Raw genomic sequence first — 60,948 nt, forward strand, 5'->3', positions numbered from 1 at the left:
TCTCTTTACTCGTTTCGTAGCACATCATCGTGTGACTAACTCCTTAGTCACATTGAGCTCATGATGATGTTCTACCGAGTGGGCCCAGAGATACCTCTCCGTCACACGGAGTGACAAATCCCGATCTCGATTCGTGCCAACCCAACAGACACTTTCGGAGGTACCCGTAGTGCACCTTTATAGTCACCCAGTTACGTTGTGACATTTGATACACCCAAAGCACTCCTACGGTATCCGGGAGTTGCACAATCTCACGGTCGAAGGAAAAGCTACTTGACATTAGAAAAGCATTAGCATACGAACAATACGATCTAGTGCTAGGCTTAGGATTGGGTCTTGTCCACCACATCATTCTCCCAATGATGTGATCCCGTTATCAATGACATCCAATGTCCATGATCAGGAAACCATGATCATCTATTGACTAACGAGCTAGCTAACTAGAGGCTTGCTAGGGACACATTGTGATCTATTCATTCACATATGTATTAGTGTTTCCTTTTAATACAATTATAGCATGAACGATAGACGATTATCATGAACAAGGAAATATGATAATAACCATTTTATTATTGTCTCTAGGGCATATTTCCAACAGTCTCCCACTTGCACTAGAGACAATAATCTAGTTACATTGTGATGTATCGAACACCCATAGCATTATGGTGCTGATCATGTTTTGCTCGTGGAAGAGGTTTAGTCAACGGGTCTGCAATATTCAGATCCGTGTGTACTTTACAAATATCTATCACTCCAGTTTGGACATGGTCCTGGATGGAGTTGTAGCGGCGCTTGATGTGCTTCGTCTTCCGGTGAAACCTGGGCTCTTTGGCTATGGCAATGGCTCCAGTGTTATCACAGAAGAGTGTCATAGGACCCGACGCGCTTGGAACCACTCCAAGGTCGGTGATGAGCTCCTTCATCCAAATTCCTTCATGAGCCGCTTCTGAAGCAGCTATGTACTCCGCTTCACATGTAGATGCTGCCACGATGTGACATCCTCGACTTTTGCTACAGTAGTGATTGTAATTAAGCTACACTGATCAACCGCTAATGATGCCACGTCATCGAATTCCCATCTCAGACCCGCGTGGATTCGCGTCTGTCCGGATCGATGATTTGAAAGCAAAGGGAAGCACTTTATCGGTTCATTACAAGTATTAAAAGGATATATATGTAAAAGGAAAGTACTAAAGAAATAATAATGATAAGAGAAAGAAAGAAAACTGAAAGAAAGAAATAATAATAAAAGGAAACAGGGAAAACAAACTAAAACAAAACAAAACAAACAAACAAAAAAGGAAGAAAGCCCCCCCAGCCGGCCCAACTGGGCCAAGTGGCCCAGCCGGCCTCCCCAAACCCTAGCGCGCCCCCCCTGGCGAGCACCCTCCCCTCGCTACTCCCTCCCTTTCCCACGCCGCCGCCAGTCACCCCCCTCGTGGGGGGGCCCCACCCCACCCACCGACGCTCCCCCCCACGCTCGGTCCTCTCCCCCCACGCCCACGAGAGGACCCCCATCCCCCGTGACCCTCGCCCCATCTCCCTCCCACGACCGAGCCCCTCCACACCCCGTCGCCCCCCTCCTCTCCACCTCGCCCACCTCGGCCGGCGCCCCCTCCCTGGCCGGCGACCGCCTCCCCATCCCGCCGGCGAGCTCCCCCGTCGCCCCCCCACGGCCACTCCTCCCGCCGGCAGCCCCCCCGGCGGCCACCTCCTCCACCGGGCCACCCAACCTCGCGGCCCCCCTTCCCACGGCCTATCCCTCCCCCGGCGGCCCCCCCACCTCACGGCGAGCCCCCCCTCCCTCGCCGGCGCGTCACCACCATCGTCACCGTCACCGTCACCGCCTCCACGCCGTCTCCACCGTCACCTTCGTGCGAACTCCGGCTTCACCGGGCCGTCACGTCACCGTCGGTGAGCCCCTCCTCGGGCTCCTCCCACCTTGTCGTTCTCCTCGACGTCCCGGTTCCGTTCCGGCAAACGGGGCCTCGATCCGTCGACGGTGGACTCCGGTAGGAGGATTTGAACTTTCGGTTCTTCTATGGAGTTAGAGAGAGTTCTCTGTCTCTGTTAACAAAGAGAGAGAGATGAGTGTTGAGAGAAAAGAAAAAGAAATAAAAACAAAGGTTGTATTCCGTATGTATGTATGAGATGTGATGTATGTATTTGTGTATTTGGATATTTAGAGGAATACGGTATTTGCACGGATAGGTATCTAATAAAAATAAATGAGAAAATAACCTTGGGTCACTTACCGGTGGGGCCAATGCACCCGCCGTCTATGACAGGGAGGCCCCACGCGATAATATAAAAATAATGTTTTTCTTAAAATAAATAAATAAATAGATATTTAGTTAAAATAATTAATTAACATAATTAGAGTATGACACGTGGGTCCCTCGTTGAATTAATCTGATTAATAAATATTTAACCTTAAATAAAACTTGTGCCTATGACGTTCGGGACCCGCTGGTCAGTTGACCGGTCAAACGTTGATGTCAGCCTGACATCGCGATGATGTCATAATAGGATTTTATTAAATCTTTTAAATATGTTTTTAATTCCTAAATAATTAATAAAACTTTGAAAATTAATATAAAATAATCCGTAAGTCAGATCGAAATAATTTCAACATGAAAGTTGATCAGCAGAGCGAGACGAACCCGGATACACGGCCCGTTCGTCTGTCACGCGTCCCTAGCCTACTAAACATGGAACTTTTCCATCGTTTCCAGTGTAACCGGTAGTAGCCCGAGACCCGGAAAATATCGTCAGATATTCTTCCGACCCGTCTATGACGGATGTTTCCTGCGTTAGCTCATGTCTAGCTTGCATCTTTCCATGTCATGTTTTGTGTTGCATCGGTGCTATTATTTATTGTTTCTTCCCCCTCTTCTTACCGGTAGACCCCGAGACTGACGCTGCTGCCGGGTACATCTACGACCCTGCCGATCAGTCCTTTGCCGCAGAGCAGCAAGGCAAGCAAACCCCCCTTGATCATTCCTATATCGCCTATGTCTTTCTTCCTACTGCTTGCATTAGTATTTTGCTACTGTTGTAGTTAGCTCCTATATCTGATGCATAGCCTGTTTTTGATGAACTGCTACTTTCAGTCCTGTACCTTTAATATGCTTAGTATAGGTGGAGCAGTCATCCCCTCTGACCCCGTAGATCAGTTGCCCCGCTTGTTTTCAAATCTCGATCTCTGATCGACGAGCCAGACCCGACACAGCACATTCACCCCCCTTCGTTGTACGACGCTACAGAGATACTATCGGGTACCGAGGGTGACACCTCGCTAAGTACTCCTGATGATATCTCTGTAGTATAGCTAGTCGGTTGTGGTTATCGAGGGTGATTCCTCTTTCACCATTCCCGATGACGTCTCTGTCGTGCCACCCCGCGAGTGTGGGACCCCCGAGGGTGATTCCTCTAAGCCCACCTTGACGGGTACATCGTTCGGGATCCAACGAGGGTGATTCCTCGGATTCCCCCCGATGTTACAACCACACAGTTACTCGACCATGTTACTGGGATCATTGGTGATTAGTTGTAAGCCGGGTGGATTCCCGTGAGACTGTGTTGTTGGCCTAATTAAAATGCTAATGGATTTGGGTATTTGATCTGGGTTGGTCGGAGACCTTTTCGCACTAACCGGCTATGCGGGAAGAATTATGGGTACTCGGCGTCGCGGTATCAGCCGAAGCTTTTCAGATGCCAGCAGTGTAGCGGCGCGCGCCCGAGTGGTCCTGAGATGCATCGCGCTTGTGATTAAGGGATGCTAGGACTGACGTCGGCCGCCCACGCCACGTGCAGGAGCGTGAAGGGGAACTGGGCCCATGAACCCTTTGTGCTTAGGATTTAGACCGGCGGGCTGGCCTCTCTGATTAGTCTTAGGTGGGGCTGCGACGTGTCGATATTCCGAGGCCGGGCAGGACCCAGAAAAGTATGTCCGGCCAGAGTGTTATCGAGCGTGACGGGACATGTGGTGCACCCCTGCAGGGATGAAAATTAACTATTCGGATAGCCGTGTCCACGGTTACAGGACGACTTGGAGTTGTGCCCCGATCTTATACAACTACAATTGTTACTTAACTGGAATTAGTTTGCCTCGGGATTGCTTCCTCGCAGGGAGTCGAGGGAGGATCTTTAGGCGTGACCTCACTTTAATATTGCTGCAACAATATGACTATTAATGTGTTACCCCTGTTCTACTCTCGTCTATTGCTGCAAGACCCTGAAGATGCTAGTCTTCGATAGGACTAGGCCTTCTCTCTCTATTCTCGCATTGCTGCAGTCAGTCCACATATACACCACCCCCCTTCTTTGATACTGAGGCATAATTAGAATAGTTCTGATGTAAGACTTGCGAGTACTTTGGATGAGTACTCACCGCTGCTTTGCTCCCCCTTGTTCCCTTGATCCGTTTGCTGCGACCAGATGATGAAGCCCAGGAGATGGAGGTCCCCGCCACCGACGACTGCTACCCCGACAGTGCCTACTACTACGTGGAGGCCGCTGATGATCAGGAGTCGTTAGGAGGTTCCCAGGCAGGAGGCCTCGCCTCGTTCGATCGTTGTATGTTTTGTGCTAGCCTTCTCTAAGGCACCCCATGTTTTATGTCTGTACTCAGATATTTGTTGCTTCCGCTGACTCGTGTGCTTATCGAGCTTTCGTATTCTAGCCCTCGAGGCCCCTGGCTTGTAATATGAAGCTGATGTTATTTTATTTGTGTCTACAGTTGTGTTGTGATATCTCCCCGTGAGTCCTTGGGTTTGATCATACGCATTTGCGTGTATGATTAGCGTACGATTAAGCTGAGGGCGTCACAAGTTGGTATCAGAGCCAACTGCCTGTAGGTAGCCCCCTTTCCAACTCCTTGGCCGAAGTTGAGTCTAGTGTTTGAAAAACTTTACTAACACTGATGTTGTGGCTTACGGGCCCACATCTCAATTGGGTGGTATTAGTATCTTTTACTCCTTTCCTATACTCTGGGCTCTACTTTCTCTTCTCTTTCGGGTCAAAGATTTTACTAACTCTAACATTAGGTTCTCGAATCACATCAATCCGGAGCGCTGGACTATCTACTCTTTTTCTCCTGAATATGTATTACACACACTGTCATTGACATCCGTCAATCTTATTTTCAGATGCGTCCCGCAAGACAGCACGTGCGCCTGACACAGGCCACTGAGACGACTGGGTTCCCGGCCATTTTGGTCGATCTCCTGACCAGGCTGGGATATCGCTGGTACCCCGAGTACACTGTGTTCGAGGATTTCCGCGAGTACAACCAGTACCAGTACCAGGCTGAGGTTCGCATCTTCGACCAGAGGGGCGGCGAGACCCTCGAGCGCCACGTGTTCTGTGGTATTGGAGTGTCGGTCGAGATGGCCGTCCATGATGCGGCCTACATCGCCATCACCCGTCTCCGTGGAGCGTACCCTCACCTGGAGGAGAGCCCTTTCAGATACATCCCGCATGCTCCTGCTGGGGATGAGACTGGGTCTGACCTCACTGCCTACGCTTCTGACGTTCGGGAGCGCAGCGACCGTTCCTACGTCGCTGTCTGCGCCCCCTACGTGACGCGTCGCTACGACGCGCGGACTTTGGTGCAGTACACTGAGGAAATGGATCGTGCTTTCCGAGCTCTGACTGTGGAGTTGTATGCTACGCGCGCTCGTCTTTACGACGCGTTGACAGAGCTGCAGCCATCACACTGTCCGAGGGTTCCACCTATGCGCATCCGCGAGCCGAGCAGGACAGAGCTACCATCAGCTCTCGAGTGGACTGATGTTGGGGGTAGAACCCCTGCACTTGGACCTCAGCTGCTCGACTGGATGCGGTACCCTCATCAGAGTCACAACGGGACACAGGGTCCTGTCCCTACCTTCTATCACCGCCAGCTACCAGGATTCGATCGTCCTCTCCGACGTTGATGTATCCTTATCGCTACATCTCGTTGTGGTACTCTTCCACCGCGTGCCTGCGTGCCGCCTAGTGAGTCCAGGGTATCGTCAAATGCGTCCGGGCTATCGCCAAATTTCGAGTTTTTAATCGTTAGTCTGTAATCGAACTTATGTATGGGTCTGTATGTCGAACTCAACTACTATGGAGTATCTATCGCATTTCCCTTTCATTATGCTTGATTACGTCATGAATGCGTGCGATGCCTTTCAATTACTTTAAGCTAAACTACCCCTGCTAAATATTTAACAGGATGGTTAGACCAGTTGGCCGCCCGCGTGGCCCTGCCAACGATGCACCACCCCCGCCTCCTGAGTATATGGCGGGGATGATCCAACAGTTTGAGCTGAACCGCCAGTTTATGCAAGGGCTCATGGATCAGTTCCAAAGGCCGAACATGAACCAACCACAAGGCGTGACACTGCAAGACTTCTGCCGTCTCAACCCTGCGATCTACCGCAGCTCAACTCAGCCTCTTGATGCTGATGACTGGCTCCGTGACATTTCTTATGAGCTAGAGTCTGCCAATGTGCCCCTGGCGAGCTATGTCAACTTTGCCGCCTACTTTCTGAAGGGTCCCGCTGCTCAATGGTGGGACAGCCACAGACGCTCTCAGCCCGATGGAACTATCATCACTTGGGCAGAGTTCAAGGCTGCTTTCCGTGCTCGATACATTCCCCAGGGAATCATGGACCGGAAGAAGCGTGAGTTCCGCAACTTGGTCCAGGGCAACAAGACTGTGGATGCTTATCAGCGGGAATTTCTGGAATTATCTCGCTATGCTGAAGAAGACATTGCGACTGATGCACGCAGGCAGGAGAAGTTCCGTGAAGGCCTCCACCCTGATATCAAGCTGACACTCCTCGTTCAGGACTATGCTGACTTCGCCACCCTCGTGAACAAGGCTATTCAGGTTGAGACCGGTCTGCAGGAATACAAAGATAGCAGCAAGCGCAACCATGACATGGGCTCATCTTCGGGCTCATCTGCACAGAAGCGGAAGATCTGGATTCCCAACAACATGTACCATGCACCTGCTCCTACTCCGAGGCCGTCCTATGCTGCACCTCGCCTGCCTCCTCCACCACCTAGGCAGCCGAGGCTCCCAGCTCCACCGCCTCGAGTTCCTCCTTCCCGTCCTGAGGACGGGCTGTGCTTCAAGTGTGGCCGTCCAGGTCACCGTGCTAGAGACTGCAGGCAGAATCAGAATCAGCTGGCACTTCCCACAACTGGCCGTGGCAACAACCAGAACCGCAACTTCAACACTAAGCCTGCTTATGTTCGTGGTCAGGCCAACAACATTGATATGGGTCAAGCTCAAGACCAGCCTGCTACCGTGATGGGTACACTTCTCGTCAACTCAGTACCTGCTTCTATATTGTTTGATACAGGAGCATCGCATTCCTTTATGTCGGAAAATTTTGCATACATGCATGACATTAGGAGCGAAGAGATGAACATCCCGATAGTGGTAAACACCCCTGGGGGCGAATGCCGAACCTCTGTGGTTTGCCCCCATGTTCCAGTTGAAATTGAAGGATTAGAATTCCTTGCCAACCCCATCCTACTAAAGTCATCCAACATTGATCTCATATTGGGGATGGACTGGTTGAAAGCTCATACGGCATCGATCGTTTGTGCCACCAAGACCGTCCACCTCCTACACCCTTCAGATGAACTAGTAAGCTACCATGCTCACCTCGTCCGTAATGCTGAGGCACGGCTGTATGCTTTGAATGCATTAAATGCGTCGCCTCTTGAAGGGATTGAAAACATACTAGTGGTCCGAGAATTTCAAGATGTCTTTCCAGAAGAACTTCCGGGGATTCCCCCTGCTCGAGCTGTCGAGTTTGTCATTGACTTGGTACCCGGTACCACTCCTATTGCCAAGCGTCCTTATAAAATGCCACCACATGAACTCCTTGAACTTAAGCAAGAAATTGACAACTCGCTCCGTCTGGGTTTTATCCGTCCGAGTTCCTCTGCTTGGGGAGCACCTTCTCTCTTTGTTAAGAAGAAGGATGGGACAAATCGATTGGTTCAAGACTATCGTCCTATCAACCAGGCCACTATTCAAAACAAATATCCTCTCCCGCGGATAAATGATTTGTATGATCAACTTGCTGGTTCCACCGTTTTCTCTAAGCTCGACTTGAGATTGGGATACCACCAGATCCGTGTTCGCAAGGAGGATATTCCAAAGACCGCCTTTGTTACTCGATATGGATCATACGAGTACACCGTCATGTCCTTCGGCTTAACCAATGCACCGGCAACCTTCTCTCGATTGATGAATTATATATTCATGGACTACCTCGACAAATTTGTCGTGGTATATCTGGATGATATTCTGGTGTTTTCGAAGAACAAAGAAGAGCATGCTGAACATCTTCGTCTTGTACTGGATAAGCTTCGGGAGCATAAACTCTATGCGAAGTATTCCAAATGTGAGTTCTGGCTAGACGAAGTGACTTACCTTGGTCATGTGATTTCCAAGGATGGTATTGCGGTCAACCCCGAACGAATTCAAGCTATTCTTGATTGGACTCCCCCGAAGAATGTCAAGCAAGTCAGAAGTTTTCTCGGACTCGCCAGCTATTGCCGTCGATTCGTGGAGAACTTCTCCAAGATTGCGAAGCCCTTAACCAACCTGCTTCACAAAGGTGTTGAGTATGAATGGACTGATAAATGTCAGGAAAGTTTCCAGGCACTCAAGGACAAACTAACGTCCGCTCCAATACTTGCTCCTCCAGATACGAAAAGGGATTTCGTCATATACTGTGATGCTTCTCGTCAAGGAATAGGTTGTGTCCTAATGCAGGATCGCAAGGTGATCGCTTATGCTTCACGTCAACTGCGTGCTCATGAAGAGAACTACCCAGTTCATGATCTCGAGCTTGCCGCAGTCATTCATGCATTGAAGGAATGGCGACAATACCTTGTCGGTAATCGCTGTGAAATCTACACCGACCATCAAAGTCTGAAGTACTTGTTCACTCAACCGGAGCTGAACCTGCGTCAACAAAGATGGATGGAGCGTATAGCAGATTTTGACTGTAGTATATCATATACCCCTGGCAAGGCTAACGTAATGGCTGATGCCTTAAGTCGCAAGTCATACTGCAACCACCTCCAGGTTCATCAGGTTCACGATCGTTTGCAAGAGGAATTCCGTAAGCTGAACCTCCACATTGTTCCTCAGGGTTACCTTGTTCCGCCTCCTGAAGAGTATCAAAAGATGAACCTTCGTGTTGTTAATCAGGGTTCCCTCAGTAACCTAGTGGTTGAACCAGATCTTGTGAGCTCCATAAAGAATATACAAAACTTTGACGATGATGTCGACAGGATTAAGAGCTATATTGCAAAGGGTAAACCCTCCTTTTTCACTGTTGATGAAGGTGGCGCCTTGTATTTCAAGGGTCGCCTATTCGTCCCGAATAAGAAGGAAAATCTCAGGATGACTGGGAAGGTGATGGAAGAAGCTCATGACACACCATTGTCTATTCACCCGGGTAGTACCAAGATGTACCAAGACATCCGACAAAGATTCTGGTGGCCCAATATGAAACAAGACATTGCACGCTATGTGGCAGAATGTGATATATGCCGGCAAATCAAAGCAGAACACCAAAAGCCTGCTGGAACTCTGCAGCCTATCTCTATTCCTGAGTGGAAATGGGACCATGTTGAAATGGACTTTGTCACTGGTTTTCCCAGGTCTCAGAAAGGTAATGATGCTATTCTTGTCGTCATTGATCGACTGTCCAAAGTTGCACATTTCCTGGCCGTCAAAGAAACGATTAATGCTAGTCAGCTGGCAGATCTTTATATGTCAAGAGTTGTTTCACTTCACGGTATTCCGTTGGTAATCAGTTCGGACCGTGGCAGCTTGTTCACTTCAAAATTCTGGGAAAGTTTTCAGAAGGCTATGGGGACTCATCTGTCCTTCAGCACTGCATTTCATCCTCAATCCCAGGGACAAGTTGAACGAGTCAATCAAATTCTCGAGGACATGCTTCGAGCTTGTGTCATTTCTTTCGGTAAGAAATGGGAGGAATCTCTTCCGTATGCCGAGTTCTCTTACAACAATAGCTATCAAGCTAGTCTGAAGATGGCCCCTTTCGAAGTATTGTATGGGCGAAGGTGTCGAACTCTTCTGAATTGGTCAGAAACTGGGGAACGATCACTCTTCGGTCCGGATATTATTCAACATGCCGAAGATCAAGTCCGCATTATTCATGAGAATCTGAAGGCTGCTCAGTATCGTCAGAAAAGTCAGTATGACCGTCATCATCAAGATATGGTCTATCAACCTGGCGAAAAGGCTTATCTTCGTGTTACACCAATGAGAGGTGCACACCGTTTCGGAATCAAGGGCAAGTTAGCTCCTCGTTATATTGGTCCTTTCACTGTTCTCGAAAGGCGTGGAAGAGTGGCTTATCAATTGGAACTGTCGGCGAACCTTTCTCAGGTTCACGATGTCTTCCATGTTTCTCAGCTCCGTCGCTGCTTCAAGGACCCTATTCGAGCAGTGGATCACGATATGCTTGAGCTACAGCAAGACCTCTCTTATAAAGAGCATCCGGTCCGCATTCTCGACCAAGCTGAACGTAAAACTCGTCGCAAGGTCACTAAGTTCCTTAAGGTGCAGTGGTCAAATCACTCCGAAGATGAAGCCACTTGGGAACGCGAGGATCACCTTCGTGATGAATACCCCGGGCTCTTTCCTTCTACCTCTTAATTCTCGGGACGAGAATTATTGTTAGTAGGGGAGAATTGTGACATCCTCGACTTTTGCTACAGTAGTGATTGTAATTAAGCTACAGTGATCAACCGCTAATGATGCCACGTCATCGAATTCCCATCTCAGACCCGCGTGGATTCGCGTCTGTCCGGATCGATGATTTGAAAGCAAAGGGAAGCACTTTATCGGTTCATTACAAGTATTAAAAGGATATATATGTAAAAGGAAAGTACTAAAGAAATAATAATGATAAGAGAAAGAAAGAAAACTGAAAGAAAGAAATAATAATAAAAGGAAACAGGGAAAACAAACTAAAACAAAACAAAACAAACAAACAAAAAAGGAAGAAAGCCCCCCCAGCCGGCCCAACTGGGCCAAGTGGCCCAGCCGGCCTCCCCAAACCCTAGCGCGCCCCCCCTGGCGAGCACCCTCCCCTCGCTACTCCCTCCCTTTCCCACGCCGCCGCCAGTCACCCCCCTCGTGGGGGGGCCCCACCCCACCCACCGACGCTCCCCCCCACGCTCGGTCCTCTCCCCCCCACGCCCACGAGAGGACCCCCATCCCCCGTGACCCTCGCCCCATCTCCCTCCCACGACCGAGCCCCTCCACACCCCGTCGCCCCCCTCCTCTCCACCTCGCCCACCTCGGCCGGCGCCCCCTCCCTGGCCGGCGACCGCCTCCCCATCCCGCCGGCGAGCTCCCCCGTCGCCCCCCCACGGCCACTCCTCCCGCCGGCAGCCCCCCCGGCGGCCACCTCCTCCACCGGGCCACCCAACCTCGCGGCCCCCCTTCCCACGGCCTATCCCTCCCCCGGCGGCCCCCCACCTCACGGCGAGCCCCCCCTCCCTCGCCGGCGCGTCACCACCATCGTCACCGTCACCGTCACCGCCTCCACGCCGTCTCCACCGTCACCTTCGTGCGAACTCCGGCTTCACCGGGCCGTCACGTCACCGTCGGTGAGCCCCTCCTCGGGCTCCTCCCACCTTGTCGTTCTCCTCGACGTCCCGGTTCCGTTCCGGCAAACGGGGCCTCGATCCGTCGACGGTGGACTCCGGTAGGAGGATTTGAACTTTCGGTTCTTCTATGGAGTTAGAGAGAGTTCTCTGTCTCTGTTAACAAAGAGAGAGAGATGAGTGTTGAGAGAAAAGAAAAAGAAATAAAAACAAAGGTTGTATTCCGTATGTATGTATGAGATGTGATGTATGTATTTGTGTATTTGGATATTTAGAGGAATACGGTATTTGCACGGATAGGTATCTAATAAAAATAAATGAGAAAATAACCTTGGGTCACTTACCGGTGGGGCCAATGCACCCGCCGTCTATGACAGGGAGGCCCCACGCGATAATATAAAAATAATGTTTTTCTTAAAATAAATAAATAAATAGATATTTAGTTAAAATAATTAATTAACATAATTAGAGTATGACACGTGGGTCCCTCGTTGAATTAATCTGATTAATAAATATTTAACCTTAAATAAAACTTGTGCCTATGACGTTCGGGACCCGCTGGTCAGTTGACCGGTCAAACGTTGATGTCAGCCTGACATCACGATGATGTCATAATAGGATTTTATTAAATCTTTTAAATATGTTTTTAATTCCTAAATAATTAATAAAACTTTGAAAATTAATATAAAATAATCCGTAAGTCAGATCGAAATAATTTCAACATGAAAGTTGATCAGCAGAGCGAGACGAACCCGGATACACGGCCCGTTCGTCTGTCACGCGTCCCTAGCCTAGTAAACATGGAACTTTTCCATCGTTTCCAGTGTAACCGGTAGTAGCCCGAGACCCGGAAAATATCGTCAGATATTCTTCCGACCCGTCTATGACGGATGTTTCCTGCGTTAGCTCATGTCTAGCCTGCATCTTTCCATGTCATGTTTTGTGTTGCATCGGTGCTATTATTTATTGTTTCTTCCCCCTCTTCTTACCGGTAGACCCCGAGACTGACGCTGCTGCCGGGTACATCTACGACCCTGCCGATCAGTCCTTTGCCGCAGAGCAGCAAGGCAAGCAAACCCCCCTTGATCATTCCTATATCGCCTATGTCTTTCTTCCTACTGCTTGCATTAGTATTTTGCTACTGTTGTAGTTAGCTCCTATATCTGATGCATAGCCTGTTTTTGATGAACTGCTACTTTCAGTCCTGTACCTTTAATATGCTTAGTATAGGTGGAGCAGTCATCCCCTCTGACCCCGTAGATCAGTTGCCCCGCTTGTTTTCAAATCTCGATCTCTGATCGACGAGCCAGACCCGACACAGCACATTCACCCCCCTTCGTTGTACGACGCTACAGAGATACTATCGGGTACCGAGGGTGACACCTCGCTAAGTACTCCTGATGATATCTCTGTAGTATAGCTAGTCGGTTGTGGTTATCGAGGGTGATTCCTCTTTCACCATTCCCGATGACGTCTCTGTCGTGCCACCCCGCGAGTGTGGGACCCCCGAGGGTGATTCCTCTAAGCCCACCTTGACGGGTACATCGTTCGGGATCCAACGAGGGTGATTCCTCGGATTCCCCCCGATGTTACAACCACACAGTTACTCGACCATGTTACTGGGATCATTGGTGATTAGTTGTAAGCCGGGTGGATTCCCGTGAGACTGTGTTGTTGGCCTAATTAAAATGCTAATGGATTTGGGTATTTGATCTGGGTTGGTCGGAGACCTTTTCGCACTAACCGGCTATGCGGGAAGAATTATGGGTACTCGGCGTCGCGGTATCAGCCGAAGCTTTTCAGATGCCAGCAGTGTAGCGGCGCGCGCCCGAGTGGTCCTGAGATGCATCGCGCTTGTGATTAAGGGATGCTAGGACTAACGTCGGCCGCCCACGCCACGTGCAGGAGCGTGAAGGGGAACTGGGCCCATGAACCCTTTGTGCTTAGGATTTAGACCGGCGGGCTGGCCTCTCTGATTAGTCTTAGGTGGGGCTGCGACGTGTCGATATTCCGAGGCCGGGCAGGACCCAGAAAAGTATGTCCGGCCAGAGTGTTATCGAGCGTGACGGGACATGTGGTGCACCCCTGCAGGGATGAAAATTAACTATTCGGATAGCCGTGTCCACGGTTACAGGACGACTTGGAGTTGTGCCCCGATCTTATACAACTACAATTGTTACTTAACTGGAATTAGTTTGCCTCGGGATTGCTTCCTCGCAGGGAGTCGAGGGAGGATCTTTAGGCGTGACCTCACTTTAATATTGCTGCAACAATATGACTATTAATGTGTTACCCCTGTTCTACTCTCGTCTATTGCTGCAAGACCCTGAAGATGCTAGTCTTCGATAGGACTAGGCCTTCTCTCTCTATTCTCGCATTGCTGCAGTCAGTCCACATATACACCACCCCCCTTCTTTGATACTGAGGCATAATTAGAATAGTTCTGATGTAAGACTTGCGAGTACTTTGGATGAGTACTCACCGCTGCTTTGCTCCCCCTTGTTCCCTTGATCCGTTTGCTGCGACCAGATGATGAAGCCCAGGAGATGGAGGTCCCCGCCACCGACGACTGCTACCCCGACAGTGCCTACTACTACGTGGAGGCCGCTGATGATCAGGAGTCGTTAGGAGGTTCCCAGGCAGGAGGCCTCGCCTCGTTCGATCGTTGTATGTTTTGTGCTAGCCTTCTCTAAGGCACCCCATGTTTTATGTCTGTACTCAGATATTTGTTGCTTCCGCTGACTCGTGTGCTTATCGAGCTTTCGTATTCTAGCCCTCGAGGCCCCTGGCTTGTAATATGAAGCTGATGTTATTTTATTTGTGTCTACAGTTGTGTTGTGATATCTCCCCGTGAGTCCTTGGGTTTGATCATACGCATTTGCGTGTATGATTAGCGTACGATTAAGCCGAGGGCGTCACAAGTTGGTATCAGAGCCAACTGCCTGTAGGTAGCCCCCTTTCCAACTCCTTGGCCGAAGTTGAGTCTAGTGTTTGAAAAACTTTACTAACACTGATGTTGTGGCTTACGGGCCCACATCTCAATTGGGTGGTATTAGTATCTTTTACTCCTTTCCTATACTCTGGGCTCTACTTTCTCTTCTCTTTCGGGTCAAAGATTTTACTAACTCTAACATTAGGTTCTCGAATCACATCAATCCGGAGCGCTGGACTATCTACTCTTTTTCTCCTGAATATGTATTACACACACTGTCATTGACATCCGTCAATCTTATTTTCAGATGCGTCCCGCAAGACAGCACGTGCGCCTGACACAGGCCACTGAGACGACTGGGTTCCCGGCCATTTTGGTCGATCTCCTGACCAGGCTGGGATATCGCTGGTACCCCGAGTACACTGTGTTCGAGGATTTCCGCGAGTACAACCAGTACCAGTACCAGGCTGAGGTTCGCATCTTCGACCAGAGGGGCGGCGAGACCCTCGAGCGCCACGTGTTCTGTGGTATTGGAGTGTCGGTCGAGATGGCCGTCCATGATGCGGCCTACATCGCCATCACCCGTCTCCGTGGAGCGTACCCTCACCTGGAGGAGAGCCCTTTCAGATACATCCCGCATGCTCCTGCTGGGGATGAGACTGGGTCTGACCTCACTGCCTACGCTTCTGACGTTCGGGAGCGCAGCGACCGTTCCTACGTCGCTGTCTGCGCCCCCTACGTGACGCGTCGCTACGACGCGCGGACTTTGGTGCAGTACACTGAGGAAATGGATCGTGCTTTCCGAGCTCTGACTGTGGAGTTGTATGCTACGCGCGCTCGTCTTTACGACGCGTTGACAGAGCTGCAGCCATCACACTGTCCGAGGGTTCCACCTATGCGCATCCGCGAGCCGAGCAGGACAGAGCTACCATCAGCTCTCGAGTGGACTGATGTTGGGGGTAGAACCCCTGCACTTGGACCTCAGCTGCTCGACTGGATGCGGTACCCTCATCAGAGTCACAACGGGACACAGGGTCCTGTCCCTACCTTCTATCACCGCCAGCTACCAGGATTCGATCGTCCTCTCCGACGTTGATGTATCCTTATCGCTACATCTCGTTGTGGTACTCTTCCACCGCGTGCCTGCGTGCCGCCTAGTGAGTCCAGGGTATCGTCAAATGCGTCCGGGCTATCGCCAAATTTCGAGTTTTTAATCGTTAGTCTGTAATCGAACTTATGTATGGGTCTGTATGTCGAACTCAACTACTATGGAGTATCTATCGCATTTCCCTTTCATTATGCTTGATTACGTCATGAATGCGTGCGATGCCTTTCAGTTACTTTAAGCTAAACTACCCCTGCTAAATATTTAACAGGATGGTTAGACCAGTTGGCCGCCCGCGTGGCCCTGCCAACGATGCACCACCCCCGCCTCCTGAGTATATGGCGAGGATGATCCAACAGTTTGAGCTGAACCGCCAGTTTATGCAAGGGCTCATGGATCAGTTCCAAAGGCCGAACATGAACCAACCACAAGGCGTGACACTGCAAGACTTCTGCCGTCTCAACCCTGCGATCTACCGCAGCTCAACTCAGCCTCTTGATGCTGATGAGTGGCTCCGTGACATTTCTTATGAGCTAGAGTCTGCCAATGTGCCCCTGGCGAGCTATGTCAACTTTGCCGCCTACTTTCTGAAGGGTCCCGCTGCTCAATGGTGGGACAGCCACAGACGCTCTCAGCCCGATGGAACTATCATCACTTGGGCAGAGTTCAAGGCTGCTTTCCGTGCTCGATACATTCCCCAGGGAATCATGGACCGGAAGAAGCGTGAGTTCCGCAACTTGGTCCAGGGCAACAAGACTGTGGATGCTTATCAGCGGGAATTTCTGGAATTATCTCGCTATGCTGAAGAAGACATTGCGACTGATGCACGCAGGCAGGAGAAGTTCCGTGAAGGCCTCCACCCTGATATCAAGCTGACACTCCTCGTTCAGGATTATGCTGACTTCGCCACCCTCGTGAACAAGGCTATTCAGGTTGAGACCGGTCTGCAGGAATACAAAGATAGCAGCAAGCGCAACCGTGACATGGGCTCATCTTCGGGCTCATCTGCACAGAAGCGGAAGATCTGGATTCCCAACAACATGTACCATGCACCTGCTCCTACTCCGAGGCCGTCCTATGCTGCACCTCGCCTGCCTCCTCCACCACCTAGGCAGCCGAGGCTCCCAGCTCCACCGCCTCGAGTTCCTCCTTCCCGTCCTGAGGACGGGCTGTGCTTCAAGTGTGGCCGTCCAGGTCACCGTGCTAGAGACTGCAGGCAGAATCAGAATCAGCTGGCACTTCCCACAACTGGCCGTGGCAACAACCAGAACCGCAACTTCAACACTAAGCCTGCTTATGTTCGTGGTCAGGCCAACAACATTGATATGGGTCAAGCTCAAGACCAGCCTACTACCGTGATGGGTACACTTCTCGTCAACTCAGTACCTGCTTCTATATTGTTTGATACAGGAGCATCGCATTCCTTTATGTCGGAAAATTTTGCATACATGCATGACATTAGGAGCGAAGAGATGAACATCCCGATAGTGGTAAACACCCCTGGGGGCGAATGCCGAACCTCTGTGGTTTGCCCCCATGTTCCAGTTGAAATTGAAGGATTAGAATTCCTTGCCAACCCCATCCTACTAAAGTCATCCAACATTGATCTCATATTGGGGATGGACTGGTTGAAAGCTCATACGGCATCGATCGTTTGTGCCACCAAGACCGTCCACCTCCTACACCCTTCAGATGAACTAGTAAGCTACCATGCTCACCTCGTCTGTAATGCTGAGGCACGGCTGTATGCTTTGAATGCATTAAATGCGTCGCCTCTTGAAGGGATTGAAAACATACTAGTGGTCCGAGAATTTCAAGATGTCTTTCCAGAAGAACTTCCGGGGATTCCCCCTGCTCGAGCTGTCGAGTTTGTCATTGACTTGGTACCCGGTACCACTCCTATTGCCAAGCGTCCTTATAAAATGCCACCACATGAACTCCTTGAACTTAAGCAAGAAATTGACAACTCGCTCCGTCTGGGTTTTATCCGTCCGAGTTCCTCTGCTTGGGGAGCACCTTCTCTCTTTGTTAAGAAGAAGGATGGGACAAATCGATTGGTTCAAGACTATCGTCCTATCAACCAGGCCACTATTCAAAACAAATATCCTCTCCCGCGGATAAATGATTTGTATGATCAACTTGCTGGTTCCACCGTTTTCTCTAAGCTCGACTTGAGATTGGGATACCACCAGATCCGTGTTCGCAAGGAGGATATTCCAAAGACCGCCTTTGTTACTCGATATGGATCATACGAGTACACCGTCATGTCCTTCGGCTTAACCAATGCACCGGCAACCTTCTCTCGATTGATGAATTATATATTCATGGACTACCTCGACAAATTTGTCGTGGTATATCTGGATGATATTCTGGTGTTTTCGAAGAACAAAGAAGAGCATGCTGAACATCTTCGTCTTGTACTGGATAAGCTTCGGGAGCATAAACTCTATGCGAAGTATTCCAAATGTGAGTTCTGGCTAGACGAAGTGACTTACCTTGGTCATGTGATTTCCAAGGATGGTATTGCGGTCAACCCCGAACGAATTCAAGCTATTCTTGATTGGACTCCCCCGAAGAATGTCAAGCAAGTCAGAAGTTTTCTCGGACTCGCCAGCTATTGCCGTCGATTCGTGGAGAACTTCTCCAAGATTGCGAAGCCCTTAACCAACCTGCTTCACAAAGGTGTTGAGTATGAATGGACTGATAAATGTCAGGAAAGTTTCCAGGCACTCAAGGACAAACTAACGTCCGCTCCAATACTTGCTCCTCCAGATACGAAAAGGGATTTCGTCATATACTGTGATGCTTCTCGTCAAGGAATAGGTTGTGTCCTAATGCAGGATCGCAAGGTGATCGCTTATGCTTCACGTCAACTGCGTGCTCATGAAGAGAACTACCCAGTTCATGATCTCGAGCTTGCCGCAGTCATTCATGCATTGAAGGAATGGCGACAATACCTTGTCGGTAATCGCTGTGAAATCTACACCGACCATCAAAGTCTGAAGTACTTGTTCACTCAACCGGAGCTGAACCTGCGTCAACAAAGATGGATGGAGCGTATAGCAGATTTTGACTGTAGTATATCATATACCCCTGGCAAGGCTAACGTAATGGCTGATGCCTTAAGTCGCAAGTCATACTGCAACCACCTCCAGGTTCATCAGGTTCACGATCGTTTGCAAGAGGAATTCCGTAAGCTGAACCTCCACATTGTTCCTCAGGGTTACCTTGTTCCGCCTCCTGAAGAGTATCAAAAGATGAACCTTCGTGTTGTTAATCAGGGTTCCCTCAGTAACCTAGTGGTTGAACCAGATCTTGTGAGCTCCATAAAGAATATACAAAACTTTGACGATGATGTCGACAGGATTAAGAGCTATATTGCAAAGGGTAAACCCTCCTTTTTCACTGTTGATGAAGGTGGCGCCTTGTATTTCAAGGGTCGCCTATTCGTCCCGAATAAGAAGGAAAATCTCAGGATGACTGGGAAGGTGATGGAAGAAGCTCATGACACACCATTGTCTATTCACCCGGGTAGTACCAAGATGTACCAAGACATCCGACAAAGATTCTGGTGGCCCAATATGAAACAAGACATTGCACGCTATGTGGCAGAATGTGATATATGCCGGCAAATCAAAGCAGAACACCAAAAGCCTGCTGGAACTCTGCAGCCTATCTCTATTCCTGAGTGGAAATGGGACCATGTTGAAATGGACTTTGTCACTGGTTTTCCCAGGTCTCAGAAAGGTAATGATGCTATTCTTGTCGTCATTGATCAACTGTCCAAAGTTGCACATTTCCTGGCCGTCAAAGAAACGATTAATGCTAGTCAGCTGGCAGATCTTTATATGTCAAGAGTTGTTTCACTTCACGGTATTCCGTTGGTAATCAGTTCGGACCGTGGCAGCTTGTTCACTTCAAAATTCTGGGAAAGTTTTCAGAAGGCTATGGGGACTCATCTGTCCTTCAGCACTGCATTTCATCCTCAATCCCAGGGACAAGTTGAACGAGTCAATCAAATTCTCGAGGACATGCTTCGAGCTTGTGTCATTTCTTTCGGTAAGAAATGGGAGGAATCTCTTCCGTATGCCGAGTTCTCTTACAACAATAGCTATCAAGCTAGTCTGAAGATGGCCCCTTTCGAAGTATTGTATGGGCGAAGGTGTCGAACTCTTCTGAATTGGTCAGAAACTGGGGAACGATCACTCTTCGGTCCGGATATTATTCAACATGCCGAAGATCAAGTCCGCATTATTCATGAGAATCTGAAGGCTGCTCAGTATCGTCAGAAAAGTCAGTATGACCGTCATCATCAAGATATGGTCTATCAACCTGGCGAAAAGGCTTATCTTCGTGTTACACCAATGAGAGGTGCACACCGTTTCGGAATCAAGGGCAAGTTAGCTCCTCGTTATATTGGTCCTTTCACTGTTCTCGAAAGGCGTGGAAGAGTGGCTTATCAATTGGAACTGTCGGCGAACCTTTCTCAGGTTCACGATGTCTTCCATGTTTCTCAGCTCCGTCGCTGCTTCAAGGACCCTATTCGAGCAGTGGATCACGATATGCTTGAGCTACAGCAAGACCTCTCTTATAAAGAGCATCCGGTCCGCATTCTCGACCAAGCTGAACGTAAAACTCGTCGCAAGGTCACTAAGTTCCTTAAGGTGCAGTGGTCAAATCACTCCGAAGATGAAGCCACTTGGGAACGCGAGGATCACCTTCGTGATGAATACCCCGGGCTCTTTCCTTCTACCTCTTAATTCTCGGGACGAGAATTATTGTTAGTAGGGGAGAATTGTGACATCCTCGACTTTTGCTACAGTAGTGATTGTAATTAAGCTACAGTGATCAACCGCTAATGATGCCACGTCATCGAATTCCCATCTCAGACCCGCGTGGATTCGCGTCTGTCCGGATCGATGATTTGAAAGCAAAGGGAAGCACTTTATCGGTTCATTACAAGTATTAAAAGGATATATATGTAAAAGGAAAGTACTAAAGAAATAATAATGATAAGAGAAAGAAAGAAAACTGAAAGAAAGAAATAATAATAAAAGGAAACAGGGAAAACAAACTAAAACAAAACAAAACAAACAAACAAAAAAGGAAGAAAGCCCCCCCAGCCGGCCCAACTGGGCCAAGTGGCCCAGCCGGCCTCCCCAAACCCTAGCGCGCCCCCCTGGCGAGCACCCTCCCCTCGCTACTCCCTCCCTTTCCCACGCCGCCGCCAGTCACCCCCCTCGTGGGGGGGCCCCACCCCACCCACCGACGCTCCCCCCCACGCTCGGTCCTCTCCCCCCCACGCCCACGAGAGGAACCCCATCCCCCGTGACCCTCGCCCCATCTCCCTCCCACGACCGAGCCCCTCCACACCCCGTCGCCCCCCTCCTCTCCACCTCGCCCACCTCGGCCGGCGCCCCCTCCCTGGCCGGCGACCGCCTCCCCATCCCGCCGGCGAGCTCCCCCGTCGCCCCCCCACGGCCACTCCTCCCGCCGGCAGCCCCCCCGGCGGCCACCTCCTCCACCGGGCCACCCAACCTCGCGGCCCCCCTTCCCACGGCCTATCCCTCCCCCGGCGGCCCCCCACCTCACGGCGAGCCCCCCCTCCCTCGCCGGCGCGTCACCACCATCGTCACCGTCACCGTCACCGCCTCCACGCCGTCTCCACCGTCACCTTCGTGCGAACTCCGGCTTCACCGGGCCGTCACGTCACCGTCGGTGAGCCCCTCCTCGGGCTCCTCCCACCTTGTCGTTCTCCTCGACGTCCCGGTTCCGTTCCGGCAAACGGGGCCTCGATCCGTCGACGGTGGACTCCGGTAGGAGGATTTGAACTTTCGGTTCTTCTATGGAGTTAGAGAGAGTTCTCTGTCTCTGTTAACAAAGAGAGAGAGATGAGTGTTGAGAGAAAAGAAAAAGAAATAAAAACAAAGGTTGTATTCCGTATGTATGTATGAGATGTGATGTATGTATTTGTGTATTTGGATATTTAGAGGAATACGGTATTTGCACGGATAGGTATCTAATAAAAATAAATGAGAAAATAACCTTGGGTCACTTACCGGTGGGGCCAATGCACCCGCCGTCTATGACAGGGAGGCCCCACGCGATAATATAAAAATAATGTTTTTCTTAAAATAAATAAATAAATAGATATTTAGTTAAAATAATTAATTAACATAATTAGAGTATGACACGTGGGTCCCTCGTTGAATTAATCTGATTAATAAATATTTAACCTTAAATAAAACTTGTGCCTATGACGTTCGGGACCCGCTGGTCAGTTGACCGGTCAAACGTTGATGTCAGCCTGACATCGCGATGATGTCATAATAGGATTTTATTAAATCTTTTAAATATGTTTTTAATTCCTAAATAATTAATAAAACTTTGAAAATTAATATAAAATAATCCGTAAGTCAGATCGAAATAATTTCAACATGAAAGTTGATCAGCAGAGCGAGACGAACCCGGATACACGGCCCGTTCGTCTGTCACGCGTCCCTAGCCTAGTAAACATGGAACTTTTCCATCGTTTCCAGTGTAACCGGTAGTAGCCCGAGACCCGGAAAATATCGTCAGATATTCTTCCGACCCGTCTATGACGGATGTTTCCTGCGTTAGCTCATGTCTAGCCTGCATCTTTCCATGTCATGTTTTGTGTTGCATCGGTGCTATTATTTATTGTTTCTTCCCCCTCTTCTTACCGGTAGACCCCGAGACTGACGCTGCTGCCGGGTACATCTACGACCCTGCCGATCAGTCCTTTGCCGCAGAGCAGCAAGGCAAGCAAACCCCCCTTGATCATTCCTATATCGCCTATGTCTTTCTTCCTACTGCTTGCATTAGTATTTTGCTACTGTTGTAGTTAGCTCCTATATCTGATGCATAGCCTGTTTTTGATGAACTGCTACTTTCAGTCCTGTACCTTTAATATGCTTAGTATAGGTGGAGCAGTCATCCCCTCTGACCCCGTAGATCAGTTGCCCCGCTTGTTTTCAAATCTCGATCTCTGATCGACGAGCCAGACCCGACACAGCACATTCACCCCCCTTCGTTGTACGACGCTACAGAGATACTATCGGGTACCGAGGGTGACACCTCGCTAAGTACTCCTGATGATATCTCTGTAGTATAGCTAGTCGGTTGTGGTTATCGAGGGTGATTCCTCTTTCACCATTCCCGATGACGTCTCTGTCGTGCCACCCCGCGAGTGTGGGACCCCCGAGGGTGATTCCTCTAAGCCCACCTTGACGGGTACATCGTTCGGGATCCAACGAGGGTGATTCCTCGGATTCCCCCCGATGTTACAACCACACAGTTACTCGACCATGTTACTGGGATCATTGGTGATTAGTTGTAAGCGATTCCCGTGAGACTGTGTTGTTGGCCTAATTAAAATGCTAATGGATTTGGGTATTTGATCTGGGTTGGTCGGAGACCTTTTCGCACTAACCGGCTACGCGGGAAGAATTATGGGTACTCGGCGTCGCGGTATCAGCCGAAGCTTTTCAGATGCCAGCAGTGTAGCGGCGCGCGCCCGAGTGGTCCCGAGATGCATCGCGCTTGTGATTAAGGGATGCTAGGACTGACGTCGGCCGCCCACGCCACGTGCAGGAGCGTGAAGGGGAACTGGGCCCATGAACCCTTTGTGCTTAGGATTTAGACCGGCGGGCTGGCCTCTCTGATTAATCTTAGGTGGGGCTGCGACGTGTCGATATTCCGAGGCCGGGCAGGACCCAGAAAAGTATGTCCGGCCAGAGTGTTATCGAGCGTGACGGGACATGTGGTGCACCCCTGCAGGGATGAAAATTAACTATTCGGATAGCCATGTCCACGGTTACAGGACGACTTGGAGTTGTGCCCCGATCTTATACAACTACAATTGTTACTTAACTGGAATTAGTTTGCCTCGGGATTGCTTCCTCGCAGGGAGTCGAGGGAGGATCTTTAGGCGTGACCTCACTTTAATATTGCTGCAACAATATGACTATTAATGTGTTACCCCTGTTCTACTCTCGTCTATAGCTGCAAGACCCTGAAGATGCTAGTCTTCGATAGGACTAGGCCTTCTCTCTCTATTCTCGCATTGCTGCAGTCAGTCCACATATACACCACCCCCCCATTCTTTGATACTGAGGCATAATTAGAATAGTTCTGATGTAAGACTTGCGAGTACTTTGGATGAGTACTCACCGCTGCTTTGCTCCCCCTTGTTCCCTTGATCCGTTTGCTGCGACCAGATGATGAAGCCCAGGAGATGGAGGTCCCCGCCACCGACGACTGCTACCCCGACGGTGCCTACTACTACGTGGAGGCCGCTGATGATCAGGAGTAGTTAGGAGGTTCCCAGGCAGGAGGCCTCGCCTCGTTCGATCGTTGTATGTTTTGTGCTAGCCTTCTCTAAGGCACCCCATGTTTTATGTCTGTACTCAGATATTTGTTGCTTCCGCTGACTCGTGTGCTTATCGAGCTTTCGTATTCTAGCCCTCGAGGCCCCTGGCTTGTAATATGAAGCTGATGTTATTTTATTTGTGTCTAGAGTTGTGTTGTGATATCTCCCCGTGAGTTCTTGGGTTTGATCGTACGCATTTGCGTGTATGATTAGCGTACGATTAAGCCGAGGGCGTCACACACGACTTCTTGCTTGCTGCTGCGCCAGCTCACTGCCCCACCATTCAACACATATACGTATCCGGTTTGTGACTTAGAGTCATCCGGATCTGTGTCGAAGCTAGCATCGACGTAACCCTTTACGACGAGCTCTTCGTCACCTCCATAAACGAGAAACATTTCCTTAGTCCTTTTCAGGTACTTAAGGATATTCTTGACCGTTGTCCAGTGTTCTGCACCGGGATTACTTTGGTACCTCCCTACCAAGCTTATCGCAAGGTTTATATCAGGTCTGGTACACAGCATGGCATACATTAGAGAGCCCACGGCTGAAGCGTAGGGGACAGAACTCATCTTCTCTCTATCTGCTGCCGTGGTCGGCGACTGAGTCTTACTCAATCTCATACCTTGCAAAACTGGCAAGAACCCTTTCTTTGAGTTTTCCATATTGAACTTCTTCAGTATCTTGTCAAGGTATGTACTTTGCGAAAGACCTATGAGGCGTCTCGATCTATCTCTATAGATCTTGATGCCTAATATGTATGCAGCTTCTCCAAGGTCCTTCATTGAAAAACTCTTGTTCAAATAGGCCTTTATGCTCTCCAACATCTCTATATCATTCCCCATCAACAATATGTCATCCACATATAGTACGAGGAAAGCTACAGAGCTCCCACTCACTTTCTTGTACAGACAGGCTTCTCCGTAAACCTGTATGAACCCAAACGCCTTAATCACCTCATTAAAGCGAATGTTCCAACTCCGAGATGCTTGCACCAGCCCATAGATGGAGCGCTGGAGCTTGCATACTTTGTTAGCACCTTTAGGATCGACAAAACCTTCTGGTTGCATCATATACAACTCTTCCTTAAGATTCCCGTTAAGGAACGCTGTTTTGACGTCCATTTGCCAAATTTCATAATCATAAAAGGCGGCAATTGCTAACATGATTCGAACTGATTTCAGCTTCGCTACGGGAGAGAAAGTCTCTTCGTAGTCAACTCCTTGAATTTGTCGAAAACCCTTTGCGACAAGTCGAGCTTTGTAAACGGTTACATTACCGTTTGCATCAGTCTTCTTCTTGAAGATCCAATTATTTTCTATGGCTCGCCGTTCATCGGGCAAGTCCACCAAAGTCCATACTTTGTTCTCATACATGGATCCTATCTCAGATTTCATGGCCTCAAGCCATTTGTTGGAATCCGGGCCCGCCATCGCTTCTTCATAGTTCGAAGGTTCACCGTTGTCTAACAACATGATTTCCATCACAGGGTTGCCGTACCACTCTGGTGCGGAGCGTACCCTTGTGGACCTTCGTGGTTCAGTAGTAACTTGATCCGAAGCTTCATGATCATCATCATTAACTTCCTCTTCAGCTGGTGTAGGCACCACAGGAACAACTTCTTGCGTTGCGCTACTTTCCTGTTCGAGAGGGGGTGTAATTACCTCATCAAGTTCTACCTTCCTCCCACTTACTTCTTTCGAGAGAAACTCTTTCTCTAGAAAGGATCCGTTCTTGGCAACAAAGGTTTTACCTTCGGATTTAAGATAGAAGGTATACCCAATAGTTTCCTTAGGGTATCCTATGAATACGCATTTCTCCGCTTTGGGTTCGAGCTTTTCTGGTTGAAGTTTCTTCACATAAGCATCGCAGCCCCAAACTTTAAGAAACGACAACTTAGGTTTCTTGCCAAACCACAGTTCATACGGTGTCGTTTCAACGGATTTAGACGGTGCCCTATTTAAAGTGAATGCTGCAGTTTCTAATGCGTATCCCCAAAATGATAGCGGTAAGTCGGTGAGAGACATCATAGATCGTACCATATCTAATAAAGTGCGATTACGACGTTCAGACACTCCGTTGCGCTGCGGTGTGCCAGGCGGTGTTAGTTGTGAAACGATTCCATACTTCCTTAGGTGTGTGCCAAACTCGTGACTTAAATATTCTCCTCCACGATCAGATCGTAGACATTTAATTTTTCTGTCACGTTGATTCTCAACCTCACTCTGAAATTCCTTGAACTTTTCAAACGTCTCAGATTTGTGCTTCATCAAGTAGATATACCCATACCTACTCAAATCATCGGTGAGAGTGAGAACATAACGATAACCACCGCGAGCTTCAACGTTCATTGGACCACACACACCAGTATGTATTATTTCCAATAAGTCGGTGGCTCTCTCCATTATTCCTGAGAATGGAGTCTTAGTCATCTTGCCCATGAGGCACGGTTCGCATGTGTCAAATGATTCAAAGTCAAGAGACTCTAGCAGTCCATCAGTATGGAGCTTCTTCATGCGCTTAACGCCGATATGACCAAGGCGGCAGTGCCACAAGTATGTGGGACTATCATTATCAACTTTGCATCTTTTGGTACTCACACTATGAATATGTGTAACATCACGATCGAGATTCATCAAGAATAAACCATTCACCAGCGGAGCATGACCATAAAACATATCACTCATATAAATAGAACAACCATTATTCTCTGACTTAAATGAGTAGCCGTCTCGCATTAAGCAAGACCCCGATACAATGTTCATGCTTAAATCTGGTACTAAATAACAATTATTAAGGTTTAAAACTAATCCCGACGGTAGATGTAGAGGTAGCGTGCCGACGGCGATCACATCGACCTTTGAACCATTCCCGACGCGCATCGTCACCTCGTCCTTGGCCAGTCTCCGCTTATTCCGCAGTTCCTGCTTTGAGTTGCAAATGTGAGCAACAGCACCGGTATCAAATACCCAGGAGCTACTACGAGCGCTGGTAAGGTACACATCAATAACATGTATATCACATATACCTTTAACGTTGCCGGCCTTCTTGTCCGCTAAGTATTTGGGGCAGTTCCGCTTCCAGTGACCTTTTCCCTTGCAGTAGAAGCACTCAGTCTCAGGCTTGGGTCCGTTCTTTTTCTTCTTCCCGGCATCTGGCTTACTGGGCGCAGCAACAGCTTTGCCGTCTTTCTTGAAGTTCTTCTTACCCCTGCCTTTCTTGAAACTAGTGGTCTTGTTGACCATCAACACTTGATGCTCCTTCTTGATTTCTACTTCTGTAGACTTGAGCATCGAGTACAACTCGGGAATGGTTTTCTCCATCCCTTGCATGTTGTAGTTAAGCACAAAGCCTTTGTAGCTTGGTGGGAGAGACGGGAGGATTCTGTCAATGATAGCATCATCCGGAAGTTCGACTCCAAGTGAAGTCAGACGACCGTGTAACCCAGACATTTTGAGTATGTGCTCACTGACAGAACTGTTCTCCTCCATCTTACAGCTGAAGAACTTGTCGGAGACTTCATATCTCTCGACACGGGCATGAGCTTGAAAAACTAGCTTCAGCTCTTGGAACATCTCATATGCCCCGTGTTGCTCAAAACGTCTTTGGAGCCCCGTTTCTAAACTGTATAACATGCCACACCTGACCAGAGAGTAGTCATCACTCCGCGCTTGCCAGACGTTTAGAACGTCCTGGGCTGCTGCGGGAGCGGGAGGGTCACCTAGCGGCGCATTAAGGACATAAGCCTTTTTAGCTGCTTCAAGGATGAGCTTCAGGTTGCGAACCCAGTCCGCATAGTTGCTACCATCATCTTTCAGCTTGTTTTTCTCTAGGAATGCGTTGAAGTTGAGGTTGACGTTGGACATCTACAATATTTATAAAGACAACTTTTAGACTAAGTTCATGACAATTAGGTTCATTTAATCAAATTAAGTATGAACTCCCACTTAAATCGACATCCCTCTAGTCATCTAAGTGATACATGATCCATGTTGACTAACCCGTGTCCGATCATCACGTGAGACGGACTAGTCACCATGGTGAGCAACTTCATGCTGATCGTATTCAACCATACGACTCATGTTCGACCTTTCGGTCTCTTGTATTCGAGGTCATGTCTGTACATGCTAAGCTCGTCGAGTCAACCTAAGTGTTTCGCGTGTGTAAATCTGGCTTACACCCGTTGTATGCGAACGTTAGAATCTATCACACCCGATCATCACGTGGTGCTTCGAGACAACGAACCTTCGCAACGGTGCACACTTAGGGGAATACTTTCTCGAAATTTTAGGAGGGATCATCTTATTATGCTACCGTCGTTTTAAGCAATAAGATGTAAAACATGATAAACATCACAATGCAATCATATAGTGACATGATATGGCCATTATCATCTTTGCTCATTCGATCTCCATCTTCAGGCATCGCATGATCATCATCGTCACCGGCGTGACACCATGATCTCCATCATCATGATCTCCATCATCGTGTCTCCGTGAAGTCGTCACGCCAACTACTACTATCACTACTACTATGGCTAACCGTTAGCAATGAAGTAAAAGTAGCAAGCACATGGCGTTGCATCTCATACAATAAATTAAGACAACTCCTATGGCTCCTGCCGGTTGTCATACTCATCGACATGCAAGTCGTGAAACCTATTACAATAACATGATCATCTCATACATCATACATGCAACATCACAACTTTGGCCATATCACATCACATGTCAAACCCTGCAAAAACAAGTTAGACGTCCTCTAATTGTTGTTGCAAGTTTTACGTGGCTGATTTGGGTTTCTAGCAAGAACGCCTTCTTACCTACGTGACAACCACAACGATGATATGCCAAAGCTATTTACCCTTCATAAGGACCCTTTTCATCAAATCCAATCCGACTAGAGTAGGAGAGACAGACACCCGCTAGCCACCTTTATGCACGATGTGCATGTCTGTCGGTGGAACCAGTCTCACGTAAGCGTACGTGTAAGGTCGGTCCGGGCCGCTTCATCCCACAATACCGCCGGAAAAGAATAAGACTAGTAACGGCAAGCAAATTGACAAACCATCGCCCACAACTTTTGTGTTCTACTCGTGCATAGAATCTACGCATAGGAAACCTGGCTCGGATGCCACTGTTGGGTAACGTAGCATAAAATTCAAAATTTTCCTACGCATATTCAGATCTTCCTATGGAGAGACCAGCAACGAGAGAGGGGTAAGAGCATCCTCGTACCTTTGAAGATCGCTAAGCGGAAGCGTTGCTAGAACGCGGTTGATGGAGTCGTACTCGCAGCGATTCCGATCTAGTGCCGAACAACGACACCTCCGCGTTCAACACACGTGCAGCCCGGTGACGTCTCCCGCACCTTGATCCAGCAAGGAGGAGGGAGAGGTTGGGGAAGAAGACCAGCAACACGACGGCGTGGTGTTGGTGGAGAGACGAGGTCTCCCGACAAGGCTTCGCCAAGCACCGGCAGAGAGGAGGAGGGAGAGGAGCAGGGCTGCGAGAGAGAGATTAAACCGTGTCTCAAACAACCCCGAACCTCATCTATATATAGGGGAAGGGGAGGGGGCGCAGCCCTTAGGGTTCCCACCCCTAAGGGGTGCGGCAGCCCTTAGATGGGGAAGGGGTGGCGGCCAGGGCAAGGGGGAGGGGTGGCGCACCCCTCTGGTGGGCCTAAGGCCCACCTAAATTAGGGTTCCCCCCCTCTTTTCCTTTCCCCTGCGCCATGGGCTGAGTGGGGAGGCATACCAGCCCAACTAGGGGCTGGTTCCCACCCCCACTTAGCCCATCTTACCTCTTGGGGTCGCAGCCCCCCTTCGGTGGTCCCCCGGGACCACCTCCGGTGGTCCCGGTGGTCCCGGTACGTTACCGGTGATGCCCGAAACACTTCCGGTGTCCGAAACCATCCGTCCTATATATCAATCTTTACCTCCGGACCATTACGGAGCTCCTCGTGACGTCCGGGATCTCATCCGGGACTCCGAACAACTTTCGGTAATCTCGTATAACAATTCCCTATAACCCTAGCGTCATCGAACCTTAAGTGTGTAGACCCTACGGGTTCGGGAGACAGGCAGACATGACCGAGACACCTCTCTGGCCAATAACCATCAGCGGGGTCTGGATACCCATGGTGGCTCCCACTAGCTCCACGATGATCTCATCGGATGAACCACGATGTCAAGGATTCAATCAATCCCGTATACGATTCCCTTTGTCTGTCGGTATAGAACTTGCCCGAGATTCGATCGTCAGTATACCTATACCTTGTTCAATCTCGTTGCCGGTAAGTCTCTTTACTCGTTCCGTAGCACGTCATCGTGTGACTAACTCCTTAGTCACATTGAGCTCATGATGATGTTCTACCGAGTGGGCCCAGAGATACGTCTCCGTCACACGGAGTGACAAATCCCGATCTCGATTCGTGCCAACCCAACAGACACTTTCGGAGGTACCCGTAGTGCACCTTTATAGTCACCCAGTTACGTTGTGACGTTTGATACACCCAAAGCACTCCTACGGTATCCGGGAGTTGCACAATCTCACGGTCGAAGGAAAAACTACTTGACATTAGAAAAGCATTAGCATACGAACAATACGATCTAGTGCTAGGCTTAGGATTGGGTCTTGTCCACCACATCATTCTCCCAATGATGTGATCCCGTTATCAATGACATTCAATGTCCATGATCAGGAAACCATGATCATCTATTGACTAACGAGCTAGCTAACTAGAGGCTTGCTAGGGACACATTGTGATCTATTCATTCACACATGTATTAGTGTTTCCTGTTAATACAATTATAGCATGAACGATAGACGATTATCATGAACAAAGAAATATGATAATAACCATTTTATTATTGTCTATAGGGCATATTTCCAACAGTTGGTTCTCCCACGCGGGAGGAATCCGCAGCCGCCGCCGCCAACCCGTCGCCCTCCGCGCCCCGGCCGCCGCTCCGCATCTCGGCCGCTGCCCCTCCGCGCCCCGGCCGCCGCCCCGCTGCTCCGCATCTCGGCCGCTGCCCCTCCGCGCCCCGCCGCTCCGCATCTCGGCCGCTGCCCCTCCGCGCCCCGCCGCTCCGCATCTCGGCCGCTGCCCCTCCGCACCCCGACCGCCGCCCCGCCGCTCCGCATCTCGACCGCTGCCCCTCCGCACCCCGACCGCCGCCCCGCCGCCCCTCCGCGCCACGGCCGCCGCCCCGCCGCCCCTCCGCATCTCGGCCGCTGCCCCTCCGCACCCCGGCCGTCGCCCCGCCGCCCCACCGCGCCCCGGCCGCCGCCCCTCCGCGCCCTGGCCGCCGCCCCTCCCCGCCTCGCCCCGGACGCCGCCCGCCCCGCCCCGGTGAGGTTTTATTTTTACTTTTTCAGTTTTTAATTTTTGCTTCATTGGCACTAATGGTAGCCACTTGTATGTAGATGGACTTGTTGTCCGATTCGTCGGATTGGTCGTCATCCGGCGATTTGGACATTGACGAGTTGTTGCAAGACGATGACGTCGAGATGATGAGCCTCCTCGTCGACGTGATATGTCATATGATGAAATGTGTGATATATGAAATGACAATTTTAAGGGTTGGGGTTGGGGCAAAGACTAGAATCCTCAAACCCAGCGTTCTAGTCTTTGTCCCTGTTTTTCAACCCTTAAAAATGTTAAAAATGACCAATTCTCAATCCTTAAAACTGGTTTTAGATTTAAGGGTTTCTACTGCCCCGCCGACCTGCGTCCAGTCCGGCTGAGTCCCCACACACGCCCCGTCCCGCATCCTGACGGCCGGGTTCCCACCCAGCGGGCACGCAGGCAGGCGCCAACCGAGCGCGTAGCTTTCCGTCCGCTCCGATTCCCTCACCCCCTTTTCCCGCTCCCCCGATGAAACCGCATCCATTCTGCGTTCCACGCACGCACGCGCGCACGCACGACACGAACCCGATTCTATTCTAGCCCGTCCCAAATCCGGGTTGGCGCTGCCGCAGCCCGCACCAAGGCTCGCGCGCCTCTCCATTTCATGCGCGCGCGCTGCTGCCCGCCTGCCCCTTCCGCGGGGAGAGCCGCCGCCTCCTCCTCCACCACCACCAGCCCGCGGCGGGCGCCATGGACCTGCCCACCGTCTTCTTCCATGGCGCGACGTACGTGACGATCTCTCCCGCCCCTGGCTTTTCCCGTCCCCTTTTAACCTGCTAGTATATATACACGTTCTTCAGGCTCGCGTTCCAGCGGGACGACCTCGGGAAGGAGATCATGGGGATCGCCGTGCCGGGCGCGCTCGCGCTCATGGCGGACCCGCTCGCCTCGCTCGTCGACACCGCATTCATTGGCCACATAGGTGTTTGCTGCTTGCCTTCTCTTGTCCCCCTCTGCCCGGCCCCTTTCTCTGCTCCAGGCACGATTGCAGATAGTACAATTCTGCACGTATGACTAACTAAGCCTTGCTTCCACCTGGTTTTAATCTGCTCCAGGCATGACTGCAGATGCAGTTTCGCATGTAGTATGACTAATTAAGATTTGTTTCCACCTGGTTTTAATCTGCTCCAGGCATGACTGCAGATGCAGTTTCGCATGTAGTATGACTAATTAAGATTTGTTTCTACCTAGTTTTAATCTGCCCCAGACATGACTGCAGATGCGGTTTTGCATGTAGTATGACTAATTAAGATTTGTTTCTACATAGTTTTAATCTGCTCCAGGCATGACTGCAGATGCAGTTTTGCATGTAGTATGACTAATTAAGATTTGTTTCTATATAGTTTTAATCTGCTCCAGACATGACGCAGATACAATTTTGCATGTAGTATGACTAATTAAGATTTGTTTCTATATAGTTTTAATCTGCTCCAGACATGACGCAGATACAATTTTGCAGGTGGTACAACCAATTAAGCTTTGCTTCTTTTGCTTTAAAAACTCCTCTTTCAATAGACAAATTTCTCCGGGTGCTTAACCTATGGGAAGCCATTCAGGAGGTTCAGTTAGATTGTGACCGTGAGGACATGGAAATGGACTCCTTAGGCCTTGGTCGCTTCACGACCAAAACCGTGGTTAAAACAATTGAGTTCAACTGAAGAATCAGACAGTAATGTGGCAAGAAGCAGAGGACAAATTATACTTTTCAGCAAGTTGACCCATATGTTTGATCTCAAGCTGAAATCACACGAGTTGACCCAAGTGTTTGATCTCATGTTGAAATCACACAGTGATGTTTTGTCCTGATAGGCTATATCAAGGCGTTTTTCGTAAAATCTATATCAGGGCATTTTGAAAAGCCAAAATTTCGTTGTTGTGGCATTGTGGAATAAACAAATAGCTACCTCACTTTTTGGTCTTTTCATGGAAGCTTTGGGCCTTTACATCAAAGTTGTATTGGTTCATTGATCTTCATCTCAATTTTCTCTTTGTCTGATGTGTGGGAATTAAACAAAAGGTGCTGAACATGATTGCTGCTCAATCTAGCATGAGACCTTTTATAACTTAATATTACAGTTACATTACTGTTCTTCTATTTTGGACTTGTAAAACATTTTGTTATCGAACGTACTGTTTCTTGCTACTGTGATGCACAAATATGTTTCCATAGTTTTTTTTAGCTCATTTGTATAATGGCAATCTGATTGCTCTGATATGTTTCGTGACAAACAGGTCCAGTAGAGCTTGCAGCTGTAGGTGTATCTATTGTCGTGTTTAATCAAGTAACAAGAATTGCAGTATTCCCCCTTGTGAGTGTCACAACATCATTTGTTGCAGAGGAAGATGCTACTTCCAGTGACCGACACAAAGATGAAATAAGTGGTGATAATGAAAACAATGTTAGCGAAATGGATGAACTGATTTCTCATGAAGGTGAAACTTCGTGGTTCTTATTTTAGAAGTTTATATGGTCAAGTGATGCATATTTATTTGATCTTCTAATTTATCACCAGAGACTTCCGGCAAATCGTCTTTCGAAACTGGCTCAAGTGAGATCAATATTGAGCATACGCGGAAAAAAATTCCATCGGTTTCTACAGCATTACTACTTGGTGGGGTGCTTGGTCTTTTTGAAACTCTACTGCTTGTTTCCTGTGCAAAACCTATCTTAGACTTCATGGGTGTGAAAGCGGTAAATGTTCCTTCGTGCCCTTTTTTGCTTTTGATAGTATAAAGTATAAACTACTCTATTTCAGCACAAACTCTAGTTATTAATATCAGCTTTTCTCATGTATTTTAAAACTAATTGATTTCCCTTCATCAAAAGCTGATAATTGAGGGCTCTTCTGTTATTAAGCTTCTTCTTTTTTTGCCAATAGTTGTAAGTTATCTTATTAATAGTTGGATATGTGCATATCCAATATTTTACTTAATGAAAACTTAACTAGAGGAAAACAATTGCTCCTGATAGCGGATACTTCATATATGTATGATATTGTTGCAACAATCAGTTGGACTGGAAAGAATTCGAGTTTTCATCTGTGCTTCTATTCCGGAACTACTTCATCATTGTCTTTTCTTTTTTTATATAGGTTATTTTTTTAACCGAAATGCACTTTTCAATAGGACACTGGAATGTTGAAGCCTGCATTACAGTACTTAGTACTCAGATCTTTAGGTGCTCCTGCTGTTCTTTTATCTCTGGCAATGCAAGGGGTATTTCGTGGACTTAAAGATACAAGGACGCCTCTATATGCAACTGGTATAGTGGTATTTCCTTGCTTGGATAGTTCTACCTTTATTCTATCTCTTTTCACTTGTTTAGGACAAGAACATGGTCTTACACGTCTTTAACTTTTTAAATTATGTCTGCATAAACTTTCTAAAATTATGATAATCTCGTAATTTTTTGTTTTTATAATTCTACCGATATAACTTTCATGTGATAGATCTAAATGTCTGTACGTATACTTGTCGTTAAAGTTTTAAATGGTTGAATGTACATATATTAAAAGTTACATGTAGAATGTATGGAGTTAGTGATCAGTTCGAGGTGTATTGTTAAACCAAAATTTGGAAAAGAAAACCCCGATTATTATTTTCGACAATGAGAAACCCTGATTATTCGAGTAGTCCGTCCAACATGTATCTAGTGATTTTTTATATTCATATGTCAATCTTAGTCAAGGTAACACTTTTTTGGAGGTGAAATGTAATGTGAGGTTTGATTAATGTCTAGATTCCCTAGGAATAATTTCTTTCATATGTAACACAACTTACATTTTTATGATCACCAGTGGTTGGAGATGCAATCAATATAGTTTTGGATCCAATATTTATGTTTGTGTTTCAGTATGGTGTCAGTGGTGCAGCAGTTGCTCATGTTATATCACAGTACGTAGTGCTATTCTTTTTCTTGACAGATATCATTGATTTTTTCTCATAGGAAGATTCACACTTGATCCCATGTTATGACATTATTTGTATATCTGTTGTGATAATTCATATTGGATCTTATGCAGATATTTCATTGCTGCCATACTCCTATGTAGATTACGCCTGCAAGTTGAACTATTGCCACCCAACTTGAAACATCTGCCGATTGGTCGGTTCCTTAAAAACGGTAACACTTACCGAACTGTATGATTTAAGTAAATAATTGCAGAAAAAATTGCTATAAAACTTTTTTTTATTGAAATACTTACAGAACTAGCTTGTTCCGGGCAGTCAATTTGGACCTAAGATCTTCTAAAACACATATAGCATTACTGAGCCATATTCCGCATACTGGACTATTGCTCCAGTTAAGCTTTTCCTAATTTTCTGGGCATGGACTGTAATTTTTTTTTATGAAATCATGTTACAACCGCCGTCCAATTCAATTGTTAATTCTTTTGTCTTCATTTGACCTATGTTCATAGACAGCTATGTTGTTGCCTTTGATATAACCAGACATCCAGTACGGTAATCAATGTGATGCACAGCCTACAGCTTGAGGCCAAGTTGTGGACTGATGCTGGTAGACGACGCGTTTTAGCCCTTGTCGAAAGACCTTTTTTTCCTTTCCTTTTCCTCTCTTAGTTTCTAGCCTTTGCTCCTTCCTAATCGCAATGAAAGCAGTGCTACGTAAAAAGATAAAATCATTCTGAGAGAGTGTTGTGTGCTTTTTCAGTGGCTATGCTTAATCATTTTTTGTTTGTTTATGTAAAGGTGTAAAGGTCTTTACTCTTGCACTCTTCAGGTTCTCTGTTACTTGCCAGAGTTATTGCGGCAACATGCTGTGTAACACTATCTGCATCAATGGCTGCACGGCTAGGTTCAACTCAAATGGCCGCATTCCAGATTTGCTTGCAGATCTGGTTGGCATCTTCCCTTCTTGCTGATGGTTTGGCTTTTGCTGGACAGGTTAGGGAACACTTCTCTTCTTTTCTTTGATCGATGACAGGTCTTCTTTCTTTTGAAGACAGTCCACTTCTTTTCTTTGATAATAACTTAAAAGGATATGCTGCTAGCAATGTGCATCTCTTCTTTTGTTCGGTGCATATTATGTATTACTGTCAACAATACTTTCACAGGCTATACTTGCAAGTGCATTTGCTCGTAAGGACCATTCAAAGGCGAAGGCCACAGCTTCCCGCATACTGCAGGTATGGTTCCTCTTTTCTATAGATCCTTTTTTTGTTTGTCACCATAGTGAAGGACTGTTTATTTTGCAGCTCGGATTGATCTTGGGGCTTCTCCTGAGCCTACTTCTTGGAGTTGGCCTCCATACAGGTTCAAGATTATTTACTGAAGACAAGGGTGTACTGCATCATATTTACGTGGCAACACCGGTACAGTTACAGTATGCTGAATCCTAAGAGTACTGAAACTCTGAGTCTTGAAATGTTATAGTTACGTCTCCATGATTTTTTTGTAGTTCATAGTACCTGAGAGTATGACAGTGTTTTCTTATATTTAATCACCTGAAGGCAGTTTCTTGAACTAAGGAGAGTTATTTTGTTCTATGTACAGTTTGTTGCTCTAACTCAACCGATCAACGCTTTAGCCTTTGTTTTCGACGGCGTCAATTACGGTGCATCTGATTTTGCGTATGCTGCTTATTCATTGGCAAGTCAACAAACCTATCGTTCGTTTATTTGTGCTCTGATTTTCCAGATCTTTTCTTCTGACACATTCCGTTGAATTATATATCCTCAGATACTTGTGGCTATTGTCAGCATTGCTTGCATTGTCACCCTCGCCAGTTACAGTGGTTTTGTTGGGATCTGGATAGCCTTGTCGATCTACATGTGCCTCCGCATGTTTGCCGGATTATGGAGGTACACTGAGCCAATCACTCTGAATTTCTTTTGGTTGAAGTTCATTATCACAACGAGAACAACACAAATACCCTTATTCACTAATGACTTGTTAAATTAAGCTTTCTGGGATGAAATTCTAAATAAGAAGTGATATGTAATCAATATACCTTTTTGCTTGAGTTTTCCATTTTGTGGCTATATTTTACTATAGTGGTTACAGTTTTGGTGTTCTTCGTTCTTTTCAGGATTGGGACTGCACGAGGGCCATGGGTTTTCCTTCGCAGCTGAACATGTAACATTTAATCTGGTAGAATATTTACACTTGTAAACAACTTTGGAGTAACCCTGAAACATGTAAGCCTCAAACTGTGCCACCATGATTTTTTTTTTAAACCGGGCAAACCCCTTTCCATTACTTGACATAACGGAAATACATAGTCCATCCAAAAGGAAAAAACAGAAAGGTGTGCGAGTTCAAAGCACTCTTGGGAAACCCACCATAGGTACTCGTCATCGAGCAGCCTACTGCAGGGCGAAAACCCAAGAACACCTATCCAATTCGCACAATAAACCTTGCCCCAGCAAGCCAAACTGTGCCACCATGATCATCAGACTGATTTTTATCAATGCAAATATAGTGCAAGACTGACATACAATATTGATCTATGGGCTGCTTGATGGCTGCTTTGCACATCTTGATCTATGGGCTCAGGTCTTAGGCGGTGGTAGAGCACAAATTTTAAAAATGTCTGTACGGAAAATAAAAAATCCAGTGCATCATTTTAATTCTTTCAAAACCTCCTGTCACCAGCAAGGTAGCAAGTTTTACCAATGGTCTGTCCAAAACCCCGCTGCAGCCAAAAGGCCAATTTAATCCAAACCTAATTGGTCCATACATGCACATCTAAGATGATGATCTATACACTAAACACCACAATCACAATCACGTAGTGTAGCACTAGGCCTCTCCTACCCTTCAGCCCGTGGCGTGTAACAGGTCAGCTAGCAGACTGTCGATCACGACGAGGGATATTTTACACACGGGCGTAAGTGCAGTCACGCAATCCTTGCCAAGAGAGCCCTGATACCAAATTGGTAGAGGCTAGGGTTCTACCAGGTCTCGGACGTAGGTTGTAGGGATGAAAGTGCGGGCTGCGAGGTTGGGGACGCCGGCGCCGACGGTTGGGCGCCGTCGCGACGTGAGAGAGAGAGAGAGAGAGGCGGCTAGGGTTTGGGGCTCTCGTCTCCTGAGGGAGACGACAACAGAATATACTGTTTATTGTCTGCTTAATATCGAAGGGGTACATGTGTTTATATAAGAGGACAGCCTCCACTAAACCCTAGATAACTTGGACTCTAACTTGGGCTCTAATATAACTTGGACTCTAAGATAGGTAAGATAACTTGGGCTAAGCCCGTAATTAACCCTGCCCATTGGGCCTCCTCCGTTGGTACGTTGTACCGGTCATAACAGATCTATACACTAAACACCACAATCACAATCATGTAGTGTAGCACTAGGCCTCTCCTACCCTTCAGCCCGTGGCGTGTAACAGGTCAGCTAGCAGACTGTCGATCACGATGGGGGATATTATATTTTACACATGGGCATAAGTGCAGTCACGCAATCCTTGCTAACAGAGCCTTGATCGGCAAGTAGAAGTTCCCCTCAGCCCCAAAAGTGACACAAGGTGGTTTTGCAGGCATGTTGCCATCCGTATCACTGTCATCACCGGATTCATTGGGAAGTCTCACTGCTGGATCTGCCACTCCCTTCACCACTTCGTACTTCAACCCCTTCTTGTCGTCTGTGGCATCAATGGAGATTGTTGAGCCTGCACCAGCCTCATCATTGACCAGCATCTCCGAGATCGTTGTCATCACATTCTCTTGCACCCACCTCCTTATGGGCCTTGCACCGTACATCTGCAATGAGCAAGATCAAAGCATGATTACTAAAACATACCAACGTGTAACCTGGTTATCTGAAAATCGGGCGTACTGGATCGTATGATTCCGACAAAATAACATCCAATGCGGCATCACTAGCACATAGAGAGATGCCCTTGTCAGCTACTCTGGCGACAACACTCTTCATTTGGATTGCCACAATGTCCTTTAGTTTCTCTCGCGAAAGCGGCTCAAAGACAATAATGGCACCGAGTCTGTTGAGAAGCTCGGGCCTGTAGTGTTTCTGAACCTGCACAAACAAATATAGTTGAGTAACAACCAGCAGAGAGGCAACTACTGCATACAGCCTTTATAGGCAAACTTTTGGGTTAAGAAATAAAACCTGTTTCATGAGAAGGCTCCGTGCAGTTTCCATTGTGGTTTCCCCAGACATTCCTGCCATTAGGTGCTCTGACCCCACATTTGAGGTCATGATGATAATTGTATTCTTGAAGTCCACAATCCGTCCTTTGCCATCAGTCAACAGACCATCATCAAGGAGCTGAAGAAAAACATTCAACACCAAGGGGTCTGCCTTCTCCACCTCATCGAATAGGATGACACTGTATGGGCGCCTCCGCACCTTCTCAGTCAGTTGTCCACCATCTTGATGTTCATAGTAGCTTTAATATGTCACAGTATAAAAAAAAATTAAGACCAGTTAAACTAATTAAAGGTTATAGTATGATATGATAATGTAGGTCTGCTAAAATAGAGAAGACAAACCCTGGAGGTGCTCCAATAAGACGCCACACAGACCCAGCCCCAACATATTCGGACATGTCAATGCGAACCAACATCTTCTCACTGTCAAATAGCTGCTCGGCAAGAGCTTTTGCAAGCTCCGTCTTTCCAACACCAGTCGAGCCCAAAAAGAGAAAAGAGCCTATCGGTTGGCCAGGTTGATCAAGGTCAGTTCTTGAGCGCAACACTGCTCGTGCAACCTTATTGACCGCTTCATCCTGGCCAACCACTCGTTCATGCAATCTAGCTGCTAGGTGGATCAACTTATCCTTCTCCCCTTGATTAAGCGTGGTGATAGGAATCCCAGTCCATCGGCTCACAACCTTAAAATCACAACATTGGACATGCATGACAAGCACATCACATTGATTGAACAATGGACACAAATGTAATTAGGAAGAGAATTCATACTTGTGCAACTTGATCTGGGCCAACAATTGCTTCCTTCACTGCAGAGGCAGTTAGTGCAATGCTAAATTGCTGTGCTTGTTTGTCATTTTGCATCATATTTTTGGCTGCAGTGGCGCACGCCTCATCAATCAGATCAATTGCCTTATCAGGAAATTGACGACCTACAGTAGATACAGCAACAAATTCATCAATTTTTTTCCAACATACATAAATGCTTGCCACTTACAAATGCTACTCGGTGATATAGTGAAGTTAATTCCTCACCGGTGATATAGCGGGCAGCAAGTGTTGTGGCAGCAACAAGAGCAGCATCCTGGATTTCCAAGCCATGGTGCTGCTCGTACCTTTCCTTCAGCCCTCGCAGAATGGCAATGGTGGACTGCGTGCTCGGTTCCTCGACATGCACCTTTTGGAACCGCCGCTCCAATGCGGCATCCTTCTCAACGTACTTGTTGTACTCATCCAAAGTCGTCGCGGCCACGCAGCGGATACGACCACGGGCCAACGCCGGCTTCAGCATGTTGGAGGCGTCGGTTGTGCGGTTCTCCAGGCCAGCTCCGGCGCCAAGAAGCATGTGCATCTCATCGATGAAGAGAATTACCTTGCCGTCCGCATCCTCCGCCTGATTGATCACGTTCTTGATGCGCTGCTCAAACATGCCACGGAAAATAGTCCCGGCCACCATGGCCCCGAGATCAACTTCCACGATGCGTGCTCCAGCGAGGGCGGCAGGGACTGTCCCAGCGGCAATGCGTTGGGCGAGGCCCTCGACGATGGCCGTCTTGCCGACCCCTGCGGCGCCAACTAGCACGGCACAGTTCTTGGTCCGGCGGCTGAGGATGCAGATAACACGATCAATCTCGTCGTCGCGGCCGATCACCGGGTCGGCCTTTCCGGCCAAAGCCGTCATGTCCCGGCCGTACTTGCCTATAGACACGGTCCGTTGGTAGTACCTCCACGCTGCCCAGCACAAGGCGGCAGCTGCTCCGGTACAGACCACACCGGCGAAATCATCCAGCAATGTGTTGGGATTCTGGGAGGAGCGTGTCACGTAGGTCCCGGAGGCCCGATCGTAGACCTGATAAGTGATTGTTTCCACAATTCCTCCTCCTACGACCCCATCAAGCCATGTGCTGAAGGTCATCGCGTTGCTTGCTGCGGGCAGGCTTTCGTGAACGCCGTCGGCGTCCCTGCACGCGAAGAGTTCAGGTTATTTTGCTGTGAAAGAGAGAGCTTTTAACTTGGAGAGTTGTACAGGCCAACGACGCGATTTAATACTGAGGAGGAAGCTAGCAACATTGGCAGGAGATTGGGGCTTGACATTGGGGAACAAAAGTTCGCCTCCTCCTTTTTAGAGGAAAAAAAGACAGGGAGAGATTATTACCCGAGTCGTGGGCGTAGCTGCTCCAATGCCCGCCGCCGCCTGCTCCGATCCGCCTGGAGCGAGCGAGCCCTGGTCGCCTCGACCTGGTGAGGTGCGCGCCGCTGCTACGTTCCGTCGCTCGCTACGACGCAGCCGCAATGGGGCGAGCGAACCCTCACCGGCGCCGCTGGAGCCCGCACTTGAGGTTCAGGGTCAGTTTGGTCGGAGGCCTGGTCCATGTGCCTGAGAAAATAAGGTGCCTGGAAAGAGCCTAGGACGAAGGGAAAAATTGCCTGGCCAGGCTAGCCTGCCGTCCATGTGCTTGGTTCATGTCATCGACTATTTAAAGTAATTTTAAAGGCCAAATCTCCCCTAATAATAAAGCATGTAGTGCTTTTGTCGTCCGTCGCGGCCGTCGTGGCATGTTTGTAAAAAAGCTCCTCGATTTTTCGTTATTCAACCCGCGGTACGTTTTTAAGTGATACGAACAGAAAAAATATTTCGCTTTTGTAGAAACGTCCCTATAGTTTTCGGAATTCAACCCGTAGTCTATTAAACAAACGGATCACGCCAGATCCCCTTCCTGCTCCTCCGCAGCCACCGCTGGCTCCGCTGAGGACACGGCCGCCGCACGCGAGCTCGCACCAGCACCCGCAGCAACAGCCACGCGCACAGAGAGGAGGAGTTGCAGTGACGCCGGCCCGGAGATAACTGCGGCGGCCTCGGGTGTACGCCGCCGGAGGTCAGGCGCAAAAATCTGTGCTAACCGTATGAGCAACACCAAATCGCGCGAAGTAAAAAATCTTACTCTCCTATTCTCTGATCCAGATTGATATTTGTCTTCATATCCGCATCGTTTTAGGTCTCTCCCTCTAACTACTATACAAGTCAAGCATCCAATATCCTCTCATTAAGGGGAAGGCTTGAAGGCGGCGATGGATAGGGGAACAGTGGAAAGGCGGCGGCGGACAGGGGAGCAGCGGGAAGGCGGCGACAGACAGACGAGTGACGGCTTTGCGGGAAGCGCGTAAGGGAGAAGCAGCAAGGCCATGGTAGGAAAGCTCGAAGTTGTCTGCTAGCGTCCCCTGGTCTTCCGCCCGCCACTCCAGCATGCCAGTCGTCGACGCGCTGCTCCTCCCGCGGTCCCTCTTCTCCCTCGTCGTGAAGGACGGTAATACTGGCCTCAGAGGTAACCCTCCCTCCTTCCCTTCTCCTCTCATCCAGTCAACTTATTCGTGGGCACCTCGAGACATGGCTCTGGGATGTAGAAGGATTTGATAGATGACGAAGGGGATGAATTTGATAAGTGTATTGTACCACCTGGGCTATGTTCAGTGTTTGGACTACCGTTGCTATTCAGAACAATTCTGGTAGTCCGTGAAGGGACTACCCACATAAGTTATATAGTTGTTTGGGATACTCCATCAGCTCCCATGACTGCCAACATAAGTGCCATAACATTTGAAGCTAAGCTGACTATCCTGGTTGTGTTGTTTTGTTCTATAGTTCGCTGCTTGTGTGTAGATAATACTGAAGTAGTGTTGTAAGTTGTAACTATACATGTTACACTCTGAGTATTTCACAGATGTTATGCGGGTACTTCTGACTAGATTATATATATATTGAAAACGTCTCTCTTTATATGCTCTTTGTAGAACTTGAACTTCGGTGTAACTCAATGTTAGGTGTAGCTATATGTAAGTAAATCTATTATTTTAGGACACCTTTCGTATTAGTTGGGTACCGTCTTCTCGAAAGTGTAGTCGACATCAGAATTCGGTTGTATTGATTTTCTGAACAATTGTAGAAATGACTCATATGATTTTTCAAGGAATATGTCGAGCATAGATCCCACTGATATGGTTTGTGTATAGTTCATGTTGATCCTTTTTTCCACATGTTAAGTTGTTGTTTCAATTCACAACTGCAGCCTCCAGGGCAATGGTTTGACTTCTTGAAAACTTGTGTTTGTTTCATAAACAGATACTACAAACGATGAATGTGCCACTTTTTTTTTTCTAATTGCACTTTGGGTGCAGATTACTATTGGAGTAATGCTCTAATTTGGCGTGTTGCTGTGTGAGTATTTTGTTGATTTTATTTGGGTACTTCTAACTGGAAAGTGTGTCGAGGAGACGTTTAACTATGTTGTCTCTAGATAGTTGGAGTACAGATTGTTGAAGAACATGTTCACTCTGGTTGTTTCTAATCTCTTATCCTTTTTAGGGATTTTCTAGCCTATATTGATGTGCTCTCTTCAAAACTTCAAACTTTGATGTTCCAACTCCTAAGTGCAGTATGTTAGCCTAGCACCAAAAATGGATGTTGGCTGACGATTTATCTGCGCTATATTGATTTACGAAAAACAGTGACTTAGATCATGCTACTTCACTTACAGTAGTGACTTATGCCTGATGAATGAACATGTGTTACTCTGAATTGGCTAACATGAGCAGAACTCTGAATTCTGCAGCAGTGCATGCCTCGCTCTCATAATGGTCAGCATTGAATAGGCAGCATCTTGTACTGCCATGTCAACAGTGACCCCCAACCCATAGGACCAATGGATTGGCTTCTCCGCTCCAGGGTAATCTGGAAATACCCTAACAGTGCAGATGTACTGGCTCTGGTTGAAGTCTCGGTACTATTCCTCCACTGTGTACTCAGGGTACCAGCGGTAACCGCACACCGACATCACCCTGACCAGCATGGCCGTATGACCCGGCACATCAATGCACCTGGTCAAACGTACCACCTGACGAGAAGGACGGCCAGGCATCTGTAAATAGAGAGTAATGCAAAAGCATTAGAGCTCTGAATGCAAAATTGGGCAGCATAACGGCTGTAAATGCTCAAAAACAAATTTTGAGACAACCCAAAATGGAATAGCGTAACCACTCAACTATCAGGTTCAACTCTCTGATCATCAAACTTACTTCCTTTTTCCTAGGAATGACAGAAACCCAATATCTCGTGACCCGTAATCCTATAATCTACCGATCATAAACACGAGCCTAGAAGAAGATGAGTAACCTAGTCCTTAATTCCCGCAGAAAAGACGAGGATGACCAGAATAGAAATAACTTGAGAAGAGAACAAGAGTCTTACGTTCCCTTCCACAAACAATTCCCTTATATATAACTAAAGCAATTCTAGACTCAACTTCGACCAGTTTGGCTTAGTAATCCTACAGTCAGTCAGGCTCTGATACCAACGCTGTCGGGACCCCGATCCTAAGCCATAGGAATCTAGCCTGTAACACATCGCATCCCTTTGCGGTCTCACGCACGGTTAACTCCTCGGCTGCAGCCTTACCTTAGCCGGGACCGTTTGCGTCTTTTGACTCACGTATGCGATAGTGTCGCTAGCATTCCAATGTCAAAGAACCCGGATCGACATGTCTAGTCATAAACCAAAGTGGCAGTACCGCACAAGGACAGGCATACATGACCCAACAAAGCAGGTGTCGGTCACCAACGAGTGTAGACGAGTCGTAGCAAGCTACAAGGACTCCATTACACCGCGTGACATTTCCTCAAAGAGGACAGACACAGCAGCTAAGAAGGACACATGCCGGTCAACCAATGTGTCCGGAGCAGTAGCGAACTACCAAGGCTCGTTGGATCACAAAGGGGCATTTCCTTGTGAGGAATGCTACTAAAGCTCACGACTAGGTAATCGAACCCCATACATATCAAGTACGACACACGTACGCATGGCATACCGATACGTATAGATACATCGATGGCATCACAACACAACCAACTACATACAACCTTTATTTAGGAGGCTCGGAAGAGCCACACACATAATATTACACATTAAGGGTCTCACGACCCATAATAGCAGTCATTCAATTACAAGCCAGCGGAAGAGTTTAAACTGTCTGAGTACAGACATGGCAACTAGAAGGCACATGGCCTGACTATACTACAGATCCAACGTAGGGCCAGATCGTAGCTGGGACACCAGCTACTCGTCGTCGTCAATGTCTACGAAGAACCCTCCATTAGGGTCATTAGCAACCTCTGCAACATTTATTAAGCAAACATGAGTACGAAGGTACTCAGCAAGACTTTAGGACAACTAACTACTCATGCACGGTATCAAAAGGTATTGTGAGGTTTCATGCGGAAAGCCAGCATTTGACTCGTGGCTAGACACTTGCATTTTAAAATAATTTTGACAACTTGTTTTCTCGCACACGAGTCCACTAACACCACAACAATACACTATCGTGGAATCATTCCGTCTCCCTACGGAAATGCCGTCCACGACACTCACGCTTATCTTGGCAATTTTATGAGTAGCCATTGAAGTTATCTATAAACAACATATGTCTCCAAGTAGTCCATATCCGCGGACGCGGCTATTCGAATAGATCATAACCCTGCAGGGGTGTACTTCGTCACACACGCTCTCGCCACTTATCGCCATGTGCACGTCATGCACCTCGGCAACCTTCAAGCGGAAGCCCAGCGAGGGAGTCGGCCACGACCGTTAACCACACTAGTACCTAGTCCAGGTTTATCGCCTATCTGAGAGTAACCCGTACGGAAGTCCGGCCGAGGTTTCCGCCACGGCCTCAAACGAGGTGCGCAGGGTTCCCAAGCCCACCATCCGGGTGCCACTTGGTACACCGTGCCACTGCCTACCGCATCACGGCCCACCTCTCAGGTCAGCACCATGCACGGCCTCCAGCATTACTATAAACACCAGAAACTACTTGCAACTCCTGGACCGAGTACTACGCGATTAATAGGCCGAGCGGGGTCATATTTCAGGGCCCGGCATGTGGTAGTATCTAGTCTTGGATTACATACACGGAACTCAGTTCCTAAGGATGGTTCCAATGAAACAACCCGCCATGTACTCCTACACAGCCTTTCACCGGTACCTTTACCAAATCAAGTTCAACACACAACCTTTGCTCACCGAACACATTCCCACAATTCTGTTCATCTCCCAGATGACAGACCATACACAATTTTAAGCATAGCATGCATAGCAGGATAAAGCACATCATAGCTCAAACATCTAACAGGTATGCTAGGTTGCAAGGTTCGGCTATTTACTATGACAAGGTTAGGTCATGCAAAGGAAGTGGGTTCAACTAACGTGGCAAAAGCAGTTGTAGCATTTGATCCTAATGCAATAAATAGATGCAGGAGCAAGAACATGGGATTTATCGGGATGATCAAAAGGGTTGCTTGCCTTGTTGCTCAGAGGAGGAAAGATATCCGTCAGACGGATATTCGGTGGAATCCGGGGGTGCGGAGCCTACCGAAATGAATGGCAACATTCAATAACAATCATATGCAATCAAGATGATGCATGAGCATGGCATGAGAATGCAAGTGATAGGTTATTATAATCAACATGTATTAGGTTTAGAGTTGATTTGAATCACAATCGAATATCAATTCAAACGGGGTATTCACGGTTACCGGTTTAATTGATTCGACCTGATGCTCACGTCAACTTGATGTTAGCATGCATGAGATGTCATGTTAGGGTACTGATTTGTAATTAGGACAGTGTGTGATCATGGTATTCATAATGAAATTTGAATATTTTTCCAAATTCCATTTAAAAAGTAATTATAAGAATTGAATTATTCCTTATTCCACATCTTAGGGTTCTGTAACTTTTTCAAACATGGTTGAAAATAGCATAATCAGAATCCTTGAATTTTTCTGATACTTTTTCATATATAAATTATTTTCATTGGAGTTACAGATTAATTTCTATGATTTTTACAAGTTTTAGCAATTTCCTGGAATTATTTTTATACTGGAAATTCTCTTTATTGCATCAGACTGACGTCAGCAGGTCAGCCGACCTGTTCAGGTCAAACCTGACAGGGGGGACCCACTGGTCAGTGACTCAGGGGCTAACCCCGCGCTGACCAGCCCCTAATTGGGGTTTGACCAGGCGTGGGGCCCTCTGGCAGTGACTGAGGGGAGGACCATTACGCCCCAATGGTCGGCCACGTCGACGCCCACCGGAGGGTGGTCGCCGGCGACCAAGCCTGCGGCGGAGGGCTCGCCGGAGACGACCTAAACGGCGCTACACGGCACCAAATCGAGCGCGGTTTGCAGCTACGGGACGCTGGCGAAGCAGCCGATCTGGCAGGGGCATCACGGGAGGCTAGGGTCGCCGGGAGAGGCGCCGACGACGAGCCGAAGCGGCGGCCGAAGCTCGGCCTCCCGCGGTTGATGGCTCTAGGGCACGGGGAGGACAGCTGAGGCGCTTATCACACTCCTGGAGGCTCCAGGAGCTCGAACCCTAGCTCGAGCGCGTGGATCAGACACCACAGCGACGGCGACGACATGACCGGCGGCGAGGAGCTCTCGGCCTTGGTGGGGAACGGGGCTACGATGCACGGAAGAGCGTGGGGCGAGAGGGGAAACGATGACGAGCTCACGGCGGTTCCGATGGTGTTGTTGAGGGGCTCGGGGGTGCGCCGGAGGGAGCGAATCGACGGGAGAGGTCCGGCGGCCGGAGGTGGAAGACGATGGCGTTGGGGGCGATGCAGAGCTCGGGGAGACTTCGGCTTCTGCAGGGAGGACCGGCTCGATGAGGCGGAGCTAACGGCGTGCTCAGCAAGAGGAGGTTAAGGCTAGGGGCACGTGCAGCTCGAGCTTTGCTCGGCTCCAATGGCGGCAGGAGGGGGAGGAGAGATCCGAGAGGAGGGGAAGGAACCGACGCTGGGAATGGATAGCGGTGGCCTCGGGGAGCTTATCCCCGGCCTTGCCAGCGCGAGGCGGCGGCCAGGCAGGCGCACAGGTGCGTGGCCGCGCCGGAGAAGGCGGCGGCCACCTCCTGCTCCTACTGGCGCGAGGGAGACGACAGGAGCTGGGATGGGCCGGGCCAGGCTAGGCGACAGGTAAGCTCTTTTCCATTTCCTTGTGTTTTATTTATGTTTTAATTTCTGACATTGATTTGCTATTTATTTCATCTCCAAAAAGTTTGTAAAAACTATTTTAAACACACCTGAATATTTGTTATAATATTCCCAACCATTTCCAAAGTTTTCAACAATTTTGAAAATTTATAGTTTCTGATTTCAAATTTTAAACTGGAAACCAGTAGCTTTTTGCATTTATTTAAAATGCTTAAAGTGTCAAGAAAATAGTTTTCTCCAATGCTCATTTACTTTCAAGAATTATCAGAAAGTTTGAACATTTCTTGAGGCCATTTTGGGTTCATTGATTTTGACTACTTTGAGATTTCCTTTATTTAAAGTAGTAGCTAGGGTTTTGAGTTTTTCCTTTGCCACTTTCTTGTTCTTGTTGAAAATTCTTAGATGCAAATGCAAAGAAGACATGAGCACAAGACTAACTTGCTTAAGGGTTAGGGATGTGACAACTCACCCCCACTCAAAAGAATCTCGTCCCGAGATTTAGAAGTCGTCGGGAATAACGCAGGATACTCAAGTCGGAGACGATCCTCTCTTTCCCAAGTTGCCTCCTTTTCGGAATGATTTGACCATTGGACTTTAAGAAACTTGAGGTTTCTACGTCGAGTGGTACGCTCAACTTGATCAAGAATACGCACGGGGTATTCTCGGTATGAAAGGTTATCTTGGAGATCAAGCGTTTCGTGGTCCACTTCACGGATAGGATCCGAAAAGCAACGCCTGAGTTGCGAGACGTGGAAAACATCATGAACCTTGGAAAGATGCGGAGGAAGTTCCAACTGGTAGGCAACTTCTCCTCGTTTGGCAAGAATGCGAAAAGGACCAATGTAACGAGGAGCCAACTTGCCCTTGATACCGAAACGATGGGTACCCTTCAAAGGTGTAACCCGAAGGTAAGCCTTCTCGTCAACTTCAAAGGTCACAGCCTTATGATGACGATCATATTGGCTCTTTTGACGAGACTGGGCTGTTTTCAACTTTTCACGAATAATGCGAACCTGCTCTTCTGCATCCTGGATCATATCCGGGCCAAAGAGTTGCCTCTCTCCGGTTTCTGACCAATTAAGAGGTGTTCGACATCTTCGTCCATAGAGAACTTCAAAAGGAGCTTTGCCCAAGCTTGATTGATAACTATTGTTATAAGCAAATTCGGCGAATGGAAGACACTTCTCCCAATTCATACCGAATGATATAACACAAGCTCGGAGCATATCTTCTAGGATTTGATTCACTCTTTCTACTTGACCACTTGATTGGGGATGGAAAGCAGTGCTAAAAGATAAGTGAGTCCCCATGGCATTCTGAAAACTTTCCCAGAAGTGAGAAGTAAAGATACTTCCACGGTCCGAGTTAATCTCCAGGGGAACACCATGAAGAGACACTATTCGAGAGATATATAACTCTGCTAGCTAGCTAGCTGTTATACTCTCACGAACGGGAAGAAAATGAGCCACTTTGGAAAGACGGTCAATGACCACAAAGATAGCATTATTTCCTTTCTTGGTCTTGGGAAATCCGGTAATGAAATCCATGCTAACTTTATCCCATTTCCATTCAGGAATAGCTAGAGGTTGAAGGGTGCCAGCAGGCCTTTGATGTTCTGCCTTAACTCGACGACAAACGTCGCAGTTAGCAATGAACTCAGCAATTTCTCTCTTCATCCTAGTCCACGAGAACCTCTGGCGTAGGTCCTGATACATCTTAGTACTACCGGGATGAATGGTGAGAGGAGAATCATGAGCCTCCTTAAGGATTAACTGCCTTAGATGTGGGTTCTTAGGAACCACTAGACGGTTCTGGAAGAACACAACACCTTGATCATTCATGGAAAATTCTTTAGCGTTGCCGCTAAAAATATTCTCCTTGATCCGTGATATACCCTTTTCACGCTTTTGGGCAGCTATAATTTGATCCTTAAGAGTAGGCTTCGCCACCAGGGTAGAAAGGAATCCTTGGGGAACAATATGAAGATTCAACTTCCGAAAGTCCTCATGGAGATGTGGTTGACCTTGTTGTAGCATCAAATTGTTACAATAAGATTTACGACTTAGTGCATCGGCCATAACATTGGCCTTCCCCGGGGTGTAAGTTATCCCTAAGTCGTAATCCGAGATCAACTCAACCCACCGTCTTTGCCTGGGATTCAAATCCGTCTGGGTGAAAATATATTTCAGACTTTGGTGATCAGTGAATATTTCGCAACGATTACCCAGAAGGTAATGTCGCCAGGTTTTTAGTGCATGGACCACAGCTGCAAGCTCAAGGTCATGTGTGGGATAATTATCCTCATGTGGATGCAACTGTCGAGATGCGTATGCGATCACATGACGATCTTGCATGAGAATGCAACCTAATCCTTGTCGCGAGGCGTCGCAATAGATAACAAAGTCCTTAGAAAAATCTGGTGGTAGCAACACATGTGCGGAAGTCAGGCGTCTTTTCAGTTCCTGAAAACTATGCTCACACTGTGGTGTCCACTCGAACTTTTTATCCTTCTTGAGGAGTTCAGTTAGAGGCTTTGCAACCTTGGAGAAATTCTCGACAAAGCGGCGACAATAGCTCGCTAGACCAAGAAAACTCCTAACTTGCTTAACCGATTCAGGTTGAGTCCAATCAAGGACAGCTTGAACTCTCTCGGGATTGACAGCAATACCCTTACCAGAGATTACGTGGCCTAGGTAGGTCACTTCTGGTAACCAGAATTCACATTTTGAAAATTTGGCATAAAGGCGATGCTCTCGAAGTTTCATCAATACCAGCCTTAGATGCTCGGCATGTTCTTGTTCATTCTTCGAGTAGATGAGAATATCATCGAGGTATACCACGACGAATTTATCCAAATACTCCATGAAGATTGAGTTCATCAGTCGAGAGAAGGTGGCTGGGGCATTGGTTAAACCGAAGGACATGACGGTGTACTCATATTGGCCATAACGAGTAACAAAAGCCGTTTTTGGGATGTCCCCGTTCTTGATCTTGATTTGATGGTATCCCAACCTCAAATCCAGTTTGGAGAAGACTGAGGATCCAGCGAGCTGATCGTACAGATCGTTGATCCTGGGGAGCGGATACTTGTTCTTAATGGTGACCAGATTAACTGGTCGGTAATCTACAACCATCCGATCCGTTCCGTCTTTCTTCTTGACAAAGAGGACGGGGCAAGCCCAAGGAGAAGAGCTAGGACGAATGAAACCCTTGTTCAAGGCCTCATCTAATTGCTTCTTAAGTTCGGCTAGCTCCAGGGGTGCCATCTTATATGGTCTTCTGGCTATTGGGACAGTTCCCGGAACAAGATCTATCACAAACTCTACATCTCTGTCAGGTGGAATTCCTGGCAGTTCCTCTGGAAAAACATCCGGGAAGTCACGGACTACCGGAATGTCTTCAAGTTCCGGAAGAGGGTTGGCATTTAGGGAATAGAGTTGGCATTTGGCAACTCGAGTAGAGACATTTACTATCTCACCCGAGGGATGGGTAAGCTGGACATTTCTAGAATGAGTATCAATCTTGGCATAGTGAGCTGACATCCAGTCCATGCCCAAGATGATATTAATATCCGAAGATTTCAATGCTATCAATGAGGCTAGAAAAACTAGCTTGTCTACTAGAATTTCATTGTCATAGGTTATCCTAGAGGTTTGCCATTTACTACCAGGGGTTTGGACAACCAATGGGATTGGCATATCACAAAAAGACATGTTATGCAACTGTGCATAACTTTCTGAAATGAAGGAATGAGAAGACCCAGTGTCAAAGAGAACGGACGCTGGGTGATGATTAACAAGAAGCGTACCCAGCATGACGTCGGGATCCTCTGCAGCTTCTTCTGCTGACACATAGTTCACACGGCCACGTGCAAGAGTTGGCTTCACATAGTAAGCTTTGCCCGACTTGGCTTGCCCGACGGACTTTCCGGGTTGCTTGGCACCCACATTCCGAGGACACTCACGGGAATAGTGCCCTGGTTCTCCACACTTATAGCATATCACTTGGTTGGCACGTGGTGCAGCATTGCTAGCTGGACCACCATAAGCTTTTGCTGGAGGGTTGGCCTGATTCGTCTGAGGCGCCATGTAGGATGGCCTCGGAGTGTATCTTGGTGGCAAAGAACTGTTTGGAACCCACAGCCTGCGTTTTAGAAACGCGGAACCAGAAGATGAGCCAAAGTCACGGGAATGCTTCCTTGTGGCTTCGAAGTCAGTATGACCAGTCTCGGCACTGATCGCTTTGTTGACTAGGGCTTGAAAACTTGCACACTCATGGAGGCGCAGATCACGACGGAGCTCAGGGCTCAGACCCTTACGAAACCTTGCTTGCTTCTTGGCGTCAGTAGACACCTCCTTTGTTGCATAGCGGGCGAGGTTACCGAACTCGCGGCTATAGGCATCCACAGACAACTTGCCCTGAGTGAAGGCACAGAACTCCTCTCTCTTTCTGTCCATCAGGCCCTCTGGAATATGGTGCAAACGAAAAGTTGCACTGAAGTCTGCCCATGTGGCCACTGGTTCAGCGGGACGCATAGCTTCAAAATTCTCCCACCACAGATTGGCGGGTCCTTCCAGGAAATACGCCGCAAAGGTCACCTTGTCGGCCTCAGACACATTCGCAGAGCGAATCTTGCGTGAGATGCTGCACAGCCAGTCATCAGCGTCGAGGGGATCGACGGAATGATGAAACTTTGGAGGATTCAGCTTCAGAAAGTCATTGAGGGACACTACGGCATTCCTAGGCTGTCGAGCCGTATTCTGCTCAATACGCTCTAGTAGTCGATTGGTCTCCCTTTTGTTTCTTTCTGCCTCAAGCATCACTTCCACCAGAGAAGGCGGGTGAGGCAGGTCTTCCTGCGACGCTTGACTACCCTCGCCTTGCTCATGAGCAGGGGCACGGTTCAACCTGGTGAATACCATCCTGACAAACAAACTCATAGCTTAGACCAACATCATATCAATACTAGCCATGGATTAAGAATGTACTGAACACACGGAATGCGGAAATGAATATCCGAACAGCATGGTAACAAGCAACTGCTATATATACACCATGGTTCATACACACCCTTACATAGTTCAGTACAAACTTACTCGAAGAGCAAACTACTGAAATTATGAAACTACTCATCAGAGGCTCACAAGCTTCCTATACATTATTTATCTAGGCCTCCAGAATTCATTTCGCATTACATGCATACTTCACAAGTCATGCAGGACTGTGAATGTACGACTACTACCATACTATCCTTCCGCTCACAGCTCAGGCATCCGCATAGAACATCTCATAGAGATTACCTCCATGCCCTGGAAGCTCAACCTGCGGATCAGGAAACACTCTAGCCTGAGATCCCTGGGATCCATAAGGACACGGATGTGGCCTTGGTCCCCTGACTGGTGGTAAGAGGGGTCCCCGAAGAGGTGTGACTCCTCCTATAGCTGGCCAGTCAACGTGGGCCGGAAGATGGGTCCTAACAGGGTTCAGCATCTCCATCTCTCCATACCCTGTCTGGACTACCGGTGCCAGCTGCGTCAAAGCTGTCCACAGACGGGCACGGGTAGCATAAAGCTCCATACGGAGAGCACGAGCATCCCTGTCTCTGTTCTCTAGCATCTCAACAGTGGACTGCAGTAGTGGATCCTCCATAGAAGAATCAAAATAGAATCCACTGAGGTATCCCTCTTCACCAGGCTGAGAGGCCGGAACATAGCAGAACTCTGAATTCTGCAGCAGTGCATGCCTCGCTCTCATAATGGTCAGCATTGAATAGGCAGCATCTTGTACTGCCATGTCAACAGTGACCCCCAACCCATAGGACCAATGGATTGGCTTCTCCGCTCCAGGGTAATCTGGAAATACCCTAACAGTGCAGATGTACTGGCTCTGGTTGAAGTCTCGGTACTATTCCTCCACTGTGTACTCAGGGTACCAGCGGTAACCGCACACCGACATCACCCTGACCAGCATGGCCGTATGACCCGGCACATCAATGCACCTGGTCAGACGTACCACCTGACGAGAAGGACGGCCAGGCATCTGTAAATAGAGAGTAATGCAAAAGCATTAGAGCTCTGAATGCAAAATTGGGCAGAATAACGGCTGTAAATGCTCAAAAACAAATTTTGAGACAACCCAAAATGGAATAGCGTAACCACTCAACTATCAGGTTCAACTCTCTGATCATCAAACTTACTTCCTTTTTCCTAGGAATGACAGAAACCCAATATCTCGTGACCCGTAATCCTATAATCTACCGATCATAAACACGAGCCTAGAAGAAGATGAGTAACCTAGTCCTTAATTCCCGCAGAAAAGACGAGGATGACCAGAATAGAAATAACTTGAGAAGAGAACAAGAGTCTTACGTTCCCTTCCACAAACAATTCCCTTATATATAACTAAAGCAATTCTAGACTCAACTTCGACCAGTTTGGCTTAGTAATCCTACAGTCAGTCAGGCTCTGATACCAACACTGTCGAGACCCCGATCCTAAGCCATAGGAATCTAGCCTGTAACACATCGCATCCCTTTGCGGTCTCACGCACGGTTAACTCCTCGGCTGCAGCCTTACCTTAGCCGGGACCGTTTGCGTCTTTTGACTCACGTATGCGATAGTGTCGCTAGCATTCCAATGTCAAAGAACCCGGATCGACATGTCTAGTCATAAACCAAAGTGGCAGTACCGAACAAGGACAGGCATACATGACCCAACAAAGCAGGTGTCGGTCACCAGCGAGTGTAGACGAGTCGTAGCAAGCTACAAGGACTCCATTACACCGCGTGACATTTCCTCAAAGAGGACAGACACAGCAGCTAAGAAGGACACATGCCGGTCAACCAATGTGTCCGGAGCAGTAGCGAACTACCAAGGCTCGTTGGATCACAAAGGGGCATTTCCTTGTGAGGAATGCTACTAAAGCTCACGACTAGGTAATCGAACCCCATACATATCAAGTACGACACACGTACGCATGGCATACCGATATGTATAGATACATCGATGGCATCACAACACAACCAACTACATACAACCTTTATTTAGGAGGCTCGGAAGAGCCACACACATAATATTACACATTAAGGGTCTCACGACCCATAATAGCAGTCATTCAATTACAAGCCAGCGGAAGAGTTTAAACTGTCTGAGTACAGACAGGGCAACTAGAAGGCACATGGCCTGACTATACTACAGATCCAACGTAGGGCCAGATCGTAGCTGGGACACCAGCTACTCGTCGTCGTCAATGTCTACGAAGAACCCTCCATTAGGGTCATTAGCAACCTCTGCAACATTTATTAAGCAAACATGAGTACGAAGGTACTCAGCAAGACTTTAGGACAACTAACTACTCATGCACGGTATCAAAAGGTATTGTGAGGTTTCATGCGGAAAGCCAGCATTTGACTCGTGGCTAGACACTTGCATTTTAAAATAATTTTGACAACTTGTTTTCTCGCACACGAGTCCACTAACACCACAACAATACACTATCGTGGAATCATTCCGTCTCCCTACGGAAATGCCGTCCACGACACTCACGCTTATCTTGGCAATTTTATGAGTAGCCATTGAAGTTATCTATAAACAACATATGTCTCCAAGTAGTCCATATCCGCGGACGCGGCTATTCGAATAGATCATAACCCTGCAGGGGTGTACTTCGTCACACACGCTCTCGCCACTTATCGCCATGTGCACGTCATGCACCTCGGCAACCTTCAAGCGGAAGCCCAGCGAGGGAGTCGGCCACGACCGTTAACCACACTAGTACCTAGTCCAGGTTTATCGCCTATCTGAGAGTAACCCGTACGGAAGTCCGGCCGAGGTTTCCGCCACGGCCTCAAACGAGGTGCGCAGGGTTCCCAAGCCCACCATCCGGGTGCCACTTGGTACACCGTGCCACTGCCTACCGCATCACGGCCCACCTCTCAGGTCAGCACCATGCACGGCCTCCAGCATTACTATAAACACCAGAAACTACTTGCAACTCCTGGACCGAGTACTACGCGATTAATAGGCCGAGCGGGGTCATATTTCAGGGCCCGGCATGTGGTAGTATCTAGTCTTGGATTACATACACGGAACTCAGTTCCTAAGGATGGTTCCAATGAAACAACCCGCCATGTACTCCTACACAGCCTTTCACCGGTACCTTTACCAAATCAAGTTCAACACACAACCTTTGCTCACCGAACACATTCCCACAATTCTGTTCATCTCCCAGATGACAGACCATACACAATTTTAAGCATAGCATGCATAGCAGGATAAAGCACATCATAGCTCAAACATCTAACAGGTATGCTAGGTTGCAAGGTTCGGCTATTTACTATGACAAGGTTAGGTCATGCAAAGGAAGTGGGTTCAACTAACGTGGCAAAAGCAGTTGTAGCATTTGATCCTAATGCAATAAATAGATGCAGGAGCAAGAACATGGGATTTATCGGGATGATCAAAAGGGTTGCTTGCCTTGTTGCTCAGAGGAGGAAAGATATCCGTCAGACGGATATTCGGTGGAATCCGGGGGTGCGGAGCCTACCGAAATGAATGGCAACATTCAATAACAATCATATGCAATCAAGATGATGCATGAGCATGGCATGAGAATGCAAGTGATAGGTTATTATAATCAACATGTATTAGGTTTAGAGTTGATTTGAATCACAATCGAATATCAATTCAAACGGGGTATTCACGGTTACCGGTTTAATTGATTCGACCTGATGCTCACGTCAACTTGATGTTAGCATGCATGAGATGTCATGTTAGGGTACTGATTTGTAATTAGGACAGTGTGTGATCATGGTATTCATAATGAAATTTGAATATTTTTCCAAATTCCATTTAAAAAGTAATTATAAGAATTGAATTATTCCTTATTCCACATCTTAGGGTTCTGTAACTTTTTCAAACATGGTTGAAAATATCATAATCAGAATCCTTGAATTTTTGTGATACTTTTTCATATATAAATTATTTTCATTGGAGTTACAGATTAATTTCTATGATTTTTACAAGTTTTAGCAATTTCCTGGAATTATTTTTATACTGGAAATTCTCTTTATTGCATCACACTGACGTCAGCAGGTCAGCCGACCTGTTCAGGTCAAACCTGACAGGGGGGACCCACTGGTGAGTGACTCAGGGGCTAACCCCGCGCTGACCAGCCCCTAATTAGGGTTTGACCAGGCGTGGGGCCCTCTGGCAGTGACTGAGGGGAGGACCATTACGCCCTAATGGTCGGCCACGTCGACGCCCACCGGAGGGTGGTCGCCGGCGACCAAGCCCGCGGCGGAGGGCTCGCCGGAGACGACCTAAACGGCGCTACACGGCACCAAATCGAGCGCGGTTTGCAGCTACGGGACGCTGGCGAAGCAGCCGATCTGGCAGGGGCATCAGGGGAGGCCAGGGTCGCCGGGAGAGGCGCCGACGACGAGCCGAAGCGGCGGCCGAAGCTCGGCCACCCGCAGTTGATGGCTCTAGGGCACGGGGAGGACAGCTGAGGCGCTCATCACACTCCTGGAGGCTCCAGGAGCTCGAACCCTAGCTTGAGCGCGTGGATCAGACACCACAGCGACGGCGATGACATGACCGGCGGCGAGGAGCTCTCGGCCTTGGTGGGGAACGGGGCTACGATGCACGGAAGAGCGTGGGGCGAGAGGGGAAACGATGACGAGGTCACGGCGGTTCCGATGGTGTTGTTGAGGGGCTCGGGGGTGCGCCGGAGGGAGCGAATCGACGGGAGAGGTCCGGCGGCCGGAGGTGGAAGACGATGGCGTTGGGGGCGATGCAGAGCTCGGGGAGACTTCGGCTTCTGCAGGGAGGACCGGCTCGATGAGGCGGAGCTAACGGCGTGCTCAGCAAGAGGAGGCTAAGGCTAGGGGCATGGGCAGCTCGAGCTTTGCTCGGCTCCAATGGCGGCAGGAGGGGGAGGAGAGATCCGAGAGGAGGGGAAGGAACCGACGCTGGGAATGGATAGCGGTGGCCTCGGGGAGCTTATCCCCGGCCTTGCCAGCGCGAGGCGGCGGCCAGGCAGGCGCACAGGTGCGTGGCCGCGCCGGAGAAGGCGGCGGCCACCTCCTGCTCCTACTGGCGCGAGGGAGACGACAGGAGCTGGGATGGGCCGGGCCAGGCTAGGCGACAGGTAAGCTCTTTTCCATTTCCTTGTGTTTTATTTATGTTTTAATTTCTGACATTGATTTGCTATTTATTTCATCTCCAAAAAGGTTGTAAAAACTATTTTAAACACACCTGAATATTTGTTATAATATTCCCAACCATTTCCAAAGTTTTCAACAATTTTGAAAATTTATAGTTTCTGATTTCAAATTTTAAACTGGAAACCAGTAGCTTTTTGCATTTATTTAAAATGCTTAAAGTGTCAAGAAAATAGTTTTCTCCAATGCTCATTTACTTTCATGAATTATCAGAAAGTTTGAACATTTCTTGAGGCCATTTTGGGTTCATTGATTTTGACTACTTTGAGATTTCCTTTATTTAAAATAGTAGCTAGGGTTTTGAGTTTTTCCTTTGCCACTTTCTTGTTCTTGTTGAAAATTCTTAGATGCAAATGCAAAGAAGACATGAGCACAAGACTAACTTGCTTAAGGGTTAGGGATGTGACAGTTTTGTACTAGAAAAATAGGTCCTGAAAGGTGCATTTTTTCAGTAAAAACATGTACATTTTTTATGTACATATATGAGCACCTTCGAGAGACTGAGTCGGCATGTCATTTTAAGATTTACGAAATAACCGTAAGCGCCTCGTCATCGACGTGAATGTCTCCTTTCACTAAAAACGTCTCGTCGGAAATCCTGAAATAAATTCAGAAATAACGCAAGCACCAGAATTTGAAAGCTTCACTTTTTGGTATGTTCCAACAAAGACACAAGTTAATATAAAAATAAATGTTTGCATATTTAATTTTCATCCGATGCAACGCACGGGCATTTGTACTAGTGTATATTCATTAGTCATTAATCACGGCCAGGCAGCACCCCCGTAACACCCCGGACACATTCGTCGGCGATCGTTACTCCTGACGGGATCTACACTGGTCATACATATCTCATTCATGCGCAACCGAAATCAATTTTCCGATGGGTTACCCATCCTAAAACTATTCGAAGTCGCGCTTAACCTGAAAGTTTTGTTCGAATGGACTCTCGAAAAAAAAGAATTTCTTATTGATATGAATATTCTATCATCCTTAATATGTCAAGCTATCACAATCCCAGATGCATGAAAAGTAATGCTGGACCAGGCTAATGAAGCTGCCTGAGCTAAATATTCTTTTCTTTCTAATTGGATCAGGCTAATCACATTGCACGGATGATCAGACTAGACATTTTTTCAACGAGGATACGAACCAAACAATTGTCACATAGATCTCAGGGATCATCCATGCCATGTATACCATGGCGTGGAAGCCATTCAAACACACCGTAGATAAAATTTCGAAGAGTTTCGTTTGGGCGTCTTTATGTCTCGTTGTAAGAGCATCTTCAACAGGCATTCAAAAAAAACGACGCGCTAAAATAATTTTATAATGCCGGTTTAGTAATTTTAGCGTGTCGTGGTCGATTCAATCCAGCAGAGACATAAAAAAATAGCGAGCAACGAACAGTACGTAGCAGTCCAGCAAACGCACTAAAAATAAAGCGTCACAAATATGTCTATAACAAACAGGTCCCTATAACATTTACAAATAAGCCCATCTGACCAAAACAAAAACACAATTAGATCCCTAATCGTTTGAGAAAGCTAGCTTGGAATCGTAATCGTTGGCCACCGCACGTGCTCTCGGTCGGCAAGCTCGAGGCGCTGCAGGGAGACGACAAGCTTGAGGCGGCGAGCAGAAGGGCAGCAACAGTTCCCGACCGGCAAGCTCGAGGCAGCGAGCTGCAGGGGAGGCGTCGAGCTACAGCCGACGAGCAGAAGGGCCGCGGCGGCTCCGCCCCGTGCCGGGACGAGCACACAGAGGAGCGGCGGCGGCCAGCGGCGGCGAGCTGCAGCGGCGAGCTTGAGGCGGGACGAGCAGAGGGAGCGGAGCAGCCGATACACATACATGCATACTCCTGGTATCTCCGTATCCGATACGTCACCACTGTTCTTCCCCACTCCGGTTATCAAATGGTGATTAAGGGGAAAGAGATCCCTGTGTGAAAGTGCATTGTCGCCCTTAATAGTTTTTTTAACATATATGACAACTTCATTTGTGTTTCTAACCACATGCTCTAGTGTAAACAACACCGTCA

The 60,948-nt window shown here is 48.0% G+C and overlaps 2 protein-coding genes across 3 annotated transcripts; one reads left to right on the forward strand and one right to left on the reverse strand.

Annotated features, from left to right (window-relative positions):
• The first annotated feature begins 31,989 nt into the window (after positions 1–31,989).
• On the forward strand, positions 31,990–37,725 carry LOC123444390 (protein DETOXIFICATION 42-like). 2 transcript variants are annotated; one of them, XM_045121088.1, is made up of 13 exons: positions 31,990–32,231; positions 32,307–32,428; positions 33,739–33,939; positions 34,020–34,198; positions 34,633–34,768; positions 35,304–35,400; positions 35,529–35,629; positions 36,248–36,411; positions 36,582–36,653; positions 36,723–36,839; positions 37,021–37,116; positions 37,207–37,328; positions 37,556–37,725. In XM_045121088.1, the coding sequence occupies exons 1-13, from the start codon at positions 32,197–32,199 to the stop codon at positions 37,596–37,598; spliced, it is 1,485 nt and encodes a 494-aa protein (XP_044977023.1). In that variant the 5' UTR covers positions 31,990–32,196; the 3' UTR covers positions 37,599–37,725. The 2 variants fall into 2 exon arrangements, with proteins under 2 accessions (XP_044977023.1, XP_044977032.1); XM_045121097.1 differs by lacking the exons at positions 37,207–37,328; positions 37,556–37,725 and having other exon boundaries at positions 36,723–36,899; positions 37,021–37,110.
• A 1,037-nt stretch (positions 37,726–38,762) lies between these two features.
• Positions 38,763–41,618, reverse strand: LOC123444403 (chaperone protein ClpB1-like). Its single transcript, XM_045121106.1, has 6 exons — positions 40,680–41,618; positions 40,416–40,576; positions 39,987–40,327; positions 39,604–39,883; positions 39,313–39,510; positions 38,763–39,236 (listed from the first exon to the last, which is right to left on the reverse strand). The coding sequence occupies exons 1-6, from the start codon at positions 41,557–41,559 to the stop codon at positions 38,931–38,933; spliced, it is 2,166 nt and encodes a 721-aa protein (XP_044977041.1). The 5' UTR covers positions 41,560–41,618; the 3' UTR covers positions 38,763–38,930.
• Positions 41,619–60,948: the final 19,330 nt, after the last annotated feature.

Source organism: Hordeum vulgare, chromosome 1H (genome assembly GCF_904849725.1).
Source record: "Hordeum vulgare subsp. vulgare chromosome 1H, MorexV3_pseudomolecules_assembly, whole genome shotgun sequence".
Classification (NCBI taxonomy): Eukaryota; Viridiplantae; Streptophyta; class Magnoliopsida; order Poales; family Poaceae; genus Hordeum; species Hordeum vulgare.

Coding starts and splice junctions, on each gene's coding strand:
- LOC123444390 (XM_045121088.1), top strand. CDS start 32,197: ATGGACCTGCCCACCGTCTTCTTCCATGGCGCGAC. Junction 35,401..35,528: donor GTTGCTCATGTTATATCACA/GTACGTAGTGCT, acceptor GATCTTATGCAG/ATATTTCATTGCTGCCATAC. Junction 37,117..37,206: donor CGTATGCTGCTTATTCATTG/GCAAGTCAACAA, acceptor ATATATCCTCAG/ATACTTGTGGCTATTGTCAG.
- LOC123444403 (XM_045121106.1), bottom strand. CDS start 41,559: ATGACCTTCAGCACATGGCTTGATGGGGTCGTAGGAGGAGGAATTGTG. Junction 39,884..39,986: donor CTTATTGGAGCACCTCCAGG/GTTTGTCTTCTC, acceptor GACATATTAAAG/CTACTATGAACATCAAGATG. Junction 39,511..39,603: donor GGAGCCTTCTCATGAAACAG/GTTTTATTTCTT, acceptor TTGTTTGTGCAG/GTTCAGAAACACTACAGGCC.